Raw genomic sequence first — 53,846 nt, 5'->3', positions numbered from 1 at the left:
TAGACTAGGTAGATAAGTGACCACTATTGGTGTGTATCTATATACACGAGTTAGTTTGAGGACTCTAAGATAGAGCCCATAGATAGAACCGGTCTATTGCACTTGCGGCCAAGTCATTACAACTAGGTACAACCAGGGTTCAGCATCAGCTCCATCTTGGGCACTGCTCTCCTAATTGCTCATCATGACGTGTCGGAAGACCAAAACAGCGTGTGCCTATGTTGCACCAAACCTGCGTTCCACTAGCAGCCAGGATTCAACATCAGCTCAGCTCTATGTATACTACAACCTTCTCCAGAATGTAACAAACACTTTTCTGAAAACCCCATCAAAATCGGTTCAGCCAAACGCGAAATAATCGCGAACAAACATACATACATACATACAAACATACGGGTCAAACTGAGAACCTTTTTTTTTGAAGGCGGTTAAAAAAGGTAAACAATGTTGACGTGTCTTTTTATTAAAAAAATATATTGAAAAACGCTTTTAATAAATAAATTAGTTTATATTACTTATGAAAGCAATAGAATGTAAAATAAAAGATCGTATATGATTTATAATTGTAACATATTTCCTGTAACTTATTTTTCAAGTGATTTTTAATAAAAACACACGTCAAGATCACTTGCCTTCTTTCTAATGCTAAAAAAAAACGAACTATAGTGTTCATCTCAATCATATATGTACCTAACAATGTGTTGTAGGTAGTTCAATAGTGGTACGGATTTTTATTTAGATTTGTTAAGCTACAGAAATACGCCGCGTGGAAACATAGGTTCTCCCGCGCAATTGTTAATGGGTCGAAGGTTAAATTGCAGGCTGCCCGTTCATCATAGTTTGTTAGAACCGGTATATATGAACTTGCGGTGTCATAAGGCACTAATTGAGCAACAAAAGAAAACAAAAACAAACTATGACAAACGTTGTAGGCATCTTGCAAAATTAAATGTTGGCGATGACGTAATAATAATGGACCACACTACTACTACTAATAAAATGAGAGGAAAAATTGTAAAAACATGTAGTGCTCCTCGGTCATACATAATAAAAAATCGGAGAGGTATGGAATACCGTCGTAATCGCAGACATTTAATTAAGTGCGAGCCGGATGCGCCACCGCCACCGACCGCTCAGCCGCCGGACCAGGGTTCGAGTCCGCTCGATGCAAAGTGTGAGCCTGCGCCTGCGCCCGCTGTCGAGCAGGCTTCGAACCCGTGTACAAGTGATACTACCCAGACTACTCAGCCAAACGAGCCCACAATGACTCGTAACAGAGCTCGTAAAATGGGTATTGATATCAATGCTTTGTTTTAGGTATACCTACCAATTTACTTGTACTCATTTAAAATAACTTAAATAAGTATATAGTCTATAGCTATATTATGTAGGTACGCTACTTTTATCATTAATATTATTATTCTCTCTTCTCTTTGTTTAATTTTTTTTACTCCCTTTTTTCTTTTGAATCAAAGAAGAGAGGAATGAGTGTGTGTTCTTGAGTTTACTTTAGTGCATGCTTATTATTTTTAAGGGAAAGATGTTGTAGGTAGTTCAATAACGAGGTATCTACCCGTTATTATTTTAATAAACAGTTGTCATCTGAGCTCGGTGTTTGATTAACAACACAATGTAACCTATTGACGCATACTTATGTTGTTTATCCAATAAAAATATATATATATATATATATATATATATATATATATATATATATATATATATATATATATATATATATATATATATATTAAACCTTACCGTAAAGCCCGTAAAAACCCGTCTTAGTGCAAACGCGTTTTCGCTAATTAAAACTAGATCTCCATATCGCCTCAGTGAAAACGTACTACCTATAAGTATCTGAAAAACACATGTACAAAAATATAGCTTCAGGATAGAAACAAATATGATCTACGTAGACTACATAGACATAAATGATAGATCGATAATTTTCAATTCAAAAGAATGCAGAATCAATAATCGTTAATATGGGAAATTTCCATGAGAATACTCCCAAGGAGAGCTACAGAACAGACAAACTTGAAAGAAGTACTAAGTCTTGTACTACCTATGGATTCAGTAGCTTGCTATAACTACTTTTTGTAGCACCTGTAATTATTCCAAATTCCTAATTATTGATTTTTTAAACATAGGTATCGGACCCGGGTATGTACATAAACTACGTCCGGACCCGGACCCGGGTATGTCCATAAACTACGTCCAGACCCGGGTATGTCCTTAAACTATGACCAAAAGAGAGGTATGGGCACTGCGAATGACATCTCGCTTTGTGTGGTAGGGCACAGGACAGCGGATGTCATTCCAGATCTAGAGCAGAGCCCAACTGGGGATGTACCTCCACCTTACAGAAAACCGCAGCCAAATAACACTAGACCCTACTCATAGTGTTGTGTTTCTGTCGGTGAGTAAGGTTGCCAGAGCTCAACGAGGGAGAGGAGTGTTAGGGTCGGCAACGCGCATGTAACTCCTCTGGAGTTGCAGGCGTACATAGGCTACGGAGACTGCTTAACATCAGGCGGGCCGTATGCTTGTTTGCCACCGACGAAGTATAAAAAAAAAAGGTATGTACAGGTCTTAAATGTATAACACATGGCACACAAATAGCTACAGAGCCGTAGCGTGAAATTATAAACTAGTCTTAATAAAATATACACAACACAACAGGGACACACAATAATTAAAAGGAAATGAAATTTCCTGAGTCAGACAAAAAATCTTGAACAGAATAATATGCTTTACTATTTTTTTTTTTAATTTCTTTAAATCATCAATTTTTATTTTAGAATTTGTTTTGGTAGCACCAAAAATTTATAATAAATAAATTTTTGGTGCCATTCCAAAAAACGTTTTGCTAGTAACGCTGTTTTACATGGTCTCTCGTTCTAGTTATTGTAAAACACTCATTTTGAATTGTTTACTTTTTACAGTTCTACCTATTTTTAATAAAAACACACGTCAAGATCACTTGCCTTCTTTCTAATGCTAAAAAAAACGAACTATAGTGTTCATCTCAATCATATATGTACCTAACAATGTGTTGTAGGTAGTTCAATAGTGGTACGGATTTTTATTTAGATTTGTTAAGCTACAGAAATACGCCGCGTGGAAACATAGGTTCTCCCGCGCAATTGTTAATGGGTCGAAGGTTAAATTGCAGGCTGCCCGTTCATCATAGTTTGTTAGAACCGGTAAATATGAACTTGCGGTGTCATAAGGCACTAATTGAGCAACAAAAGAAAACAAAAACAAACTATGACAAACGTTGTAGGCATCAATTTTTATTTTAGAATTTGTTTTGGTAGCACCAAAAATTTATAATAAATAAATTTTTGGTGCCATTCCAAAAAACGTTTTGCTAGTAACGCTTTTTTACATGGTCTCTCGTTCTAGTTATTGTAAAACACTCATTTTGAATTGTTTACTTTTTACAGTTCTACTCTCGTGTCACAAAAAACTATTTTGAACACACTAGGTACTAACTTCACATGTAACTAAGTAACAAACTAATAATGTAATAATATCTTCCAATTCGATTGTAACTTACTTCTGGTAGTCGTGCCGATCTGAAACTTTGCAAGTAACTAATAAAGTTAGATGACAATACAACAATTCGAGCTGATCAATCAATCTGACTAACAATCTGTAATTGTAATTTATTTGTTTCCCAAATAAACATTTTCATTTTCAATCTGATAATGATGGAGCCAGAATATGGATTAAGTACAGTCGGCAATAAACGAGTGTGTTTATAACAATTTGATTTTTAGCAGAAATTTATTTAATACCTATCAGACTCATTGGCTGAAAAAATGGATGAAGACCTAATTCTACGCGAAATAGTTAAAAGTCTGGCGTTTGAAATAGAGGCTGTAAACCAAGATAATGTCTTAACATGGACTACTACCAACGGCACACCACTCAATGTTAAAGTGAGAGTGAGGAATAAAGATGAGCCAAGACTGATCCGAAAAGGTGTTATACCTGTTCCAACAATTGGCATTACCGCACCCGAAAAACTCAGGCTTATTTCTAGCGATCAGACCATTCTGTCATTCAACGTTCACTTGGATGGTGAATCAGAAAAAGAGCCAAAACGTCACAATGGTTTAAAACTATTTAACATTGGTAAGAAAACATCACTCACTTTTTATTTTATTTTATTTGATCCTTAAAGCATAATAATTGCATGAATTTGTGGGACTTCTATTTTAAGTATAAATAAATAATTAATCAACAAATAACAAATTAACTAATTATTTTTTCTTGTGACAAATCAAAGAACAATATTTTACATCAGTCAGTTTTGATTAACGAGAAGTACATAATCGGCTTAGCGGCCTGCGTTCGCAGGTGGACGTAAGCCGACCAAAGAGGTTCGCTACAAATTGATTAGTCTTAGGTATGAGTGTAGCGTTAGGTAGAAATAGTTGCCATGATTTTCTAATTTACGAGTAGTAGTTACTAAACAGGTGTTAAATAATGAATTACTTAGTATAATGTTCTATTAATATTTATTTAGGAAACTGCCTAGGAACATATAGCGATGATGAAGGACCCTATTTACCGAGTTCTTCTGAACAAAATGCCGTGGAAAGTGACCGTTGCAGCAAATCGGCCAGCGGCATTAAAAGGGTGTCGCCAGTTCTCAGCTCTATAAACACAGTTACTCACACTCAAAAAAGATTTTTTGGCAAATGCAAACCAGGTAAATTAATTATATTCTTACATACTTAGGTATGTACCAACGTAAATAATAACATATCATAATAAAAAATTATAATCCATGACTTACATAATTAAATATGCATGGCTTTTACTTATAAAACTTACACGTTTAACAATATGATTTAACTCATAGAGCATTCAAAGGTCGTAGAGAGAAGTAGTCTAAGGTTGCTTAGGGACTTTTAAGTACTTCTACCTTTTATTTCAGGAGGATGCCTTGATCCACCCTTCGATGAACCCAATTATGCTTATAGCCTTCCAAAAGCAGATCGTCAAGAAAACCTACAAGTTGAATGTAATAAGCTGGACGATAATAAAGATGTTTGTGAACCAGGTAACAATCACATTTTATAAACCCTTTTCAGGCGGCAACAATCTCTCAGGTTAAATAAAAAACAAAATTTGTTATTCATAATAGTTACTTACATTATTTATAATTCAGTTCAACACGATACATTTTCTGTGAAAGTGTAATCTAAGTTGAACCTTAAATGGCAATGTGCTGAGTTACTAATTACACGTATATGTGGTCAATATATGTACTATGCCTGGATAAGGGTTAAATAAATAAAAGTAAATACCCTTATTTTGCTTTAGGTGGATGCCTCGACCCATCGTTTAGTCAAGATAAATATTCCTACATTATTTCAAAAACGCATCAACCAGTGAAACTTGAATTGACACCGCAATCTACTACGGACGAAAAACAAATACTCAGTAACAAATCTTCGGAAGAACGTCCTAAAACACTAGATAAGGAAACAATAAAGGAAGAAGATGATTCTAAAAAACTTATGGATATTTATGCAACAACTCCGAGACAAAACTCACTGGAGGCAAAATATTCCCATTCTATTATAACATATCCCACTGATGTGTCTTCTAATGAAACGCTATGTGATCAAATTCCGCCTAAAAAACTATCAATAAAAAGCAATGATGATGAAGCACAAAAGCAAAGTTATGATTATCCAGTATCATATTTTGTTCCTCCAAAAGATGTTATGAGATATAAAGAGGAAGAACGTAGATATAGTAGGAGGCTTTCGTCTGTCACAATTGACAAAAGCAGTAAAAGTACAGCCCATGATAAGGTAGGTAAAACAAAAAGTATGGACCATGATTATATTCCTCAGTATGTGACACCTTCAAAAGATATACAGAAAGAGAAAATTAAACCAGATTATACTGATGATGCTACTTTTAAAAATGACTATAGTAAACAAATCGACATTGTGAGAATTGAACAAGACAACACTATTTTGGACATTCCATCACATGCTGCCACAAATTCCAAAAAAGTGGGCAGTTATGAAAATTCTCTTGATAAAGAACGTGCATCAAAATATCTAAGGTCCACTGAAAGTAATCCTAACAAGAATGAAAACGAGTATCTTGTATCACGACAACAAATGGTATCACCAATCGACAATCAGAAATTATATTATGAAAAAACTAAAAACCCTGAAGAAAACATTGGTAAAGAAAATGTAAAGACAAAACAAGATAAGCCAATAGTCGTAAGAGCTGAGATAGGAAGTAAAGATCCGTTAAAAGATACATTACTTCAGTCAGAAGTTGGTTACATTACTGGTACACAAACCGCAGACAGTGTCGATGCAAAAAAAGATGTGCTAGATATATATCTGACAAAACAATCAACGCTGAAAACAGAAAATTCTGAATTCCCAAATACACATAGCGCTATAAAAAACGATAGCAAATTGAATTTTGGTAGTAATAATACTGATGATATATCGAAAATATCCCTAGTTGCCGAAGCAACAATACCTCTTTTAGCGACAGCTACATTGGCTTTATCTAGGAAACAATCATTACAATTTAATGACAAACTAAACATCAGATTAGATAGTTCGGTGACTGACAAAAACATAGCTTCATTAAATAAAATGTGTTTAGAAGATTTGCTCAAAAATTCTACTGAACAAAAACTTGAGAATCTTGAAAAAGAACCACAAAATTTATCGCCGCAAAGTATTTCAAGTAGTGAAAATAATGAATTTGATGTATCTTCCGAACACAGTATAGATTCTAAGCAAGAACTTTCAAATAACGTGGAAACTTGTAACCCAGAAAACACATTAGGTCACAAAGAAAAACGAAGGTTATTAGCTGAAAGCATGAACTTTACAAGTACAAATAATGTCATAGTTGGCAAAAATATTTTGAAAGATGATTATATTAAGTCAGACCTAGAATCAGAAAAAAGAAGAACTAGCGCAATTTTTCAGAAAAAGGCTTTATCGGTGAATCATGACTTGGATATGGAGTACGATGATATTAATAAAACAGGACCACTTAAACGTAATACGTTTACTGTTATTGCATCAGATACCTCAATACAAAAATGCGAAGAGATTGAAGAAATACCAGAAAACGTGACAGATGTTTATTTTAAAACTACCGATATATCTAAATTTAGCTCTCCTAATTTAACTAAAAATAACACAGTTATTACAGATATAAATAACAAAAAACTAGAATCTGAGATAATTTCAACCCCGAGAATCAGCCAGCCAGGAAAAGTGAAAGATTTCCATTTAAAAGTCAGTGCTGATACTAAGATAGATTCACGCAAGAAAGAATTAGAAAGTGCATTTTACACTGATGTTGACGGAAGTTTATTACATACACACTCAGAAAATTTTACTAATATGAACCAAACTATTAATCAAACAAAACCCAATACGACATCAAACGAAAACGAAATAAATACTGATCTATTAAGTAATCGTTTACCAACACATGTTAGAAATATAGATACAAACATTGTTGAAACTGTCCAAAGCCCGCTCAAAATAGAAAGTGAAACCACCAATGCAAATTACAAGGAGATGGAATTGTTACATAAACCAGAAAGTATACAGGACTTTTATCTAATCAGTAAAAACGCAAAATCTTTAGATATTGAGACAAAAGATATGGAAAGATCCAGCGAGTCCGTAAAAGATTCATTACAAAAAACTACACCTGATAATATACAAGATTTGCATGCAAAACTTTCTGTTAGTGATGAATCAGCTGTAAAAACAGCAAATGTATTTTTAGCCAAAAGAGAATCGGATAATATATTGAATACTGACTCTAACATATCTGAACCAAAAAATAATACGGATAATTTGCAGTCAAAAATGATGACCGATAGCAAATTCGTTGCTGATTCAACTACGGAAAATTTACCAGAAAATGCAAGAGATCTGTATCCTGAAATTAACCTTGATGATAATTCTGCATCATTTACTAAAAACCTCGAGCAACCCGAACTAAGGGGTATAAAAGACATCAAACTGAAAAATGGAAATGAACTTATTAGCGATGATATGGATGCATCTCAAAAACATTTAACAAATAATTTACATACGGAGAATGGTAAATATTTTTCCGTTGACTCTGCAAGCGATAGGATAGAAGTTGTTAACATATATGACAACTCGAATGGCAATGAAAAGAACGTGGTTGTACCTGAACTTGTTCAGGATATAAATGATAAAAAAGAACAGAAGGATTTCGATTATAAAGAGCTGGAAAAGGTAAAACACGATGACTCAACTACAGATTTCGTACCAGTAGTAACATCAGAAAATGTGCAAACACACACTACTGATGACGAGAGCCATACAAATTTTGGACAAATATATAACAAGAATAAGCTTTTAAATACAAACAGTAATGAACAACCAAAACAAACAAATCTTACTCAATACGTACCAGAAAAGCCAAATTTTAAAAATGAACTTTTTGAGACCCTAGAATCCGTGGAATACAATAATTACGGATTAATAGATAATAGACAAATTGTAACAAGAAGTAACTTACCCTCTGGTGGATATTCAGGTTTATTAAGTGAGGTTTTAAGCAATATTTCAGAAGACAGAGAAGAAGAGGGTATTAACGTAAGAAATCAATCTTTAACTGAAACTATTGGAAGACATGAGGATTTTATAAAACTAGATACTGAAGCTTACCGTGATTACAAAACGTTTTCCAATGAATTTACAAGTATATCTAAAGAATCAGAATCGAATAGCATGGTGTCAGAAATAGCTGTTGGCAGTAGTTTTCCTCATAAAGCAAAGGACGGCAGTTATATTGTACCAATAAATAACTTAATCAAGCGTTCCGTATCAACATTAAAAGACATTGATAACAACATGCACAAGGAAACGAGCCCAGAAACATTCAAGTCTATACAAAAAATAAGTCGGTCTAATTCCATTCACAAGGACCACGTTCAGTTAAAGATAACTAGAGATGTAGATCAGTTAAACACAACTGATATGATTGACAAACCTAGTGAATACCAATCGTCTCAAATTGCGACCTCCATACATGATTTAATCGGGTTGAACAAGGATAAAATTAGAGCAAAACCTATTAGTCCTTATAGGCAGACCACGCATTATCAACAACCCAATCTAACCAAATCAAAAGAATCCAATATTGTTGCAACAGAATCATCTTTTTCAGAAAAAGGTACAAGTCCACTTTATGTAGATATGTCGTTTTATAGTTATATCAACGACAACAAACAAAGGGTTGTTCAATCTCAAAGTCCACTTATTGACAAACAAAAGCCTAATGACGGCACAGTCACTATAGCAAAAACATTAATACGACATGGAAATGAAATAAGAATACCTGTGGACAACGAAAATGATATATCTTTAAACATTTTGGACAAAGACGTAAGAGTGGAAAAAAGGAACAGTATTATCGGATTGCCAATATATCAAACTCATCGTGAAAAACGTAAATATGTATATTGTTATTTAGTTTGCATAATGTCAGATAAACACGTTGCCGCTTTCAGTGCGGATCAAACGAACCATATATAAATGTAATAAATGTTTAACGATTTAATAAATTCTTTATATATGGTACTACACATTTATCGAGATTCACGGTTTATAGTATTTATGGCTGACGTATTTGTAGCGGTGGCCTGCTATACGTACGAACGTATGAAAAAATGTTTTGGACATAACTTGTCGCAAATTAAATATATACTCTACAATTTTATCTAGATGTAAACTAACCCATTTGCGAAAAACGGGGTCCCTTTGTTTGACATAATTATTGAGTCATAATGTAATGATTGTCAGATTATTATTATTTAGTCGTAATTCTGAAACCGCTAACTTTCAGGATTTGCATAAGGTTATCCTATTTTAATTAAATGCATGTACTACTAACTATGAAATGGAAAAGTAAATTCGGAATGTAAATTATGTAAGATATAGAAATGCATGAAATAAAATTTTAATTTTAATTTTATTTATTAAGAAATGAAACTGTAAATTATGTTTGTTTATTAAGGAATATACATAGGTTAGGTTAGTTTTGTTTTATGGCAATCCTGAAAAGTTACGCGTTTCTGAGAAAAACCAAATAATGACTAACGAAAATGTGGGTAAACAATACATAATGACTTAAAACTTTATGGGAAACAATGCAAAACCGTTTTCTGTGACTTGAATAACTTCCAACACAGACACGACATTTTCTATCAGGCCAATCCGAGTTTTAGTTATTAGATTTGTTTCCAATATGATACTGATCTGTCAGTATCAACAGTGACATTTCTTCAACAAAAAGGTGAATCTGTGTATTTCTTTATACCCAATAAAAAGGGTTTCACCTCTTAATGAGAGACAATAAGCTAGAAACTCACATTCACCTACAATTATATGATGCTAGCTATGCTAGATATACGCTATATGATAGCTAGAACAGGCCAATTCGAGTTTTAGTTATTAGATCTGTTTCCAATATGATACTGCCTGCATGTACGACTTTTGAGATAACTTCTAGAGCATCATATTGTAGGTGTATTTGTATACGAGTTTCTAGCTTATTAATCTTATTATGTCTCATTAAGAGGTGAACATTAATTTGACCAGTATGTATTGGTATATCCAAGGATATACAATTATTTCAAAAAGTATTAATTACTTGTAAGTCAAGTCGAACTTACATAATTTTGCTCAAGAGATCAGATTCTTCTCAGATACTTAACCATACTTGACTGAAAACTGTTCCGATGCCTGAAGCCAAATTTCGTTGCTTTATCTGGAACCATTACTTTTAAACGTACTTACATTTCCGGGAGGTCACATCTGTAGGTTAAGACCTTTCTACTCTATTATTGACCTTCGTTTGATCCATACTAAACGCAACAACCTATATATTTATATATATTTAATCATAAACTGTTTAATTACCTTATAAAACTAGCATTTTACAAAATATTTAATTATATTATTAAAGGAATGTCAGTATAACAGAAAAAAATAACAATACAATAACAACTTAAGATTAAACTTAAGCCTAGTATTTAATTGCTATGTATTGCTTATTATTAGTTACAATTAATAATCAACAATATATAGCAATTAAAAGTGTCATTAAACTCATTAAGTACGGAGAAAAAAGCACATTGTCCACTTTTGCACAAAGATTAATTTTGCCTTTAACAACTTTTAAAGACGAGAAAACATTTTTATTTACGAGTAGAAGAGGCATGCTGTAGATTATTGTAAGTAATTATTATTAGCCGTTTATTTGTATGTATATTTTATATTAATATTTCTCGTCGTTATGTATATCTATACTTATCTGTTGTCAAAATAATTTTGATTGCTACTGTATGTTTAATAAATAAACAAAATTAGTTTTTTAATACAGTTGCTCAAAAAGTGCTAGTTTACGCAGCTGTTTAGCGTGCGAAAAGTTGGTTTTCGCGAACTAGTGTTTTTCACTTTTCCAATTTTTTTTAATTTATACTTGTTCCAATTCATGACCACTTATTGATGAGTGTTAATATTAGTTTCCTTTAAGCGTCGTAACCAACAAAAAAACCTACTGTTAATGTAAGAATACGAATAATATACTTACATATTTCATATTTTATTGCCTACTTACCTCTTCATCATTATAACACGTTTATTTTTTAATATTGAAGATTGAAAAACCGTTCTTAATAAGTTGTCTGAATGGAACGGAATAGCTATGGAAGGTAGAGGTAGGAATAGCTGCCGAAACGCCTGTCAAAGAAGAGGCGTTTTTTCTTACTCCAAGCTAAGTTTCCAAAGGCAACATTCGATATTGTTTTTATTTCTTACTTGTTGTTTTTCTTATTTTTTCGCAACTGTATTAAAAAAACGTCGTTCGATACACGTGCGGAAATGTCATTCTTCACTGGTCCCGTGTCGTGCCACGAGCCGCAGGCGTATCTCGCTACTCGTGAAGTAATGACATACTTTCCGCACTAGCATCGAATTAACCCTTAGCTACCTACGTCCGATTTCTATAGCATAACCACCTACGAAAGGTCATGTAGACCACTATTTGAAATGGGTCTAAAATATTTATAAGAATTATGTTAGAGGGACAATTAAATAATATTTGCCTATCTAATGGTTTAATGCATTTATTAACAAATATAGATACAACATTAATCAATAACATATAACTTGAACTTAACATATAAAAAAATTCTTACTTTTAACAAAAAAATCATTGTAAATCCTTTGGGACAAGGGATCACAAAATATTATTTGCATGATATATTTTTTTATTAATAAATCTTAAAGAACAATAATCAGTCTAGCTAATCAGCTATAATTTTTATATTAAAACGTATTATTATTATAAAATTGCAAGCTATTCAAATAGCCATTTTTCGCGGCAGCCACTGCACAGCCAATAAATACAATACTTACACATTTTTATCCAATACTTCATTATATCTGTCCTAGAAAGCTGAGCCATGTAGTCTGGGTTTTAGATACCTACATAGAACAGTAAAACTAATAAATCTGTAACTTTCACCCTCCCACCTCTAAAAAAGGGAGTGGAGTTCTGAATATATTACAAGTAAAACTAGGTCACTTCTCGATGTCCTGATGAGCCTAGGGTTTACATAAAACGCTGTACCTTAACCCCCCCCCCCTTCTCCCCCCTCCCACCGCTTGCTATCCTAAAACTGCACCCCTTTATAAAGGGGGTGCAGTTCTAAGTACTTATACAGAACTAGTGTACCCAGGGCACTTCCCGATGTCAGCTAAAGCCTATATGATTTCTACACAAAGATCATAAAAATTAAGAAATTTGTAACTTTTACCCTCCATCCCCTATTAGTAGAGTGCAGGCATAACAATTTTACAAAGAAAAAACATAAAATGTGTTAAAATAATAAAAATTACAAGCTCATAAAATTAAACGTAACCTCCTAGGCAAGGTCTCAGAGACCAGCGAGATATAGTATATAACCACCTAGGCAAGGTCGCTGAGACCACCGACGACAGTCTTTTGCTCACCAAATTCACAAAGACACACGTCCGAAGGCGTCGATCACATGGCCGGCACTGAGACGGCTGCAGGGAAAGGTACAAGGTCACAGAGGTCTGTGCAATGAACACGTGTTGAGTTATTCACTACTTTGTATTTGCAAAGGTCTGAGAGACCTTGCGTAGGTGGTTAAGGGTTAAATGTACTATTTCATGATTAATTTATCACTGCGATGATATTTGTGAGTACATAAATACTTTTCGTAGCTCATTAGGCATTCCTAATTATTCCATGCTATTTCAGACGTTGTTGATCGCGCAAAAAAACACAAAGACCGTCTCAACAAAAATTTATCTTTGATATATGAAAGTGAATTAATTCCTCTGCACACTGTCATCAAAGACCTAACACAAGAAGTAAATACGCTAGCATCAAAACAAGAAATACTTCGAATGAGAATGCGAAATACTAAGCGGACAAAGTCTTTGAGACTGATTCCCGTTGTTAAAAGATGTGGATGCAGGAGAATTTAGCAAAACTTTGTTTACCTGGAGTAGGTAATGCTAATGTATAATATATTATGCTTTATACTTACGTTTACTTTATATGTATACAAAAGCTTGTTCAAAGTACGTATATGTTATTTCAAAGCCATACAAATATAAACGTGATTTTACGATGATATAATTTCTTATTTTTATCATTTTCATTTAGTTACAAATTTTAGATTATATGTTTCAGCGTTGTTATTGTAGATATTGCCGGTATAAATAATCATCATCTTCCTCGCGTTATCCCGGCATTTTTGCCACGGCTCATGGGAGCCTGGGGTCCGCTTGACAACTAATCCTAAGAATTGACGTAGGCACTAGTTTTTACGAAAGCGACTGCCATCTGACCTTCCAACCCAGAGGGGGAACTAGGCCTTGTTAGGATTAGTCCGGTTTCCTCACGATGTTTTCCTGCACCGAAAAGCGGCTGGTAAATATCAAATGATATTTTGTACATACGTTCCGAAAAACTCATTGGTACGAGCCGGGGTTTGAACCCGCGACCTCCGGATTGAAAGTCGCACGCTCTTACCGCTAGGCCACCAGCGCTTCTAAATATCGGTATAAATAATAACATAAAATAAAAATACCGGCAAGGATGATGAAGAGAATATATGTGGAGTTGTCGGGCCTGATGCTCAGTATAGGGCTCTGGAGATTCCCTTGAATGGGGGTTTAGTAAGTATCATGTATACTTATATAATAAAAAACCGGCCAAGTGCGAGTCAGATTCACGCACCAAGGGTTCCGTCCTTTTTAATATTTGTTGTTATAGCGGCAACAAAGATACATCATCTGTGAAAATTTCAACTGTCTAGCTATCACGGTTAATGAGATACAGCCTGGTGACAGACAGACAGACGGACAGACGGACAGATGGACAGCGGAGTCTTAGTAACAGGGTCCCGTTTTTACTCTTTCGGTACGGAACCCTAAAAAGCAAAAGGGAATACCTTCCCAGCGCTTCGTATGTTTTTTACTAAGAAGGGAAGGCTTTTTTCGGTAACTCAAAAACTGCTTAACCATCATGTTCGCTAGTTTTCATTGCTTTATTATGCTTTACTTTGATGATTTTTTTTTTATATTTTTGGACCCATGGTTCCAAAGTTAAAAGGGATGGGGCGCATATTTTTTTTATTTCGGAGTGATTATTTGGGAATATACCTATTTACTGTATCAAAAAATAGTTGTTGAAGACCCTTATTCGTTTTAAGACTAATCCAATGACAACCCAAACCATGGGGTTGAGCAAAAAAATTTCATCCCCATTTTACCCAGTTTTTTTTACTTGGTACTTTTTTACTTTACCACTTTGTCAGCATGATAGATTTATATATTTTGCCCTTTGATTTGATTGAGCCCTCATACTAGACAGTTTATTTACGTGCGTTTTGTCTGTAGGACACGTCACATATTGAGTGGTTGTTATTTATTTTATTTTTATTTGGCCCTATAAAAATAGCCCTGTAGTGCCTGGAAATGCCACATCAATGGCCTTGTCGTTTCAGAAGATAAGTACTTACCTTTCGAAAGTCAGACCTACTGGTGTGTTATTTTTATCTGACTGTGCGAGCGCAACGCAACAGTTAATCCCGTGTAATGTTATATTTTAAACGCATTTCTATCAAACATTTCAAATGTTTAGGCCCTTTTATATAATACCGAGCCAACATGTGCACCAACGAAATTGTGGCCCACTTCGTAGCGAGTAAGGGCCCGTCTTTACAAAGTAATTATAAGTCAATGAGTTCTATCTAATTATATGTGAGTGATGTAAATTAATAAAGCCGGAGCACGCGGTAGGTATCTTCGTTACTCAACAGACAACTATACTTCGACAACACTATGTTTGCACCATCTTGGCAGTGACAATGCAAACCTTCAAAGGTATCCAATAGTAGGTAGTTAGGTAGCGCCATTTTACACTTATACGTAGCACTTGGCATGAAAACTTAGCTAGTTCGTCTCGTAATATATTTATTACGAGACGAACTAGCTAAGTTGTAACAAAATTAGTTTTTTAATACAGTTGCTCAAAAAGTGCTACTTTACGTAGCTGTTTAGCGTGCGGAAAGTTGGTTTTCGCAAACTAGTGCTTTTCACTTTTCCAATTTTTTTAAATTAATACTTGTTCCAATTCATGGCCACTTATTGATGAGTGTTAATATTAGTTTCCTTTAAACGTCGTAACCAACATAAAAACCTACTGTTAATGTAAGAATAAGAATAATATACTTACATATTTCATATTTTATTACCTACTTACCTCTTCATCATTATAACACGTTTATTTTTTAATATTGAAGATTGAAAAACCGTTCTTAATAAGTTGTCTGAATGGAACGGAATAGCTATGGAAGATAGAGGTAGGAATAGCTGCCGAAACGCCTGTCAAAGAAGAGGCGTTTTTTCTTACTCCAAGCTAAGTTTCCAAAGGCAACATTCGATATTGTTTTTATTTCTTACTTGTTGTTTTTCTTATTTTTTCGCAACTTTATTAAAAAACGTCGTTCGATACACGTGCGGAAATGTCATTCTTCACTGGTCCCGAGTCGTGCCACGAGCCGCAGGCGTATCTCGCTACTCGTGAAGTAATAACATACTTTCCGCACTAGCATCGAATTAAATGTACTATTTCATGATTAATTTATCACTGCGATGTTATTTGTGAGTACATAAATACTTTTCGTAGCTCATTAGGCATTCCTAATTATTCCATGCTATTTCAGACGTTGTTGATCGCGCAAAAAAACTCAAAGACCGTCTCAACAAAAATTTATCTTTGATATATGAAAGTGAATTAATTTCTCTGCACACTGTCATCAAAGACCTAACACAAGAAGTAAATACGCTAGCATCAAAACAAGAAATACTTCAAATGAGAATGCGAAATACTAAACGGACAAAGTCTTTGAGACTGATTCCCGTTGTTAAAAGATGTGGATGCAGGAGAATTTAGCGAAATTTTGTTTACCTGGAGAAGGTAATGCTAATGTATAATATATTATGCTTTATACTTACGTTTACTTTATATGTATACAAAAGCTTGTCCACATACATTTTTATAGGGACAAATTAAGATTTCAAATCTTCTCCATTTGAGTGGAATAAATACTATTTCACTCAAATGGAGAATGGAATGGATTTGATAATGAACTAAATTTTATACAACAATTTCCTAAACACTAATCAATGTGTTTACACATGCCCTTGCCCTTAGGCATGCATGGGAATGGGATTAAAACATTGTCCTTTCATACCATATTACCTATAGGTATGTACTATTGATTTTTTATATCTTTGATTGTATCCATAAAGCCTACTATCAGACTTGTTAGGGTACATCGTTAAGGCGGGATTCTACCAGTGTGCGGCACTGTGCGGCACAAGCAATATTCAGTACAAAAATGCCTGTGCCGCACAGTGGTGGAATCCCGCCTTTAATTAAACAAACAACAGAAATAAACAGCATGTTCATGCTTCTTAATTATTGTCACTGATAACGCGACTCGTTGTTTTAGCCCCGCGCTGATTACTGCATGCCTTCCAATGTTTAGTTTAGTTCAAACGTGTCGTGAAACCCGACCGAAATACACGCCATTGTTTATCTATTTAGTGGTACCTTTTCAGCAACAAATTTAATTCAGTAATGCTGTTCAGTAACGCACAAATATCTGACACGATCTTAATTGTAGAGCCATAAGAGTCACATATTTTTGCGTCCTTCGAATAGTAACATATTATTGCAGGTGACTGTACACGTTGCCAATGTGATTCCAAATAGATTTTAGCGGTGCAAAATACAACCCAGTTTTTGTTGTCGGCTACAATAATAATATAATTAAACGATAGTATTATTTATTATTATTCCTAATAAGTCAAATAAGTATAAGTGTGTTTTATAATGGAGTTTAATCTAAAAACTGTTTCGAATAGTGTCGATAGCCGTGAAAAATATACAGCGGATTTGGAGCAAGCCCTTTCAGTGGCAGGTACGTGATTAATTAGAATTGATTGAAATATCATTAATTACAATTGTTACAGCATCCTTTCGAAAACTGTTTTTATATGCATGTATCTGACGCCATTCTAAAGGGGCCCACTGATTATCAGTCCGCCGGACGATATCGGCCTGTCAGTTGTTCGGAACTGTCAAATTTTTGTATTAACTAACAGGCTGATACCGTCCGGCGGACTGATAATCAGTGGGCCCCTTAATAGCTACTCATTTAGGATTTTGTTATTAGCGCACATTTAAAAAATGGTTTTAAGCAAAAGGCGCACTCACATCATATCAGTCATACTTATCTTATCACATCTCACTGTAATCCAACTGTAATAAAAACAAGTAACAATTAAAATCATTATATTATGGGTATTAGAGTTATAGGTGACACAGCTCAGGTAAGAAAGCACATCAAATATTTTATGTAGGTATTTCATAACAATCAGTCAGATTTATATAAAATATATATTTTCATAATAATATAAATGCAATAGAAATAAGACCATACTTAGCGTACAATCTATTAGAGTGTAGATTAGGCTAAGTCTGTAAGTAGTTAAATTTGTAATTTCTTTCTTTGAATTTTTTTTTTTTTTTTCATTTCTTTTATGAATTTTATTTTCTTTTCCATTTTTAAGAATTTGTTATGTTTTCTGAAAGAGCTACGTATTTGTATTGTATTTGTACATATATATTTTTAAATCTATTTCTAAGAAAAGTACCTACTGTATGTATATAATCGCAGGAATTCTATAGTAATTTAAATTGTATTTTTTCTTATTTACTCGTAATGCATGATAATTATAAGATGTGTTATTTTGAAAAGATGTGTCCCTCCGAGTTTGTTGCCGGTCCCATATTGGGATACCCTCCTCCAATTGAGGGGGGATTTAAATCATCTCGAGGCAGAGGTGTAGAGAAGCTTATATATTTTTGGGAATGTAAATAAATAGACAAAATCAAACCAATCATACTAAAATGATATACCTATCTATTATCTCAAAGGTCGAACGAGTTTAAGAGTTAGGTTTTGTTTGTTTACTATATTTTAGGGACCTAAAAAACCGAGCAAGGTGTATCATTAGAACTGTTGCAGGTGTGGGCTGGTACAACATCAAGTATTGCTTAGTGCTGGCCCTGTTCCTAATAGCAGCTATAATCGAGGCGATGGGATACGCGTACTTGCTACCTGCCGCTAAGTGCGACCTGGAGATGTCAGATACACAACGGGGAATCATCGCCTCGCTACCGTACATAGGTAAGCCTAGTGGTAGTGATTCCCAATTCCGCAAAAAAAACATGTTTTTGAACACCTTTCGTGTGTGTAGGTTACTAAAATTGTGAGTTCAGATCTCGGACGTACCGTAAAAAATTACTGAAGAACGTTGTCAGGATAATATCTTAACCAAATACAAATGTTAACCAAACACGTTGTGTGTTTGGTTAACATTTCCGCAAAAACTAAGTAATTAAGTCCGACTCACGCTTGACTGCACATTTCTAATAGGTTTTCCTGTAATCTATAGATCTATTTTGTGTATTTTTTTTTAAAAATTAGACCCAATACTTTCGGAGATAAAGGGGGGGGGGTCATTTTTTGCCTATTTTCTTGAATAACTTCCAAATTTTTAATCCTAAAATGATTTAAAAAAATATATTTGATATTCTCACAATGAGCTCTTTTATTTGATATATAACACGATATAGTTTGAAAACCTTTATTTTTTAATTTTCTCATTTACCCCCCAAAAGTGGCCCCCATGTTTAACATTCATTTATTTACGTTACATGTCCGTGTTTCGGTCATAAACTTCCATATGTAAACCAAATTTCAACTTAATTGGTCCAGTAGTTTCGGAGAAAATAGGCTGTGACAGACGGACATACAGACAGACAGACAGACGCACGAGTGATCCTATAAGGGTTCCGTTTTTTCCTTTTGAGGTAGGGAACCCTAAAAATAATTTAATTAAAAAATTTTGTGGATAGTTATTTTTTTTAGGGTCTTCGAAACTACTGGACCAATTAAGTTGAAATTTGGTATAGTGCCTTATGGGAATATAGTTCAGATCCGGAAACCGCTTTCAACTTTTAGTATGTTACTGGGCATGGTACTGGGTCTCCAAAACTGCCGGGAGACAGCGGCGCCGGCCATCTACTTCAGCGGAATGACATCATCAAAATGACTCCCGCCTCGGTGCGAATATTACATATTGCACCCAAACTATGCATTGCACATACACGTGTGGGGTATTAAACGAAAGCCAATAAAATATTATATATTTGACTAATACACTATGTACCAAAATATACAATAGTTTAAGAGAAATTTAAAAATAAATCAAAATGATGAAAAAAACGATTATTTGGGTTTTTCAACCAAACCAAAAGTCGGACGTTAAAGCAATGTACTACAAAATTAAAGCTGATATCTCAAGCAATACACTGATATCAAAATAATCAAAATCAGACCAAAATTGTGAAAATTATGCATCAAAATGTAGGTATTAGCTAGAACAAATGCATTAAAGAAAAAAAAATCGAAATTGGTCATTTTCAGGATAAGCCGCATAAGCTTATAGTATGTTATGAGCAATATAAAAAGGATCATAAAACTGCTGGGAGACAATCTCTATAGTGCCTGAGTGACAAATAATGGCGTCATACATGTGACCACTACCGAAATTTGCAAAATCTAAATTATAACTATACCATGAGTCATACATACACGTGTGCTATGTCAAACGAAGGGTTATTAAATATATTATGATTCGTTAATACATTATTTATAAAAACAATGTATATTTTAGGAGCTACAAACAAAGAAAAACCACTTTTTTGATAAAAGTTCGTGTATATATATTTTATAGCTCAACTAAAAAAGTTATAACAATTTTGCGTCTAATATAAAAGAAACCAATTATTCAACTATACGTCTGTGCTTAAATTTTTAATTTCCGACCAAAAACTGTGGAAGTTGTACAAAAAAAACTAAAGCGCGCCAACAATTCTACCTTAATGCGCTCATATTATGCAAAGATAATCCTAATTATGGGGTATTAAATAATAGTTGTTTGTTATACAAGGGTGCAAAGTTGTATTTTACCCGCGAGTGTGGAATTGAAACACGAGAAAGCGAAAGGATTCTATTGTTGAACCACGAGCGAAGCGATTCTAAAATAAAATCCTGAGCGTAGCGAGTGTTTTAACACACGAGAAGTAAAATACATTTGCACCCGTGTGTAACACAAAACTTTTCCCCTCACTATAGCGAGGAAAGTGCAACATCCACAGGCGTTAGATCATCTTCATCAACTGGAATCACTCATTTTTTTTAAATATTATAACAAAAAACTCTGAAAATTCTGTACTTTTACGTGAGAAGTTATTAAGTAAAATTTTTGTTGACAATGTTGACATTTCTGACGTATGAAATGTCAATGATGCGTTTTGAAATTGCATCGACTTAACTTGTGCGTTCAGAATTATATTTTACATAATTATTAAAAAACAAATGTTTATTATGGAATTTTAAGGTTTATGACTTAAAATCATTAAAGAAGGCTGAATCTGGTATTTTTTATAAGATTCTCAAACCATTTATTTAATGATAATTAATAACGAACGAACCATTATTATGAGCGTTTTACGTTTTGTTATCTGTCAAGCTACTTAAACACGCTCCATCCAAGGTCAAATTACTTTCCCCACTAGTGGATAAAATGCGTTTTTCCCCGCTTGTTTTAAAGGATAAAAGACGGCTTTCCGAGCTAGTGAGGGGAAAAAGAACATTACATAAAATACATGAAAACGACATTTTGGAGTGGAATCATAATTTATAAAATGAACTTGAAAAAAAAATTAAAAAAAAAACAAAAATAAATATTGACAGAAGCAAGTACAAAATAGGTGTTGAAGTCCCTAACTTCTGAGCTAAGTAAAAAAACCTGTTACAGAAGCCAGTGTCCTCTCCCAGACAATAGAAATAGGCAGAATTTGCTGTTTACGTGTGATGTATTGTTTACATGGAACTACTGAACTGATTTTGATGAACGAGGCGTCAATTCATAAAATTCATTTGCTACAGGTGCTACAAAGGCGAATGAATTGGCAAAACTTAAATTTTAACCGACTTTCAAAGGAGGAGATTAGGTACGAAAAGAAACCGTTGTTTTGCTTATTTATCAAACAAATTCAATTTATAAATTATAATTCCACTCCAAAATATCGTTTTCATGTGTTTTATGTAATGTTCTTTTATTTAATACCCGATAATTCTGATTATTCTTTGCATAATATGAGCGCATTAAGGTAGAATTGTTGGCGCGCTTTAGTTTTTGTTGTACAACTTCCACAGTTTTTGTCCGAAATTAAAAATTTAAGCTGTGACGTATAGTTGAATAATTGGTTTCTTTTATATTAGCCGCAAAATTGTTATAACGTTTTTAGTTGAGCTATAAAATATATATACACCAACTTTTATCAAAAAAGTGGTTTTTCTTTGTTTGTAGCTCCTAAAATATACATTGTTTTTATAAATAATGTATAAACGAATCATAATATATTTCATAACCTTTCGTTTGATATAGCACACGTGTATGTATGACTCATGGTATAGTTATAATTTAGATTTTGCAAATTTCGGTAGTGGTCACATGTATGACGCCATTATTTGTCACTCAGGCACTATAGAGATTGTCTCCCAGCAGTTTTATGATCCTTTTTATATTGCTAATAACATACTAGAAGCTTATGCGGATTATCCTGAAAATGACCAATTTCGATTTTTTTAACATTAATGTTTGTTCTAGCAAATACCTACATTTTGATGCATAATTTTCACATTTTTGGTCTGATTTTGATTATTTTGATATCAGTGTATGGCTTTAGACATCAGTTTTAATTTTGAAGTACATTGCTTTAACGTCCGACCTTTGGTTTGGTTGAAAAACCCAAATAATCGATTTTTTTTTTATCATTTTGATTTATTTTTAAATTTCTCTTAAACTATTGTATATTTTGGTACATAGTGTTTTAGTGAAATATATAATATTTTATTAGCTTTCGTTTAATACCCCACACATGTATGTGCAATGCATAGTTTGAGTGCAAAATGCAATATTCGCAACGAGGCGGGAGTCATTTTGATGACATCATTCCGCTGAAGTAGATGGCCGGCGTCGCTGTCTCCCGGCAGTTTTGGAGTTTCAGTACCATGCCTAACAACATACTAAAATTTGGTAGCGGTTTCCGGATCTGAACTATCTCTTGGACCGTTTCCCATAAGGCATAGTATGTAAGTTTTCATGTCTCATGCTCTGAAAGTGGGTCGTTGTTGTTCTAAAAAGTGCGCAGAAAGTGATACGTTTCTGCTCTAGTGCAGAAAAGTGTTGTACTCCTCTTCGTCCCCGTCCCACGAGCATCACGAGAAACAAAATTGAAAAATAGTGTCTTTATTTCCCCGCCTGGAACAATTGGAAATTGTTCTAATTTTACTAATCCCGCATTGAATCGTTTTTTATCAAAAATGATGTAAGTAAATTGTTGAAATAAATTATTCTTGATTTCTTTTGTTGAATTGTATTTACTCGATATCATAAGGCGGGAACCAAAAGGAATACACCAAAAATATTTTTTTTAACCATACACTTGCGTAAATGAGCAAAGGCAGTATCTTATACAGCCACAGTTAAACGTTTGTACGATATTAAATGGGTTTTTAAAGTCTTTTATCACTATATTCGTGAAAATAAAATTAAATATAAGATAAAATTTGCTTATTTTATTCATTAAATTGTTATTTAATATTGAAATTTCTTTATATACTTTTATTATGTTGGCTAAATGACTGGGATGCCATTAACTATTGGGAGTTTTACAACGAAAAAGTAAAAAATTAAAAAGTAAGAGGCAATCCCGCTGATTTTGATACTAAATTAACCAAATCATTTTAAAATTACTGCAGTTTGTTAAGATATGTGTGTTTCCGTAAATATTGCAATCTAAATATTTTTCGCTACGGGTTATTTATCTTCACACGTGAAAAGTCTCCGATTGCAAGTAAGTCCTTAGGAAAAAAATAATGGCCGCAGGTCTATTAGGTACTTTATGATTTTGCAAAATTGCCTTGTCTTGTTTTGTTTCCTCGCATTCGATATGAAAAGTAGAGTGTTTAACTCGAGTGAAAGGCACTATTTCCATCTCGGACTATTGGCGCTCTCACTGCGTTCGAGCGCCAAACAACCTCGACGGAAATGGGTGCCTTTCAACTCTTGGTTAACAATCTACTATTGTGACCCAAAGACGAACATGTAACTTAAACTATGAATTTTAAACATGTGGGCCACTTTTGTGGGGTAAATGAGAAAATTAAAAAATAAAGTTTTTTAAACTGTATCGTGTTATATATTAAATAAAAGAGCTCATTGTGAGAATCTCAAATAATTTTTTTTGTATAATTTTAGCATAAACAATTTAGTCGTTATTCAAGAAATTTTCCAAAACTACCTATACTTGGTCAAAAATTTTGAAAAAAATACACAAAATAGATCTTTACCTGTAGATTTCAGGAAAACTTATTAGAAACGTGCAGTCAAGCGTGAGTCGGACTTAATTACTTAGTTTATGATCCGACCCCTACGGGTTTTTTAAAGACAGACACTCACGTTTCACATAAAAAATACATTCTTTAAATTATGTGATGTACGGAACCTTGGAACGTGGGTCCGACTCGCACTTGGCCGGTTTTTTTTTAAATATGTAATATGGGTAAGACAACTAAACTCAATGCTCCAATCAGGCAGCGAGTTCAGGGGTTGAGGGGTAGTGAGGTTGAGGAATTGGCCGGACTAGTTACTCAGACAGACTCGAGGAAAATCCTGAATATTCAGTATTAGACATATGTAAAAAACAGGCCAAGTGCGAGTCGGACTCGCGCACGAAGGGTTCCGTACCATTACGCAAAAAACTGCAAAAAAATCACGTTTGTTGTATGGGAGCCCCACTTCAATATTTATTTTATTCTGTTTTTAGTATTTATTGTTATAGCGGCGGTTCGTTTTTATTATTTATTATTATTATTATACCGGCAACTATAACGGTTCATGAGAAACAGCCTGGTGACATACAGTACGGAACCCTAAAAATGGAAAAATAAAACTTTTTACAAAAAAAGTACATCCGACTTCAGAAGGATATAATAAAATATTATTATATTTAAGTATATGCGTTACCGACTGAGAGTTACTGGTTATAGTCGGGGCCAAACATTTTCTGGGTAAACCCGCCGCTACTTGAATCAAAAGACCCTTTAAGGAAGGAAACGTTACCTTTATGTCAAGAGTGTTCTAATTTCTCATGACCAAGAGAAAAAATACTAGACAAAAGAATATCTTGCACAGCGCCAAGGGCACTGACTGCACTATTTCATCGAACAATAAGTAGTTTAAGCAATAGGTAGGGTTTTACCTTTTAAGTCTTTATCCATATCGGTTTCCTTTACAATGAAGCGGTAATTATAGAATTAACAAATTTAGCTTCGATTTCCAGCGGTTGTCGTGACTTCGTTCCCTTGGGGCTACCTCGTTGACACGCGAGGCCGTAAGGCAATGGTCATCTACAGCTCCCTTCTTTGCGGAGCCTTCGGAATACTTTCGGCCTTCATGCCCGAGCTCATTAGCTTTACCACATGCAAGTTCCTCGCATCAATATGGTACGTACGTGGTCGCATTAATTGGATAAAATGTCGTGGAACATAAAATTTATGAATCTCAAAAGAAAGTCTCAAAACAAAAGCAATTGCTGACATAGATTAGTGGAGTTTGACTTAGGTATTATTATGGATATTAACGTCGTTATATATATATAACGACGTTCACATGATTCATAAAACTTATTATCTATGATCGATACACAGTACAGACAGGGCAATAGGCGTTTTGTGCAACGCAGCTATGATGTTGATGTTTTATTTATTAGATAACCCGGGCTTATGACCATTTCCAGTCCGCCATCGTCTTAGATTCATCCATCAGTTTCTTAGAATTGTTTTAACACCCTTTGAACAGGTCTTACTAACTACATAGATTAACTTCACTGCTAGTTTTTCGTGGAAATACCTCGATTATGTAAGTGTTTGTACAACATTTTTTGATGTAGTCTTTTCTGTGATGGCAATATCTTCGAAAATATAAACGAAAAGGGTTTCTTTTTATAAAGAATAAGAAAACAGGGTTTTTTTTTACATTATAACAGTCTCCTTAAGCCTTTTGGTCAGAAGTCTGATGTGCAACCTGTGCGAATACAAACGTCATTTTTTTCTGGGACAAGCTTTAGTGTAATCTCATAGAAATTTTAAATATAATAAACACTTGCAGCAAAGGGGATTAAATTGCAAATAAAATTTTGAAAGGTTTTTTGATAATTAAAAAAAAGTTATCAAGAGGGAGGTATGATTCTATTTTACCTGTAATATTTATGATAATATTAATGTTATGTAAAAATTTCATAATTTTTCGTTGGTAAACTATGGAGATAAGGGGGGGAGGGTATTTTTTTTCACATCTTCATTCATAAATCGTTTTTTCTCGACAAGCTAACATGGTCAACAATATAGTATTTATATATTATCTGGGAGACCGAGCTTTGCTCGGAAAACATATAAAAACTCAAAAATGCGCGTTTTCCCAGTGATAAGACCTATCTAGATCGATTTTTCGCCCCCGAAAACCCCCATTATAGCAAATTTCATCGAAATCGTTAGAGCCGTTTTCGAGATCCCCGAAATATATAAATATACATAAATACAAGAATTGCTGGTATAAGGTATAAGATCACTTTACAATAAAATAATAAATTAGGTATCATACAAAAATATTGCATATAAAACATGTTCTATATTGCATGAAACCGTCTAATAATGGACAGTTTTCATTGTCATGTATTTTCAATCAAAGTGACAGTGTTACGGCATGGTTACATTGTTTACGGCCAATCAGACCGACTAATTTTATAATAGACCAATAAATATAAGTATTTCGGGTCGGTGAAATTGACTAATCATAATTTTGGTCAAAGAAAACCCATACCTAAACTTTGACTGCAATTGGTCCGCTGGTGAGCATGCGTATTTTAATTTTGTAAGCTGATGGTTGGGGAGACCAAGAGGGGATTTTTGGAGTCACTCGAGCGCGTCAGATTAAGATATGGGGGTACCTTGGTAGTCTTGGTACCTCCACGAAGTATGCGTCCTTGACACCGAGAAGGGAGTCAAGGACAGCCCGTCAGAATAGTAAAAAAAATCGCCACCTTGAAATACTCGAGCGCGTCAGATTAAGTTATGGTCGATTAATTACTTATTTAATAGTGCCCATTTCAATAATCTGACGATTTTAGCGATCACTAAGCGAGTGGCAGGGTCACAAAGTTGCAAAAAAATCGCGACCTTGACTTAATCGAGCGCGTTCGATTTATATTTTATTTCGAAGGGAATAATGCAAGAATAACTGAATTAAAAAAATCTGCCAATTTAAGCAAGCAAGGGTGTAAAATTTAATTGATATTTATATTTTCAGTTGTTGCAATACTTTTTTTCTTCCTTTCTCTCTCATGTTGTCCCCGTCCCCATATAGCGCTCCGTTTTCATTATTTTAATGAACAAAATCACGTTTGTATTTTTTTTCTTATTAACAACTCTATTTCCTAGACAACGGCAACCCACGATAAATTTATTTTCGACCAGTTTGAATGTGACTGGCGTTTGAAGTTTACGTGTTTCTGGTTTTGAAGTTATGTATGGAATAATTTGATCCCAGATAAGAACAGTGTACGTTTGGAGCAACATATGAAATGCTTATTTAATGTTTACCTGTACAAAGTTTAGTTATTTGTTTAAGAGTTAAACCTTGAACGGAGTGTTCATTTACTGGGTTCGTCTAAATTTTTTTTTTAATTTATACGTATTGAGCTTGTTTTTTTGTGATTCTGCATAGAAAACTATTCTGATTCATTCAGCCAGTATTGGAACAATCCAAATTTCTATAGTTAATTTACTAGATTTTTCATGCCTATGTGTGAACAATACAAAATTTGGCTTGTTCATTTATTAGATTTCTACTAATTCTATGTATGAACACTGTATCCACGAACAATGCAATTAAAAGTTTATTATTTTAAGCATTATTTGCTGAGCTTGACCTTTTTTCATCAAAATATACACGTTGTTTCTTATTTTAAAGATTGATTCCCTTTTTCTTATTAGTATGTATGTATGTATGTATGCCTGTATGTGTGTATGTATGTGGCTTCTGTGTTATTGGCGAATAACCATTATTTTATTACATTCTAATCTATTTGACATCAATATGGAGGGGATAAAAAGATATGAACGCTTTCCCTATACCTACTAAAATAGAGCTAGAAATGGTTTTTGTGTTAAAAATGTTTTTTTAATGCTGATTAAAAAGATTTAAAAAATGTTCATTCACTGGGTTTTACTGTGTTCATTCATTAGTTTTTTTGTTCATTCGCTAGGTTTTTGGGTACTTTTTGATAAACTCATCTAAATAAATAAATATTATAGGACATTCTTGGGCTTACCGTGGGACTTAATCAATCTGTGTAAGAATGTCCTGTAATATTTATTTATTTATTTATTTATTCTTACACAGATTGACTAAGTCCCACGGTAACCCCAAGGAAGCTTGTGTTATTGGTACTCAGACAACGATATATATAATATATAAATACTTAAATATATAGAAAACACCCATGACTCAGGAATCACACAAATAAATGCCCTTACCGGGATTCGAGCCCAGGACCATCGGCTTCACAGGCAGGGTCACTACCCACTAGGCCAGACCGGTCGTCATCTATAACTCAATAACTAGAAAAGTAATAAAAATTCGTAGAAATTATATTCTTCTTCATTAAATGAGGATTGATTAAATTGTATTTAATTATTACAATTATTAATAAATACTGAGAAATGATTTTTTGAAGTTGAAAAAATGCTTAAGTGTTCATTCACTGGAGGGTTTACCCTACGCTTTTTACGAAATAATTAAACAATATTAATAACAGGGGAGCGCACAATGCTAAATTTGAAGTAACTCGAGCTTAAAAAAATTCGTTGTTAACCAACATTTATTAAGAAATCTTCAAACTGTGATATCTCTTGAACCTCTTAGTCGATTTTGATCTACTTAGCGGCATTCTGCTCAGTTTTTTAGGCACAAAAAAGTAATAAATACAATATATGCGACAGGAATTTTTAAAATTATCTTGAAAAATGAAGAAAAGTTTTTTTCAACCGTCAGAATAGGATCTCCACATTATCGTCAGATTAAGGTTTTACTTAACTAGGACATCAATCTGAACCTGTGTGTATAATAATCAGACACGCTCGAATATTTCAAGATGGCGGTTTCTTTTGCAACTTTGTGACTGCCATTTGCTTAAGGATCACTGAAATCGACAGATTATTGAAATAGATACTTTTATAGGGTCCATTTAACCACCCCTTTGAATATCTGACGCGCTCGAGTAAATTTTACTGATGCTCGCTAACAAAGAAAATATTATCTAAATTTTCGAAAAATTTGACGACCGGTCTGACTTAGGAACCCTGCTGCCTATGTAGCAGATGGTCCCGAGTTCGGATCCCGGTAAGGGCATTTATTTGTGTGATGAATACATATATTTATTCCTGAGTCATGGATGTTTTCTATGTGTATGTATTTATATAAGTATATAATATAAATATGTGTATATCGTCGCCTAGTACCCATAGTAAAAGCTTTGCTTAGTTGGGCTAGGTGGATCTGGGTAAGATGTTCCCTAATATTTATTTCATTATTTGTTTATTTTAATAAAAAAACGATGATATAGACAAATCACGCAAAACCTATAAAAGCTTAACTTAGTTTTTAAAGTTGACCCAATTATTCCAGTATGGCATGTCCAGCAGCAGCACCATACACTTTCATCGGCGAGATTCTTCCCCAGAAACATAGGGACTTGGCTCTCTCCATCACGAACGCTATGCAGACCCTTGGATCCGCCTTAGTACCTTGTAAGTAGAATATGCTAGCTAGGTTATTTTTATGACATATGGCGGTAATTTTAATTTTTTTATAACTTTAAAACGATAAGAATCCACCGCAATAAGAATGGGATTCGAAACACCGCGACGTGACGCGAGTACAACATTAGGAACATACTTATAATTATCCATGACGTTTTCATAAATATAACATTTAGAGTAGTCTAATGCGAATGTAAATGTCGAAGGCATTTTGTAAGCATCCGCCGTATTTACAAACGGCGCCGTCACTGCATAAACGCGAAGCGGTTTGCAAATTACCGAAGGCAATTTGTAAAAAGTCGGCATTATGTAAAACCAATACCTTATGGCATTAACGGCGTCGTTTGCATTTTGCCGCGGCATTTTAGTCGAATCAGTTTTTTAATTTACCACGCGTGGCGCTGCACATCAAAACTATGAAATCTTTGCTATGAAAAACGCGGGTGTCCATCAAATCTGGAGTTCTTCGGACTGTTTCTTTAAAAAAAACCATTTCCTTCACAACTTAACTAGAGAGCCCCCCTTCGCGGGCTCCTATTTCTGGGCGGTTTGCCCTTCGGGCATTTCATGCTACCTAACGAACCTAACCTAGACCTATTGATTAAGTGTGACGTCCGTGAAAACATCTAACCTACTTACCTACCTACGCTCATTTCCCCAAAGTGTATAATGTTTTCACGGACGTCACACTAAATGAATAGGTTAGTTTGTTAGGTAGCTTCAGATGCCCGTCTATAGTTAAGTTGTGAAGTTCGAGTTTTTAGGGTTCCGTACCCAAAGGGTAGAAACGGGACCCTATTACTAAGACTCCGCTGTCCGTCTGTCCGTCTGTCTGTCCGTCTGTCCGACTGTCTGTCCGTCTGTCCGTCTGTCACCAGGCTGTATCTCATGAATCGTGATACTAGCTATTGTTGTACAGTTGAAATTTTCACAGATGGTGTATTTTTGTTGCCGCTATAACAACAAATACTAAAAACAGAATAAAATGAATATTTAAGGGGGGCTCCTATACAACAAACGTAATTGTTTTGCTGTTTTTGCGTAATGGTACGGAACCCTTCGTGCGCGAGCCCGACTCGCACTTGGCCGGGTTTTTGTAAACCATGGTCATCTTAACGAACGAAACCCACGCCGTTTCACGTTTATAAACCGCGTTTATAAACTGACGGCGCCGTTTATATACGGCGGATTAATAAAAACCCTGCGACATATATGTACCTACATGTGTATTTAATACTATTTTTAAAATTATTTCCATGTACCTACCAATGAATGTTAATGTTACAGACGCCCTAGCATGCCTTTCGCGTGCGGCTTCAAGTAGGTGAGAACGACAAAGCAAGTCGTGCTAGGGGCTGATGATAATACGATGGTGTTATCAGTGATTTATATTTTTCGCTACGTTTATAGCATTTGTCGGAGAAATGGTCTCGCCGGAAGATCAGCGCTGACTTTTGGGTTAGCATTATGCTGAGGCGGGACCATTTCGTGGTAAACTATATTTTTATTTTTATGTTTATATTTCTTTGTTGTTTTTATACTTTTGTATGTTATAGTTTATCACGAATAAATGCGATGATTTCTGTTGTTTTTTCATTTGTATATTACTGAATGATTAAAGTAATTAAAAAATATCCTACTTTTAGTTAGAGCGTCATTGCACTGAAATTAAATAAAGTAATTTCATTTAGCTGCATACTGTACCATTGACATTGTTGTTTCATGTATTAATTCAACTGCGACATATATTCTAATAGTGCCCAGAGACCATGGAGATACTTCCTCAGCCCCTACGTACTATTTACGTCAAACCGGTTGCAATTGAATTCCATTGCATTGCATTGCATTGCAAACCAGTAATCCAAATATTATATCCGGCATCGTGTATATTATAACTCTACCAACATCATTCTATATTTTGACTTGCAGTACTAGCGTGGGGCATCATTCCGCTGCCCTTCAGAGCTGATGTTGGCGTGTACACATTTCGCTCGTGGCGAGTTCTAGTTATCGTGTATTCCTCGTTCTTCATCGTAGCCGCCTTCCTGATGTCATTTGGCCCCGAGAGCCCCAAGTATTTGGTTTTACAAGGGAGATATGACGAGGCTCTAGCAGTTCTAGAGACAATGTACGCTGCGAATAAAGGAAAGTTGAAGGCGGAATTTCCGGTAAGTACAAGAGTGTTAGATATTTTGCTACTAACTATAAAAAAGAAAATGTTTAGATACAGGACGTGATAAAATGAATAATTTCAGATCAAGGAGCTTAAAGTTGCTGAAGACTCTAAGAAAGAAAAAGTCGGTTTTTTCACCTCACTTAAGGTTCAGTCCTTGCCTCTAATGAGACCACCATACGCAAAATGGATGGCTCTGAATGGCTTCCTACTATTCGGAGTGTTTTCTACGTAAGTAGGTATTATTTTTATAACTAGCTGAGGTACCCGGCTTCGCTCAGGGAGTTGACATGTGGTAGTTGTGATACAACTATAAATAAAAACTTTTATAAAAAAAAGATAAACCGACTTCAAAAAGGATGAAATAAAATATTATCCTTTTTAGGGTTCCGTGTTTAAGTATATGCGTTACCAACTGATATGTTTGAAGTCGGTGCCAAGCCAAATTTTGAACCATATATTCATAATGATTTTGGTGCATTTCGATGAGGATGCGGCTATATAGGTGTTGGATTGCCTAACGCAGCGTACTACGTAGGCGAACAACACGCGAACGCGAAGCGGCGCGGCACGGCGCCTTAAAACCGCGCCTTAATCCTTTCCTATAGAAGTGTCCTACGTGGGCGATCGCGTTGCGAACGCGAACGCCTTAAGCCGGCCGTCGCTTCGCTTCGCGTTCGCGAGTGTTCGCCTATGTAAGATGCAGCGTTACACGACGACAATAAAAGAACTTTCTGTAGTTGAACCTTCTTGCGCAGTTCGTATAAACCATGCTTGTCGGCACATTAGTGTAAATCTAATGCGTTTATTTGACGTCGTATTTTTTAAACAGCATTTCTTACTAATTCTTGAACAGTCCATAGCTCGCAAGTGTGGGATTGGGACTGAGTTATTTTCTGTCGCTTATCCAGAGGACTACATTTCAAAACAGAGACCGGACAACCCTTTCCGCGATAAAACCCTTTCAATGGGCGTCCCTTAAACACGGCTAACACATTGACAGATTTTCCCTTTTGTACTGCAAGCCCATTCATACCTTTGACTAACTCTTACCGAAAAGCTAACCAAAAATAAGGCTAGCCCTTAATAAGGGTTACCCTTATCTTTAAGCGCTTTTTATAAAGGTTTCCCTTTAGTAATCCTTGCGTGAAAGAGACAGGATTAGTATATATCTACGCTAGTGTATAAAAAGGAAAGAAAATACGTGCCTAGTCAAAGAACGCAGCCGCCGCCGCCGACGATCGCTCGGATTCGAAGTAATGTGTGCTTTATGAACTAGGTAGACGACTTAAATTAGCACGCTTATGTGCTAAAAGGGAAACCCTTTATAAGGAATATGCAAGGTGTTGGTGAGCGGATGATAAGGGTATTTGGGCTACCGCTTACTCAAATGTGTTAGCTTTATATAAGGGTTTTTAAAAGCAAAATGAAAGGGTTTCGTCTGGCAAAGGGTATATGGTAAGTTAAGCCTTATGCAATACCCTTATAAAACCCGGATAAGGGATAGCGGGCCGGTCCCTGTTTCAAAATATAAAACAATTCTAGGAACCTTCATGCCAAATTTCAGCTAAAGCGGTTCAGTTGTTTAGCCATGAAAAGTTAACAAAGAGGCAGACAGAATTACTTTCACGTTTATAATATTTGTACAGTTGTAACGGGATTTATAGAATAAAACTATGAAAACGGATTATATCGCGTATATTGAATTTATAATACATCCCGACGTTTCGAACTCTTTACAGACATAAAGCTGATTATTTTTGACTATTATTGTTACTACATGACTTGGCACCGACTTCAAACATATCAGTTGGTAACGCATATACTTAAACACGGAACCCTAAAAAGGATAATATTTAATTTCTTCCTTTTTGAAGTCGGTAAACCGACTTAAAAAAAAAACAAAAAAAATATCTTTTTTTATAAAAGTTTTTATTTTTCCATTTTTAGTTTTAAGACATTGTTAAGAGCGTGACACATGAATAAAAAACATAATCATGTTTAACTCTAAATTTGTTAACTTTATTAAATAATCAGAATTTTCCTCAAGTCCGTCTGGGAAATCATTCCAGTCACTAAATCCATCCTCCGCCCCGCCACTGACCCAATCCCTCAAACCCCCCCGATCACTCAACCTCACAGCACATCAACCCCTGATCATTGAACCCCTCGACCCTAAACCGCCAACCCTTCAACCGCCATTCCCCCGACCCCTAACCCCAGACCCCTCAACTCCTAACCCTAACCCGCGATCCCTTAACTCCCAACCCCTCAGTCCCCGACCCATCAACTCACCTCCCCTCAACCCCCAACCTCAAACCCCCCAAACACTAATACCCTCTACCTTCACCTCTCACACCTACCCCTCACCTCTCAGTCTTTTTGGTTGTTTCCAACACTACCTACATCAAAAATCATAATACACATACGAGGGAAGTTCCACATTTCGTCCGTGGTCTTCATCATCAGTAGCCTTACCACAAGTATGGCATTGATATATTCGCTATCGTGTGCGTAACTTACTGTTTATGCATCTCGCTCGTACTGGCATATTAGTGTACAAAGTAAGTTACGAAGACGCTAGCGAATATTTAGTGTCAAATTCGTTGTTAGTTGCAATACATCAAATTGGTGGTTTTTGGGAGGAAATGCTTGAGTTACTTTAGAAAACACCGAAATCACCATACACGTGCCTTCAAAAATTGAGGAGTTCCCTCGATTCCTCACGGATTTCATCATCAGATCAAAACCAAAAATGTTACGAAAACACCTTGAAGGTAACTTCTTTCAAACAGAAAAAGAATTACTCAAATCGGATCATGGGTGCCGGAGTAATCGCTGAAATCATTATCATCAAAACAATCATTATCATTAGCTCCACTTCATCAAATTGGTGGTTTTCGAGAGAAAATGCTCGAGTTGCTTAAGAAAACCCAAACCCAAATCGCCATACATGTGCCTTTAAAAATTGAGTAGTTCCCTCAATTCCTCAGGGATCCCATCATCAAATCAGAACCAGATTAATATAGGACCAACTTGGAAGTAGCTCCTTTAGAACAAAAAAAGAATTACTCAAATCGGATCACGGGTCTCGGAGTAATCGGTGAACATACATAAAAAAAAATAGCCACAACCGAATACAGAAACAGAACCTCCTCCTTCTATGAAATTGAAGTCGGTTAAAAATAAGAGGAACAATTCATTTATTTATTAAAATATATCCTAATTACAAAACCTACTTCTACTTACAATACTTGTTTATAAACAACATTTTTCATTTTGTTATCCGGGGTATACATATAATTATGTACAAATTTTTCGAATTTCCTACTCGAGAGTCGAGAGCAAGCTACGTATAGTTGACCGTGAGAAAAGCAAGTCTTTGAGGTTGATGCCGCAATATTTTAAGGTTTGGCCTTGCGCTTTGTTAATTGGTTTGGGTCAGTGAGGCCAGCTACCAGATTTCGTGCTGCTACGTGAAATTCGTGAATATGGTCTGAGAAAACCTTCCCTTAATTTCAAATTAATAAAGATTGGGGTTTACAGGTTTTGGAAAAAATATAGGTACCTACAGAATGCGAGAAAAAGGTCATTTTAACAAAAAAAATTTTGACTTGAAACGTAAGGTGCGTACTGCGTAAGGCCCTATTCCCTTACCTACAAGCTTTTCACTGTAGGGTAGGGCAAAGCCCAACATTCAAGTCTTACATACAGGGCGCTTGCTTTACGCTATGAGGTCCCTAAGCAGCCCTATGCGGTCTTCGCAATAACTTTCCCACGCCACGTTTCACGTCAACCACTGCGGCTGTGTCCCTGATACAGCCTATCCCCATGTTTTTTTGATGCCAATCGGTGCCATTCCTATCCACGATCAAAAGCTTGTATGGGACCAAAAAAAAACTTCCGCCTAGAAAAGCCACAAATCGAGGAAAACTTTTCCCATACAATATGTATGAAAATGAAAACATTTATTTTTCACATGCTATTTTTTATGCCAATTGATTCCATTCCTATCTAGTATCAATAGTTTCATAGGGTGCTCAAACAAGAATTTAAATATAATTTCTAATCTTTTTTAACAATTTTATTTATTTAGGGTTCCGTACCTCAAAATTAAAAAACGGAACCCGTATAGGATCACTCGTGCGTCTGTCTGTCTGTCTGTCCGTCTGTCACAGCCTATTATCTCCGAAACTACTGGACTAATTAAGTTGAAATTTGGTATACATATGTAAATTTGTGACCCAAAGGCGGACATGTAACGTAAACAAATGAATTTTAAATATGGGGGCCACTTTTGACAAATGAGAAAATTCAAAATTAAAGTTTTTCAAACTATATGGTGTTACATATCAAATGAAAGATCTCATTGTTTGAATCTCAAATATATATTTTTTTTTAATTTTAGGATGAACAATTTAAGCAAATAATTAAAAATAGGCAAAAAATGACCATCCCCCCCCTTTATCTCCGAAACTACTGGGTCTAAAATGTTGAAAGAAATACACAAAATAGATCTTAACCTATAGATTACAGGAAAACCTATTAGAAATGTGCAGTCAAGCGTGAGTCGGACTTAATTACTTAGTTTTTGATCCGACCCCTACGGGTTTTTAGGGTTCCGTACCTCAAAAGGAAAAAACGGAACCCTTATAGGATCACTCGGTCTGTCTGTCTGTCTGTCTGTCTGTCCGTCTGTCACAGCCTATTTTCTCCGAAACTACTGGAACAATTAAGTTGAAATTTGGTACACATATGTAAGTTTGTGACCCAAAGACGGACATGTAACGTAAAGAAATTAATTTTAAACATGGGGGCCACTTTAGGGGGGTAAATGAGAAAATTAAAAAATATTTTTTTTAGTGTGAGAATCTCAAATATATATTTTATATCTTTTTAAAATAAACAGTTTAGAAGTTATTTAAGAAAATAAGCAAAAAGTGACCATTCCCCCCCTTTATCTCTGAAACTACTGGGTCTAAAAATTTAAAAAATATACACCTTATTTTTAAGAAAAAAAAACCGACTTCAATGGGGGATGCCGCTGAAAGTTTACTTATTGTTGATGGTGCACTCTTAGATTCCAGACAATGAAATGAAAAAGACAGCATATTTTGCCTAATTATCCTAATCCATCTTTTGCTTAATTTTGCCTAATTGCTTAATTATTATAATATTGCCTAATAATGTAGAAAAGGAGGTAAAACCACCCACTTTTCTAGTAGCATTTCGTTTTTGTAAGGGTCGCAGTTCTAACCTAACCTAACCTATTTTTCTGATAGCATTTCGTTTCTGTAAGGGTCACAGTTCTAACCTAACCTAACCCACTTCTCTAGTAGCATTTCCGGGTCCGGGTCTGGGTCCAAGTTTGGGTCAGAGTTCGGTCCGGGTCCGGATCCGAGTTGGGGTCTATGTCCAGACCCGGGTCCGGGTCCGAGTCCGGGTCCAAGTTTGGGTCTGGGTCCATAAGGAAGAGAACAAATCGCCAAACGTGAACTATGTGTCATTGAAGAGTTCCATTCTGATCATCATCAGCAGTTCCACTGCATCCAATGTCACTTTATTAATTTTAAATGCTTGATTTGTTGATGAAAATACTAAAATCACTATATGTATGCTTTTAACATTTGAGGAGTTCCCGCGATTCCTCATGGATCCCATCATCAGAACTGCATTTTGGCAGAAACGGGACCAATCTGTATGTATATACTTACAATCAAAAAAATAATTTTCAAAATCGGTCCAGAAATGACGGAGTTATGAAGTAACAAACATAAAAAAAAAACATACAACCGAATTGATAACCTCCTCCTTTTGAAATCTTGAAGTCGGTTAAAAATAGATCTTTACCTATAGATTACAGGAAAACCTATTAGAAATTGCAGTCAAGCGTGAGTCGGACTTAATTCTTTAGTGTTTGATCCGACCCCTACGGGTTTTTTAAAGACATTTCACTCACGTTTCACATAAAAAATAACTTGATTAAATTGCGTAAGGTACGGAACCCTTGGAACGCGAGTCCGACTCGCACTTGGTCGGTTTTTTTAAAGACATTTCACTCACGTTTCACATAAAAAATACATTATTTAAGTTGTGTAATGTACAGAACCCTTGGAACGCGAGTCCGACTCGCACTTGGCCGGTTTATTTTATTTTATTTTATTGATGCAAAAAATTACAGTTTTTTAACAATAAACATTCCATCCGCTGCGCCTTCTAGGTTACTTTACTGTAACATTACGAATCTACTGACATTTGACACTGACTTTATATAAGTATATACGTATGTGTATGTGAATGCAAGATATTGCTATATTTTCCAGTCTACACATTTTTGATAAAATGTTGCAGTCTCTACTGTTGAGTGTAAATTTATTTCGATTTAGACGTCATATTTTTTGTTGCATGTCTAAATATCCACACGTCTTAGAAAATGTTTGAGTTTTGGAAACGGTGATAATTCGCAAATTGTGCACAATCACGCCATTTTTTGGTGGTTAGTCGGCAGGACAGCCAAACGGAGACGCCTTGTGTGTAATTTTCTGTAGGTACAAAAAAGTCTGCAGATTTTTGTGGGGGAGGGAAACGTCAAATGTATACGTAACGTAAAAATAGCCATGTCAGCTAAACGTCAGTCCATACATTGTGTATGACCATTGGCCGACTATTTTCGACAGAGAGGAACGCCTGTTAATGGCCACTCCGTTTGGTTATATCATCTAAGATCTTAAGCTATGCTCGCGAGGTCTACAGGTCACAGAGCCACTAGTTTTAACATTTTGGACAAAACATTTTCAGTGTAAACGGCCTCTACTTGTGGATTCCGGATATCCTGAACAGGGTACTCAGTCAGGGCCACGATGGAGTCACCGCCTGTGAAGTTATTGCTCAAAGACTTAATGAGGTAAGTAAATGAAAGTTATAGTGAAAACATGAAAAAAGTGTGTAAAAGATCGTACAAAATAGTATTTTATACAATCGTGATATAATAGAGAGCTTTTCAGTCGAGTACCGTGTTTAAGCAACGAAGCTTGTTGAGTTGCTTAAGTTAAGGTACGAGATTGAAAAGCTTGATTATATCACTATTGTATACAATACTTTTTCTACGAGACAAAAAAATAATACTTTCAACTAGTAGAATCATATAGGTAAACAAACAAAAAGTACTTATACAGCTAAGATCGCGAGCTGCCGCAGCCCGCGATACCTTCATACTCGAACGCGCCCCGGCCGCCGGGCCCGGCGCCCCCGGCGGGTTGGTTAACGAAAACTCCTCGTAACTCATGAGGCCCTGGTACCTGCTCCTTGCTAAATTCAATTTTAAGACAGCTTTTTTTCTCGATTTTAGCCACCGTAGCCTATGGAGACTAACAAGCAACGCTAAGCGGTTTTCGTAGGGTATGGATGTTGCTATATGAAGGGTATCACATGCGCGTTTCTGACTTATGAAGCAATTGTTTCTACTACAACATAAAATAAAATGTTTTTGTTGGCCAACCAATCACAAAGCAGATGCGACGCAGCAGCGTGTTTAAGTAGGCATTGAATCGAGTCTCCTTAAACACGAAATCTTTTATCGAAATGTATGAACTTCTATTTTCTAAATTTTTATAATTGACTAAACCGTATCGATAAAATTCTTATGCTTAAGTCGGAAGTGCCATAGACTATCCAACGTTGAAAAGAGTAAGGTTGTAGTGTTGCATATGAAGTTGTAATACACAGATTATACTCGACGAGTAGAAAAACGTACTTTCGGTCCTTGCATTCTGGAGCCTCCAGGATTGTATCGTACCTACGGATAGCAAGAGGCTGGGGTAGCAAATGTAGCAATGGCACGAGCTTAATCAAGACAAGATGGCAAACAATTATATTGTACTTATTAGAAGTGAAATAAAAAAAAAACCTCTGCCAGTTGTATCGCGGTGAAAAGACTGTTAGCTGGTCATATGAACACGTAAAAAAAAATATTTTAGATCATCGTATCCCAAGTGAAACTTTGTTAGAATAATAGTTTATATGCTGCATGTTATGAATAAATAATATCGCCATCGGGCTGTATCGCGGTGAAAAGCCGTCAACTGATCCCCGAATAGGGCCTTCAGAAGCCTGATAGCCAGTGATCGGAATAGGCATAGTATAAATACCTAAACTTGGTAGAACAAAGTCATAAAGTGGAGACTGCCTTGCGATAACATTTTTTTCGGGACTAAAGTCCCGGAAACGTACGAAGTAAATAATATTGTTATAAATACGGTAAAAAACAATGCATTCCTCGTTTTTGTTCAATACAAGCAATAGGCGTAAAATAAAATAATCATAATCACTATTGTATAAAATACTATTGTTCTCTGTAATATGTCTCGCGACGTACAATGATTGTTTTATACAATTAATGTAAATTTTATTTATCATCTTTTCAATAAAGCTTATAACATTAAAAAATAATAATAATGATTATGTATATTTCTTAAATCTAAGTATATGTCGTCAGAATCAGGATCATATTCGCAACTAATATTTAATTGACAATATGTGTGTATTTAGATTTAAGAAATATATATGGAAAGTTGCAGAAACAAATTGGTTATTTTATTTTACGCCTATTGCTTGTATTGAACAAAAACGAGGAATGCATTGTTTTTTACCGTATTTATAACAATATTAATTACTCCGTACGTTTCCGGGACTTTAGTCCCGAAAAAAAATGTTATCGCAAGGCAGTCTCCACTTTATGACTTTGTTCTACCAAGTTTAGGTATTTATACTCTGCCTATTCCGATCACTGCTGATAGCAGTATCTATCACTTATTTTTAAATGCACCAGGTCCCTATTTCATTAATTTGCACCATGTAAATTCACTCTTCCGTCCACTGGGTCAGCCAATCGACTGCTCAAGTAATTATTACTATACTACTTGTCTTGTAGGTATATATTTGTCTTTTTTTGGACTAATCCCGATAAGGCCTAGTTTATCCTCTGGGTTGGAAGGTCAGATGGCAGTCGCTTTCGTAAAAACTAGTACCTACGCCAATTCTTGGGATTAGTTGCCAAGCGGACCCCAGGCTCCCATGAGCCGTGGCAAAATGCCGGGACAACGGGAGGAAGATGATGATGACTTGTCTTTCATACCTACCTTAACTTCTGATAATGAATGTAATTGTTCTAATATACCTATAATATTGACCCTTAACATTTTCAATCCAAACACTGGTGTTTTTCCTTTACAGACTCATGAAGCAGCAGTTTGTGACGACAGCATAGACCAACTTACATTCTTTGTAAATTCAATAGCCAGCTTCATTTGTGCCGTTATATCTTTACTTGCCAGTTGCACGCTTAAGATCATTGGCAAGAAAGTGCTTCTAGTACTAGTCTACTTCATTATCGGCTCTTTCTGTATATCCGTCAACTTTATTAGAACGAGTATGGTGTTCGCGGTCTTGCTGTCAGCTCTGCAGATTGTAGCTGTTGCTGTTGGGCCAGTCAATGCCTATGCGGTGGAAATATTTCCTACTCATTTGAGGTAAGGAAGGAGTAAGATAAAATCCGTTAAATTAATTTCTAGGCTAAGTGTAGTTATGGCACATAAATTTAACTATGTAAGCTCCTGACAAAAAAATACTAACAATAAAAACTGGCCGACTGTACTGTACCTATTTTTGGGAAAGTTAACAACTACCAGCATATCGAGAGGATACCAACGGGCTCAACCTTTACAGGATTGGCCCAGGCACTGGCGGTGCGGGCACCACGAGAAACGAGAAGTATGCTGAGGTGGAAAAGCCCGCGAAACGGACGATAAATAGTTACTTACTAAAATTTCATATTGTCGTTTTTGCATATTTTTTATTTCGTCGCATATGTATTAAAACGATGTTATGTCAAATAAAAGTACATGAACAAAAGTAAACCAACTTGTATATGATGACACGATATTGTCTTTCACTTATGTTTTACCTACTATGTTCAACGACTCAAAATCAAATCAAATCATAAAATCAGAATCAAAAATATGTTATTGTATTGTATGGCTATGGGTTTACAGAGGTCTTACAAATTGATTCATGTTCTCCCTTGCCTTACTAAAGCGTAGCGTAGGATATTTGGCTAGAACTAAACACAATGTTAATAAGTCTTCCATCTCACTCGACTTGGTTAACTCTTTCACTTGTAGTTTATATAATATAAATAGTTATACATATATAACGTTGAATACACGTTTCAGGGGTATGGCGGTGAGCCTCGCGATGATGCTGGGCCGAATCGGGTCAGTGCTCGGTACAAACCTCGCGGGGCTGCTCATCAACGCTTCGTGCGAAACCACCTTCTATTTTTTCGGTGGATTGTTGTTGGGTAAGTAGGTAGAGCCGGACAAAGCTAATTCTTTACAGACTTTCCCCACACCACTGAGTGTGGAAATGCCACCTGAAACGTCGAATTCCTATCAATATCTGTGATGACACTTATATAAAGTGGGGACTTTATCACTTCGAAGTCTATGTAGACTGTAGACAAACTCTAGTATACATAATAATAAATATGGACATTAAACGTTTGATGGTGTTTTTCTTATTATAGCAGTCATAAAATAAGTAATAGTATGTAGAGTGCAACATTGCCAACGTATACCTAACTATGTAGTACCTACAGTCAGCTGCTCAGTCGGTCCACTGACGACATTCGTATATGAATATAAGGTATTCATTTGAGACGACGGCGGCGATGTCTAGTTTTCTTAGGTGTAGCTGTCGGTAGACTATTTTAATTTTTGAAGGCAGTGCCAAACCAACAAAGACATTCTTTGCTACCAAAAAGAAAAAAAAAATAGTAGTGGATTTGGAGTAAAACGCAAATTTCTCCAGGATGGTCATTTTCCAAGATGGCTGCGATTCCTCGAGGTCCCCAAATGTCAAATAGTGTGGACATGAAAAATACATACCTAGGTACCTACCAATTTCAGGACTGTTCTAGAGATTTCGAGGTTAGCTCTAATCCGATTGTGCCATAATGCCGAGCGAACATGCTCACCAACGAACATGTGCACAAACGCGATTGGGTACCAACCTACCAACGTACTGACCCACTTTATAAGGTCGCAATTTAAAAGTTAATGGTCTCATGTATTTAGGTCTCCTGCGTAGTGTATCTTTATTGAGTATCGTAATAATAAAGCCTGTCTTTGCCGTGGACAATTGTGATAAAGCATCAAAGTGCCCTTCCAGTTCCACTAATTTATGGGTATAGTACCTAGTCTACGCCAGAAGGCCTAATATTCTGATAGTAATTTATTTTTATCAGACTGTTATGATCTGTCAGCTGTCCACACACACACACACACACACACACATATATATATATATATAAATATATATATATATACATAACAATTTGATAGCAAGAAATTACTGTCTGAATACGCCTCCGCCTCCGGATCTACACGAAGCTTCGATGTTCATGTACTTTCATGCATCTTTCATGATACTCTATATATCTCTTTTCAGTTTGCGGCTTCATGGCATTCCTGTTACCGAGGGCACAAAGTAAAATATGTTGCTTCTAAAGATTATGGTTCTAATGATTAGATAATGGTTTTTGATTGAGTTGAGACCAAATAATTGAATACAGAATACACATAGTATTATCTTATGGTGTGTTTGACTTATGCGATGAATAAATAAATAAATGTCTATAGAATTATGTTGATATATGTGTTTTATTTTAGGGCTTTATTAAGGGCCCTCCACACTCATGCGCGAATCACGGCGCGAAGCCGCGAACGTAAGTGTGGCGTCGATATCGCAGATTGTTTACCTTCACGCCTTCGCGCCTTTTTCCCCGTTTTTTGTCGGTTTTTTGGCCCGCGTCAAAGGAGACGCGAAGCGCGAACTTGCAAGACTCCATATTACACACTATTTTGGCTCATCTGTGGCAAGATATATATAGCTGGTCAAGCAAATCTTGTCAGTGCCAAAAGGCGGCAAATTTAAAAAATGTAGGCGCGGAGGGATATCGTCCCATAGAAAATTTGGAAGATTTGCTTGATCAGCTATACATGATTATATTGTATTAAGCGGCTATATTTTAAGGGCCCTCCACACTCGAGCGTGAATTACGGCACGAAGCCGAGAACGCGAATGGTGGCGCCAATTTCGCAGATTGTTTACGCCTTCGCGCCTTGTTCCCCATTTTTTGTCGGTTTTCCGGCCCGCGTCAAAGAAAGCGCGAAGCGCGATCTTGCAAGACTCCACATTACACACTGTTGGCACAACATAAGTACCAGCCATGAAGACTAAGCGAAGCCCAGTTGACGACAAATGACGTCACATACATACGTCACGGCTCCGCGTACCTACATTAATTTCGCTCCAGACTACGCGGCGCGAAGCCGCGAACGCAAATGTGGGGTCGATTTCGCTGATTGGCGAACTCCACACACACACACTCCACACTCGCGTTCGCGGCTTCGCGCCGCGATTCGCGCACGAGTGTGGTCTGTGCGTTTAGGTACTCGATAAATCTATATAAAATTATTAATATGTGTAGCCGCTTCGGCTGTACCAGGCAAACACAATCTGTCAGTAAGTAAGAACCAAATAGGATATAATAAGATAGAGCGGTACTGTCATAGTAAATTTTGTAACCACTGTTAATTCACTGCCATCTATCGATATACTTTAAAACTAAAAATGAAGATTTATAAAAATACGTTAAAATGTATTTAAATATGGATAAATGGTTTTTTTATTTGCATTAATTATTTTTATATGATTTTGACCCATGTTCTTTCACTGATATGCGTTAAAATTATAAATAACAAACGAAACCGTTAACGCCCTCTCTACGAGAGTAGGCCAAAACTAGTGGCGTCATCTGATCGAGAATCAAATTTTCGTGATTTTCGAGGCACGTTTTTTCCTTAGATTGTATCCATCTATTACGGAGTTATATCTATCTTTGGTAAGAACAAAGAAAACTATAGGTACAGTCGAAGGCAAAAATATCGATCCAGACAAATGGCTCAAAAATATGTGAACACGACTTTATTGTCTGAGCGTACACATATTTTTGAGACTGGTAATGTATATATATTTATGCCCTTGACTGTACTCATCAATTAAAATGAGACAGTCCTGGGCCAAACTATAATTATTATTATTTATCATTTATTGCAGACAACATTGGTCCATATACATAATAAGCATATAAGAAAGCTGTAAATGTCGATAGGTTATTGATCTGAGGTCGATAAATACACAGTACATCACTATGCCAAAAATATAACCTTTCATAGTTAGCAGAAAATTTCGAAAATATATGCAAAAATCTATACAGACTTGAATGCAAGTAATAATTACATAAACAACATATCGATTTCAATGTTTAGGGTCAGGTCCTATAAATATAAGTTCGTGCGTTTTTTCTTTTCTTCCTGTACGCGATTTACAGCTCTCGATTACACAAGACATTATCACATATCAAACCATTACAAATAAAAACTCAGCACGTTTTCCAACAATCTTTCAGGAGTAGCAACAATATTAAATAAAACTATGAAAACGGATTATATCACGTATATTGAATTTATAATACATCCCGACGTTTCGAACCCTTTACAGCGTTCGTGGTTAACGGGTGACTGAGGAAAAATTACAAAGTGCAAAAATACCCACATACTAAAATAATGAACAATCATAGACTATAAACTTTAAGGCTGGTTGTACATGCAAAATCGGTTCATAAGGCTAGTTATACACTACAATTATTTTCAAGTAAAGATATATATATATATATATATATATGTCGTGGACATGGGGGGGCGACGTGTGGTGGCCTATAGCGGTGGCGGTAGTGGGCGCAGTACATCGATGTATGGCTACACAGCTAAATAGTATACTACCACTGCTACCAGTGTATGAAATAATACTACGGACTGCCTACTATACTTTCGTACTGAATGATAAAATAACTAGTCACTCTAGCAACGGAAATCGATTTAATTTAAAATAAAAGAATTACAATTAAACGTTCAAATCTTTATTTAAGTAGGTGGGCATATTACAATGCGATTATGAACGTCAAACAAAGCTATTCCGGTTCCAACCGTACACCTCTTGACCCGAGAAGATTTAACCCTATATGGGACCGGCAACAAACTCGGCGGGACACATCTTTTCAAAACAACACTTATTTTCTAATTTTTACAATAGTAAACCTCTAATGACTCATAAGAAATCAAATTAACACTCGGGATAAAACACTTAGCTAAATGATTAAAATATAATGTTGGAATCTATAAGCTTTCAAAATAATCCTTCAGGTATAAGCCTTCAGGAACGTAGTGAGTTTAAGCACGAGGTTGGTTAACGTCCGATATCTAGCACGGTCCGACCGAGAGTCTTGGAATGAATGCCGCGGAGCGGCGGAGCCTAATCGCTCCCACCAAAATGAATGTAGGCCAACTTGCCTGACCAGTTAAAGTTCGTAGATTTCAAACAGTCCCCTTTCGGCTTATCCTTTGTCTATTGTTAAATGAAACCGCACGTGCTACTTACTAGCATAAAAAATGGTATGGCCGTTTTAACCGGTTATTCAATTACCACTCTATGGAGATTGCAATAAGGTTTAAAATTAACTAATGGGAAAACATATTCCTTAGCTGTGTGGTCTTTGCGGTTACTGAGTGCCGGCAAGTCGAACGCTACAGAACCAGTCTAAAATGTGTCATCGATATGCGTAACAAAGGCGCGTTATCGGAGAGCGCACTTACACTGGTTTTTTTAGCGTTGGACTAGCCCGCAGTCGCCACGATGCACGAACCAGGTAAAGGACAGGGACGGATTGCGATTAAAACATTTTGATGGATTCATGACAAGTATGTATTTACATATTTAAAACAAACAATAATAACATTTTTTTACTATTCAGTTAAATAATAACATTAGGTAATAATCCGTTTTACAATTAATCAACTATTAAAATATTCCTCTCTAATGTTACAGACTAAAAACTAAAACTATATTTAACAAAATTAATACATACATGCCCTTTTTAAACAATATCGGCTTTTTTACAATATATAGGTATTACAGACAAATTTTTAATAAACTAAAATAACGTTTTTTTATACAATGTTAATAATAAACAACCAGCCAAACAGTAATAAGTTATACATACATAAAATATAAATTACTAACTAAAAATATAAATAAACATGCATTGGTACAATATAAATAAAGATGTAGATATATTCAATTAATAAATAACAAAAATCACGACTACTTTTTTAACTAGTTTCTTCATCTTCGGAATCTTCTGTCACATTAATTATGACAGAGGGGTGGTTGTTTATTATTTACATTGTATAAAAAAACGTTATTTTAGTTTATTAAAAATTTGTCTGTAATACCTATATATTGTAAAAAAGCCGATATTGTTTAAAAAGGGCATGTATGTATTAATTTTGTTAAATATAGTTTTAGTTTTTAGTCTGTAACATTAGAGAGGAATATTTTAATAGTTGATTATTTGTAAAACGGATTATTACCTAATGTTATTATTTAACTGAATAGTAAAAAAATGTTATTATTGTTTGTTTTAAATATGTAAATACATACTTGTCATGAATCCATCAAAATGTTTTAATCGCAATCCGTCCCTGTCCTTTACCTGGTTCGTGCATCGTGGCGAGCGCGGGCTAGTCCAACGCTAAAAAAACCAGTGTAAGTGCGCTCTCCGATAACGCGCCTTTGTTACGCATATCGATGACACATTTTAGACTGGTTCTTTAGCGTTCGACTTGCCGGCACTCAGTAACCGCAAAGACCACACAGCTAAGGAATATGTTTTCCCATTAGTTCATTTTAAACCTTATTGCAATCTCCATAGAGTGGTAATTGAATAACCGGTTAAAACGGCCATACCATTTTTTTATGCTAGTAAGTAGCACGTGCGGTTTCATTTAACAATAGACAAAGGATAAGCCGAAAGGGGACTGTTTGAAATCTACGAACTATACCAACAAAACTGCCAACTCGTACCTAACTTCACGCAAGCTAAACCACTTGACGTTCCGAAGCCTGTACCTAATCTTATTTCAACAAGAATGCCAATAGATGGCGTTACTCTCTACATAACTCGATAAATTACATTATCAACTAAGTAATACATAGCAACACTTTGCTAATCGATTGTATACAGGCGACTAAAACTGAAATGTAACGCTGCAATGTGTCCTTCTGGAGTCTCGCTCCGACATATATATACGCGATAAAAAACTACGCCGGCTCCAAACCTACACCACGTTTACACCAAGTTTGATAAGCCTCTGGTTCTTGCCAAGGAGAAGCGTTACATACCCAGAATGCTGCGCGAGGCCATTGAGATTAAGAAATATCCAAACTTTAATAGGGAAGATGGCTTTTCTCTACCACCAGCTTGGGATCCTGTAGTCCATCTGATAAAGGAGCAAGCGAGACATAGACTGTGAAACCTTAGTGTTGGATGATGTTGGACATTCTGAGCATAATATGTTTTGAAAAGATGTGTCCCGCCGAGTTTGTTGCCGGTCCCATATTGGGATACCCTCCTACAATTTAGGAGGGAATTAAATCTTCTCGGGTCCGTGGTGTAGGGTTGGAGCCGGCGTAGTTTTTTATCGCGTATATATATATCTTTACTTGAAAATAATTGTAGTGTATAACTAGCCTTATGAACCGATTTTGCATGTACAACCAGCCTTAAAGTTTATAGTCTACGATTGTTCATTATTTTAGTATGTGGGTATTTTTGCACTTTGTAATTTTTCCTCAGTCACCCGATGACCACGAACGCTGTATAGGGTTCGAAACGTCGGGATGTATTATAAATTCAATATACGCGATATAATCCGTTTTCATAGTTTTATTTCATGAGTAACTATCGCGGTAACCGAAGACAATATTAGCAACAATATAATTAAAATAAAGCAAGATGACCGCTGAAATTCCGCGAAATATTTCAACTAAAATAATACGACTATGTCAAGTTGTTACAGTTGACACCTACCTGTCAAATTGCTGTCAAATAACGAACATATATTTTAATTTGGCTGGATTAAAAGACCACCAAAAACCACCATTTGATATTTCCTCAGTTCATCTTATGACAATACTGAAAAAAAACGAAAGAACTTGCGGATTGTTGTCTCACTCACTCATAGACAAAAAGTAATACGATACTTTTTACCAAGCTCTTATTTTTGCCCGGCTTCTATGCTTTAGTTATTATTCTTGAGATATAGGCCCCCGACTATGGATGGTATAGAAAGGATGCCAATCTCTTATGGCAGAATTGTTGCAAAAGTGACCGCTTTCAGATTTAAAAAATAGTTCCTAATCTATCCGGTGGCGCTAGTTAGGCTCTGGGACATGAGTATAACATGAACCAACAAATAACCCTATCAAATTACGTAGGTTGTTTTTGGTAGTATTTCAGTGTATGGTGGCGCCGCCTAATTACTGTTTTTTGGTGGACACTTTTCATACATAGAGATTTGGCTCCTTTATATAGCCTCCATGCCCCCGACGATTGCCGCTGTTCGAATTTCGGACGCAGTCGGCCGTCCGTGACGTCACTTCGGGTGCGTTCCGAACATGCTCCCGGCGTTGAAGTACAAAGAACCATGGATATTTGTGATAGTTTTATTGAAATCGTTTGATTCTACATTGCTTTGAGTGTAACGTAATTTTACGATGTTATTCTCACATATTGCGTTAAGAGGAAGGTGTAAAATACCGTACTTACGTGTGAAAGGTTATGATCTTATGTTTTTGCTCAGAACGGCTATTACAGCCGATTACAGATCAATTCACCATTATTTTATCAAAGTTCAAGCATTCAAAACGCTAACCATCACTATATTTCATAAGAGAAAGCACAATTTCATACAAAACAACAATAATTAAACAAGCAACGAACAAACATGACATGTCACGTACTTATTTGTTTGCCACAACCTCGGTTGTGGCAGCGGTGGAAAAGTGAAACTATGACAAGGACAAACAATAACAGCGCTTTCTCTGTTACTCCTACTGAAAGATACATAAGACTATCCCGTTCGGTCATTTCCCCCACCCCTCATGACCGATCCAGTTATACTAGATTCATGGGACAAATATTATTAAATGCTCGCTTGATTATTCCCCGTTTTGTCTTTATATCGGCTACTCGGGCTAATTATATTATGATTATATATTTTACGGTTTTAAAACAAAACAAAATGGAAAAACAGCTAAATCACGTATGATGCCGTAGATAACTAACAGTTAAACTCGATCAGCTGATGCTTTTCCGCCATCTTGCCGCAAACCAAACTGCGAAATCGCCGTGAAGTTGTGTGAGTGTGGAGTTGGCGTGCTTTGATACCGACGGCCAACCTCGACGCTTGGGCGGGGTTCGGACAGGCGAAGTCTAGGAGGATATATCCAAACGGAGTAGCCATTAACAGGCGTTCCCCTCTGTCGAAAATAGTCGGCCAATGCACACAATGTATGGACTAACGTATATCTGGCATTTTGACGTTACGTATACATTTGACTATGGATGGTATAGAAAGGATGCCAATCTCTTATGGCAGAATTGTTGCAAATGTGACCGCTTTCAGCTTTAAATAATAGTTCCTAATCTCTCCGGTGGCGCTAGTTAGGCTCTGGGACATGAACCATATAAGGTAACAAATAACCCGACCAAATTACGTAGGTTGTTTTTGGTAGTATTTCGGTGTATGGTGGCGCCGCCTAATTACTGTTTTTTGATGGACACTTTTCATACATAGATTTGGCTCCTTTATATAGTCTCCATGCATTTGATGTTACCCTCCCCCGAAAAAATTGGCAGACTTTTTTGTACAGCAACTTACAGACGTGGCGTGGCGTCTCCGTTGGTTATATCCTCCTAGGGCGAAGTAGATGCAGTTGCGTCATCTATGGTACATTTATACCTGTGGATAAAATGGAGGTGCGGAAGCAAGAAAATCAATTTGTGACGCTAGTATGCGCGTTTGGGGGCTATATTTTTCTGGCTTGGTGGGGGTGTGTGTGAGAGAGAGGACGCATATGCTAGACAGGGACAATACGACCGACAACAGGGTTGCCACTCTCAATTATATATTTAGGTTCAGAATATCGGTACAGTTCATAGACCTAGCATTACATAGACCAGCTATACGCGTGCGCCCGTAAGGGATAGACATAGATGACGTCATAAACGTGGGGATACCATATTGGTAGAAATTACCCCAATATTTGATATCACGTTGGGGCGATTACCCTGGAGGCAAAGTTAGCTTGTTTGACGGTATTAAAAAATTGTTAAATAAAATGTCAATGGGCCGTTCTGTTTGGGCGTATGAACAATGGAATACCTCTTATAATTCGCGCAGGTGGTAGAAAACTAAACATGTTTGGTAAATAAAACGTAAAATAAAATGTATTATGGGTTTTAATTTAAAGAAATCACAAATCGCAATCACACCAATTAATGTACACCACATTTAATCTTCACAACATTTGTTTATTTATTTTTTGGAATTAGAAGTACGAAAAAACTTCGAGGTCAAAATTACCCATAAAATTATGATATTTTCATCTGGTATCCCTAACATGATTGTTATGCAGCTAAATTTAAGAAGAAGTTTAAAAATGGCTGAACTCAGATTCCTACCTACCTACGTAATTTGGGCGGATAATTTTACAAATAATGTTTTGTTAATTTGCGTAAATAATTGTGATATTTTTATTGAAATCGTTTGATTCTACATTGCTTTGAGTGTAACGTAATTTTACGATGTTATTCTCTCATATTGCGTTAAGAGGAAGGTGTAAAATACCGTACTTACTTGTGAAAGGTTATGATCTCATATTTTTGCTCAGAGCGGCTATTACAGCCGATTACAGAACAATTCACCAGTATTTTATCAAAGTTCAAGCATTCAAAACGCTAACCATCACTATATTTCATAAGAGAAAGCACAATTTCATACAAAACAACGATAATTAAACAAGCAACGAACAAACATGACATGTCACGTACTTATTTGTTTGCCACAACCTCGGTTGTGGCAGCGGTGAAAAAGTGAAACTATGACAAGGACAAACAATAACAGCGCTTTCTCTGCTACTCCTACTGAAAGATACATAAGACTATCCCTATCGGTCATTTTCCCCCACCCCTCATGACCGATCCAGTTATACTAGATTCATGGTACAGTTGTTTAATTGGTGATTAAATTGGGTACGACGCTAGATGAGATTGGGATCAATTTATTTTCTGATCAAATCGACTGATTTGATCATCCCGTCTGGACTGTCCTTCTAGCAGGCGTGCGAAACTCCTAGCTTTGGGCAAACTCGGCTCCGTTCGGCTCAGCCATGGCTCAGCATTGCTCCGAGGTGGCTCCGAGCAATTATTAAGGTTGGCACAACTTGACGTCCCTTTGCGTCATGAATCTAGTATAACTGGATCGGTCATGAGGGGTGGGGGAAAATGATCGAACGGGATAGTCTTATGTATCTTTCAGTCGGAGTAGCAGAGAAAGCGCTGTTATTGTTTGTCCTTGTCATAGTTTCACTTTTCCACCGCTGCCACAACCGAGGTTGTGGCAAACAAATAAGTACGTGACATGTCATGTTTGTTCGTTGCTTGTTTAATTATCGTTGTTTTGTATGAAATTGTGCTTTCTCTTATGAAATATAGTGATGGTTAGCGTTTTGAATGCTTGAACTTTGATAAAATACTGGTGAATTGTTCTGTAATCGGCTGTAATAGCCGCTCTGAGCAAAAATATGAGATCATAACCTTTCACACGTAAGTACGGTATTTTACACCTTCCTCTTAACGCAATATGTGAGAATAACATCGTAAAATTACGTTACACTCAAAGCAATGTAGAATCAAACGATTTCAATAAAAATTTCACAATTATTTACGCAAATTAACAAAACATTATTTGTTAAATTATCCGCCCAAATTACGTAGGTAGGTAGGAGTCTGAGTTCAGCCATTTTTAAACTTCTTAATTTAGCTGCATAACAATCATGTTAGGGATACCAGATGAAAATATCATAATTTTATGGGTAATTTTGACCTCGAAGTTTTTTCGTACTTCTAATTCCAAAAAATAAATAAACAAATGTTGTGAAGATTCAATGTGGTGTACATTAATTGGTGTGATTGCGATTTGTGATTTCTTTAAATTAAAACCCATAATACATTTTATTTTACGTTTTATTTACCAAACATGTTCAGTTTTGTATCACCTGCGCGAAAAAGAACGGCCCATTGACATTTTATTTAACAATTTTTTAATACCGTCAATCAAGCTAACTTTGCCTCCAGGATAATCGCCCCAACGTGATATCAAATATTGGGGTAATTTTTACCAATATGGTATCCCCACGTTTATGACGTCATCTATGTCTATCCCTTACGGGCGCACGCGTATAGCTGGTCTATGTAATGCTAGGTCTATGCTTTGCGTGCACGACCACAGATAAGATAATGACCTGAATTTTGACAACCCTAAATAGCCGAAAGGGATAGTGTCATATATTAGAAAGGGGGACATTATGATTCGACCCTAAACCGCTTATTCTGAGCCGCTGTCAAACCGGTTTTGTAATGGTTCTCCTATATATTATACTACTCTTTGGTTTTGTAGGAAATTTCCTTTCTGTACTGTAGTATTAATTATTTATTCTGTGCTTCTAGTGTCTTCTTCTTCTTCTTTTAAAATTATGGCTTCAGCCCAGTGGGACTATTTCGCCAGTATCAAGGTATTGAGAGGTTTACAAACGACAAAAATTGTACGGTTGTACAAGACAGTGTACGGTGATTTGTTAGCTCTTGTAAATCGATAGCTAGTCTTTACAAGAAGCACGTGGACTACCGGCCGTTGACTCCAAGATGGTGGTTAAACGCGCTTCAAAATTAATTCT

At 35.8% G+C, this 53,846-nt stretch overlaps 2 protein-coding genes across 4 annotated transcripts; both read left to right on the top strand.

The window, feature by feature from the left end:
• Positions 1–3,795: 3,795 nt before the first annotated feature.
• LOC134747151 (uncharacterized) lies at positions 3,796–8,664 on the top strand. The gene is made up of 5 exons (XM_063682076.1): positions 3,796–4,146; positions 4,541–4,726; positions 4,955–5,080; positions 5,344–8,297; positions 8,635–8,664. The coding sequence occupies exons 1-5, from the start codon at positions 3,831–3,833 to the stop codon at positions 8,662–8,664; spliced, it is 3,612 nt and encodes a 1,203-aa protein (XP_063538146.1). The 5' UTR covers positions 3,796–3,830.
• On the top strand, positions 8,463–43,526 carry LOC134741728 (synaptic vesicle glycoprotein 2A-like). Of its 3 annotated transcripts, XM_063674629.1 has the most exons (10): positions 17,412–17,599; positions 18,710–18,871; positions 25,162–25,324; positions 29,565–29,686; positions 31,628–31,866; positions 31,954–32,102; positions 38,670–38,775; positions 41,103–41,398; positions 42,101–42,228; positions 43,377–43,526. In XM_063674629.1, exons 1-10 carry the CDS (start codon positions 17,512–17,514, stop codon positions 43,433–43,435), a joined length of 1,512 nt encoding a protein of 503 aa, XP_063530699.1. In that variant the 5' UTR covers positions 17,412–17,511; the 3' UTR covers positions 43,436–43,526. The 3 variants fall into 3 exon arrangements, with proteins under 3 accessions (XP_063530692.1, XP_063530705.1, XP_063530699.1); XM_063674622.1 differs by lacking the exons at positions 17,412–17,599; positions 18,710–18,871 and adding an exon at positions 8,463–9,516 and having other exon boundaries at positions 43,377–43,524; XM_063674635.1 differs by lacking the exons at positions 17,412–17,599; positions 18,710–18,871; positions 41,103–41,398; positions 42,101–42,228; positions 43,377–43,526 and adding an exon at positions 8,466–9,516 and having other exon boundaries at positions 31,954–32,106.
• The last annotated feature ends 10,320 nt before the right edge of the window (positions 43,527–53,846 follow it).

The sequence above is a fragment of the Cydia strobilella genome, chromosome 1, assembly GCF_947568885.1.
Source record: "Cydia strobilella chromosome 1, ilCydStro3.1, whole genome shotgun sequence".
Lineage (NCBI taxonomy): Eukaryota > Metazoa > Arthropoda > Insecta > Lepidoptera > Tortricidae > Cydia > Cydia strobilella.
This window is presented reverse-complemented; position numbering and strand designations above follow the sequence as displayed.

What these genes read in the sequence shown, in the direction of transcription:
- LOC134747151 (XM_063682076.1), top strand. Translation starts at nt 3,831, where the DNA reads ATGGATGAAGACCTAATTCTACGCGAAATAGTTAAAAGTCTGGCGTTT. An exon ending in TTTTGGCAAATGCAAACCAG is followed by an intron (nt 4,727 to 4,954) that starts GTAAATTAATTA and finishes CTTTTATTTCAG; the next exon opens with GAGGATGCCTTGATCCACCC. An exon ending in TAAAGATGTTTGTGAACCAG is followed by an intron (nt 5,081 to 5,343) that starts GTAACAATCACA and finishes ATTTTGCTTTAG; the next exon opens with GTGGATGCCTCGACCCATCG.
- LOC134741728 (XM_063674622.1), top strand. Translation starts at nt 8,796, where the DNA reads ATGGTGTCAGAAATAGCTGTTGGCAGTAGTTTTCCTCATAAAGCAAAG. An exon ending in TGGATCCGCCTTAGTACCTT is followed by an intron (nt 29,687 to 31,627) that starts GTAAGTAGAATA and finishes TTTGACTTGCAG; the next exon opens with TACTAGCGTGGGGCATCATT. An exon ending in TTGCTCAAAGACTTAATGAG is followed by an intron (nt 38,776 to 41,102) that starts GTAAGTAAATGA and finishes TTTCCTTTACAG; the next exon opens with ACTCATGAAGCAGCAGTTTG.